The 72,089-nt window shown below is 40.0% G+C and overlaps 2 long non-coding RNA genes and 1 other non-coding gene across 3 annotated transcripts in view; 1 reads left to right on the top strand and 2 right to left on the bottom strand.

Moving 5' to 3' along the window:
* Nucleotides 1-2,908: 2,908 nt before the first annotated feature.
* On the bottom strand, nucleotides 2,909-5,359 carry LOC138442320 (uncharacterized). The gene is made up of 2 exons (XR_011257644.1): nucleotides 4,938-5,359; nucleotides 2,909-4,543 (listed from the first exon to the last, which is right to left on the bottom strand). It is a non-coding gene; the product is annotated as an uncharacterized lncRNA (long non-coding RNA).
* Nucleotides 5,360-31,004: 25,645 nt separating this feature from the next.
* LOC138443015 (U6 spliceosomal RNA) lies at nucleotides 31,005-31,112 on the top strand. The gene has a single exon (XR_011257947.1). It is a non-coding gene; the product is annotated as a U6 spliceosomal RNA (small nuclear RNA).
* A 33,762-nt stretch (nucleotides 31,113-64,874) lies between these two features.
* The window catches only part of LOC138442319 (uncharacterized), a 123,665-nt gene continuing 116,450 nt past the window's right edge, over nucleotides 64,875-72,089 (bottom strand). The window contains exons 7-8 of the long non-coding RNA XR_011257640.1: nucleotides 66,020-66,092; nucleotides 64,875-65,631 (exon numbers count right to left, since the gene is read on the bottom strand). This is a non-coding gene — a long non-coding RNA (uncharacterized lncRNA). The remainder of the gene's footprint in view (nucleotides 65,632-66,019; nucleotides 66,093-72,089) is intronic.

Below are 72,089 nucleotides of genomic sequence, written 5' to 3'. Positions count from 1 at the left end.
CAGGACTGGAAAAGGTCAATTTTTATTCCAATCCCAAAGAAAAGCAATGCCAAAAAATGCTCAAACTACCACACAATTGCACTCATCTCACATGCTAGTAAAGTAATGCTCAAAATTCTCCAAGCCAGGCTTCAGCAATACATGAACCATGAATTTACAGATGTTCAAGCTGGTTTTAGAAAAGGCAGAAGAACCAGAGATCAAATTGCCAACATCTGCTGGATCATGGAAAAAGCAAGAGAGTTTCAGAAAAACATCAATTTCTGCTTTATTGACTATGCCAAAGCTTTTGACAGTGTGGATCACAATAAACTGTGGAAAATTCTGAAAGAGATGGGAATACCAGACCACCTAACCTGCCTCTTGAGAAACCTATATGCATGTCAGGAAGCAACAGTTAGAACTGGACATGGAACAACAGACTGGTTCCAAATAGGAAAAGGAGTGCGTCAAGGCTGTATATTGTCACCCTGCTTATTTAACTTATATGCAGAGTACATCATGAGAAATGCTGGGCTGGATGAAGCACAAGCTGGAATCAAGATTGCTGGAAGAAATATCAATAACCTCAGATATGCAGATGACACCACCCTTGTGGCAGGAAGTGAAGAGGAACTAAAGAGCCTCTTGATGAAAATGAAAGAGGAGAGTGAAAAAGTTGGCCTAAAGCTCAACATTCAGAAAACTAAGATCATGGCATCCAGTCTCATCACTTCATGCGAAATAGATGGGGAAACAGTGGAAACAGTGTCTGACTTTATTTTGGGGGGCTCCAAAATCACTGCAGATGGTGATTGTAGCCATGAAATTAAAAGACGCTTACTCCTTGGAAGGAAAGTTATGACCAACCTAGATAGCATATTCAAAAGCAGAGACATTACTTTGCCAACAAAGGTTTGTCTAGTCAAAGGTATGGTTTTTCCAGTAGTCATGTATGGATGTGAGAGTTGGACTATAAAGAAAGCTGAGCACTGAAGAATTATTTGATGCTTTCGAACTGTGGTGTTGCAGAAAACTCTTGAGAGTCCCTCAGACTGCAAGGAGATCCAACCAGTCCATCCTAAAGGAGCTCAGTCCTGGGTATTCACTGGAAGGACTGATGTTGAAACTGAAACTCCAACACTTTGGCCATGTGATGTGAAGAGCTGACTCATTTGAGAAGACCCTGATGCTGGGAAAGATTGAGGGCAGGAGGAGAGGGGGACAACAGAGGATGAGATGGTTGGATGGCATCACCGACTCAATGGACATGGGTTTGGGTATACTCCAACAGTTGGTGATGGACAGGGAGGCCTGGCGTGCTGCAGTCCATGGGGTCACAAAGAGTCAGACACGACTGAGTGTTTGAACTGAACGAACAAGCCAAATTGTTTATTTCCAGACACATATACATATACATTTTAGGAATACATGTAGATGTGTTGTAGTAGCCACGTGTTCCGGGTTACAGACTCACTCAGAAGGACAATGCAGATAGTGAAGTGCAGTTTATTACACCAGCAGGCCCAAGGCAGAGTCTCCTCTTAGCCAAGGACCCTGAATGACTTTTGTGAAAACCTTGTATACCTTAAGGGTACTGCTGGTGGCTCAGACGGTAAAGTGTCTGTCTACAATGCGGAAGACCTGGGTTCGAGCCCTGGGTTGGAAAGATCCCCTGGAGAAGGAAATGGCAACCCATTCCAGTACTGTTGCCTGGAAAATCCCATGGACAGAGGAGCCAGGTACACTACAGTCTATGGGGTCGCAAAGAGTTGGACACGACTGAGAGCGACTTCACTTCACTGCTCAAGAACATATCTGCACATTCCTTAAATCTAGCCTGGAAAATATTAAAGGGAGATACAATCAGGTTACAGCCATGATTCATAATCAGAAGAGTCAGCTGATTATACACTGTGGCCTACACCATAAAGATTATAAAGGTGATTGACTTCTTTTTGGTGACGGGAAATCTTGGTATGGAATCGTGTTTATCAGTCCAGGAGGCCAGTGGGTATGTGATCTCCATGGCTACCAGGCACATAGTCCAAAGTTCACTGGGAATGGAAGATGGAGTTTCCTTCTTTTTCAAGATGGATTCAGATGCAATAAACTCGAGTATCAAAGAAAGCAAGAAAGAAAGGCACAACCTGAGATTTATCATGGTAGTTACCTGGGGTCAAATGAGGCTGAGAAATCATATGGAGGGATATGTTTTTGTTTATAGCAGGTTATGGACATGGCCCTAGCGTTTGGTCTCAGTAAGTGGTGGTTTCACAGGACTTATTACTATTAATAATAACTCTTTTAGAAACCAGAAAAAGCATAAATTCTAACAGGTCAGTTATAGAAGAAAGAGCTTCCAAAACAGAAAACAGATTACAGTTTCAATATGAGCAAAAAAGATAAACTCTTAGAAATAAATTTGACAAGAAATACGCTCTCCTAGCATCTATGAGATTAGGGTTTACAATTAAGCTTTAGAAGTGATGCCATTTCTCTGGGTTCTGCATCCTCACCTAAGAGAACCAGGTTAAACAATTTTAGGATCTCTTTCAGCTTTAATATGTCATGTCTATGGAATTTTCCCTGTTCAATGTTTTCAATGAACTTGACTGTGACATGTAAGCATTTCCATGATCTTTCACTGCCTTCTGTAAATATCTTTTGAGTAGTTTTCCAGAACATGAAAAGCAAAAACATTGCTTTTCAAACATGATAAGAATAGGGAGAAGAGTTGTTTGCCCTCTATCCTTGGATTTCTCTATTTTACTTGGGGAAAATAAAGGTCTAAGTAAGTGCCTGGAGTCTGAGATCTTTACTGATGGACAGTATAATTTGTGGTGCTACATTCCTTCTGGCTTTATATGAACAACTTCTGAAATTATAATGGAAAGTGGTTGATGTGTAACAGAGAAAAATATATATATATTTAGATCAAAAGAATTATGTTTAATATACTGTTTTGCTGGTTAGGAGCTATTTGACCTACTGTAAGTCAGTTAACTATCAAACGACAGACACCTGGTCTATAAAGTGAGATAATTATACAATCTTTGCAGGGTTGGTATGAAACTAAAAGAAATAATATGATACCACTTTATAAAATGTAAAGTTCTATACTCTGAAATCTGTTTTGCTGGTAGATTATAAAATGTCTGCTTTTAAGTGTTGGAAAAGCTGGATAGTTACATATAATCAATGAAATTAGAACACTTCTTCACTCCCTACACAAAAACATACTCAAAATAGCTTAAAGACTTAAACAAAAGACATGATGTCATAAAACTCTTTGAAGAGAGCATAGACAAAACATTCTTAACCATAAATTGTAGCAATATTTCCTTATATCAGTCTCCCAAGGCAAAAGAAATACAAACAAAAATAAACAAATGGGACCTAATCAAACTTAAAAGCTTTTGCACAGCAAAGGAAACCACCAACAGAAATGAAAAGACAACCTATAGAAAGGGAGAAAATATTTGCAAACAATGCGATCAACAGGGATTAATTTCTAAACTATACCAACAGCTCATAAAACTCAATAACAAACAACCCACCCAATCAAAAATGAGCAAACCTAAATAGACATTTCTTCAAAGAAGACATACAGATGGGCTAAAAGGTACATGAAAAAGATGCTCAACATCACTAATTATTAGAGAAATGCAAATCAAAACCACAATGGGGTATCACCTCATACCAGTTCAGTTCAGTCACTCAGTGGTATCCAACTCTTTGCGACCCCATGAATCACAGCACGCCAGGCCTCCCTGTCCATCACCAACTCCCAGAGTTCACTCAGACTCACTTCCATTGAGTCTGTGACGCCATCCAGCCATCTCATCCTCAGTTGTCCCCTTCTTCTCCTGCCCCCAATCCCTCCCAGCATCAGAGTCTTTTCCAATGAGTCAACTCTTCGCATCAGGTGGCTAAAGTACTGGAGTTTCAGCTTTAGCATCATTCCTTCCAAAGAAATTCCAGGGCTGATCTCCTTCAGAATGGACTGGTTGGATCTCCTTGCAGTCCAAAGGACTCTCAAGAGTCTTCTTCAACACCACAGTTCAAAAGCATCAATTCTTCGGCACTCAGCCTTCTTCATAGTCCAACTCTCACATCCATACATGACCACTGGAAAAACCATAGCCTTGACTAGACGGACCTTAGTCGGCAAAGTAATGTCTCTGCTTTTGAATATACTATCTAGGTTGCTCATAACTTTTCTTCCAAGGAGTAAGCGTCTTTTAATTTCATGGCTGCAATCACCATCTGCAGTGATTTTGGAGCTCCCAAAAATGAAGTCTGACACTGTTTCTACTGTTTGCCCATCTATTTCCCATGAAGTGATGGGACAAGATGCCATGATCTTCGTTTTCTGAATGTTGAGCTTTAAGCCAACTTTTTCACTCTCCTCTTTCACTTTCATCAAGAGGCTTTTTAGTTCCTCTTCACTTTCTGCCATAAGGGTGGTGTCATCTGCATATCTGAGGTTATTGATATTTCTCCCAGCAATCTTGATTCCAGCTTGTGTTTCTTCCAGTCAGAATAGCTACCATCAAAAAGTCTAGAAATAAAATAAATGCTAGAGTGGAAATAGAGAAAAGGGAACTTTCCTATTTATATAGGAATATCAAATATTCCTATATTTGATGGGAATGCAAATTAATACAGTACTATGGCAAATAGTGTGGAGGTTTCTTAAACAAAAACGGAGCTACCTTACAATCTAGCAATCTCAGTTCAGTTCAGTTCAGTTCAGTCACTCAGTCATGTCCGACTCTTTGTGACCCCATGAATGGCAGCACTCCAGGCCCCCCTGTCCATCACCAACTCCCAGAGTCCACCCAAACCCATGTCCATTTAGTCGATGATGCCATCCAACTATCTCATCCTCTGTTGTCCCCTTCTCCTCCTCCCCTCAATCTTTCCCAGCATCAGGGTCTTTTCCAATGAGTTACCTCTTCGCATCAGGTGGCCAAAGTATTGGCGTTTCAGCTTCAACATCAGTCCTTCCAGTGAACACCCAAGACTGATCTCCTTTAGGATGGACTGGTTGGATCTCCTTGCAGTCCAAGGGACTCTCAAGAGTCTTCTCCAACATCACAGTTTAAAACCATCAATTCTTCATTGCTCAGCTTTCTTTATAGTCCAACTCTCACATCCACACATGACCACTGGAAAAAACATAATTGACTAGACGGATCTTTGTTGCAAAGTAATGTCTCTGCTTTTTAATACTCTTCCTGAGCATATATCCAAAAGAGACAAAAGTCCTAATTTGAAAAAGATACATGCATCCCAATGTTCATAGCAGCACTAAATAGGCCAAGACATGGAAGCAACCAAAGTGCCCATCATTAGATGGTTGTTTTAAGAAGACTGATATATGTATTTGTATATTTAAATGTATATTTATAGTGGAATATTACTGAGCCATAAAAAGACAGAAATAGTGCCATTTGCAGCACCATGGATGCACCTAAAAAATATCATACTAAGTGAAGTGAATCAGACAGAGAAAAACAAATATTCTATGAAATCACTTATATAGGGAATATAAAAAATAACACAAATGAATCTATTTACAAAACAAAAACAGACTCACAGACATAGAAAACAAACTTAAGGTTACCAAAGGGGAAAGAGAGGGTGCCATTTTGTGCCTTCAAATTAGGAGTATGGGATTAACAGATACAAACTACTATACATAAAATAGATCAACAACAGTATTTACTATATAACACAGGGAACAATATTCATTATCTTGCAATAACCTATAATGGAAAATAATCTGAAAAGAAATAGTAACTGAATCACTTTGCTGTATACCTGAAACTAACATCATATTGTAAATCAACTATACTTCAATAAAAAGTCTGCTATCAAGACTTCCTAGGTATGCATTTCTTACTTCAATAAGATGGTATTGTGTGTGCAGTCAATCGGAGATGGCAATGGCACCCCACTCCAGTACTCTTGCCTGGAAAATTCTATGGATGGAGGAGCCTGGTAGGCTACAGTCCATGGGGTCGCTAAGAGTCAGACACAACTGAGCAACTTCTCTTTCGCTTTTCACTTTCACGCATTGGAGAAGGCAACGGCAACCCACTCCAGTGTTCTTGCCTGGAGAATCCCAGGGACGGGGGAGCCTGGCGGGCTGCCATCTATGGGGTTGCACAGAGTCGGACACGACTGAAGTGACTTAGCAGCGGCAGCAGCAGCACGCAGTCAATGCCGAGCTTCCCCACTGGCTCAGTGGTAAAAAATCCACCTGCCAATGCAGGAGACGCAGATTGGATCCCTGGGTCAGGAAGATACCCTGGAGAAGGAAATGGCAACTCGTTCCAGTATTCTTGCCTGGGAAATCCTGTGGACAGAGGAGCCTGGTGGGCTACAATCCATGGGGTCGCAAAGAGCCAGACACGACTTAGCTACCAGACTACAACAATACAGTCAATGTCAGCTTGTCCCTATAGATCCAGAACTGGCTGTTCTGGATTCCAGATTTTCAGACTAAGTCTTAGATTCTTTCCCTCTTTCTTTCTCTCTGTTATTAACTAGATGAGTTTATGAATTAAAATGTCTCTTCTCAATTGTCTTCCAAGATATTTGAAAAAGATTGCTGCTTATTTGCAAAGTTATTGCAAAACAGAAAGCCTACCTTTCAATAAAGAATCCTCATATGCCTTGATTTTGCAGTAGGGTCAGGACTACAGGGATTAGAGTTCCATCATCATTGCTTGGCATGTTTTCAAACTCAAATGACTCTGGGCATCAAGACCAGGCAGGTAATAATTGACAACCCCCAAGGTGAGACTATTTAACCTTCTTAACTGAAAAATAAAATATACCGGCATAAACTCCATGATAAATGTTAACTGGCACTTTGGTTGGTTGGGAAAAAAGACAATACTGGAGGTGGTATAAAATGAACTCTAAATGCTTGTTTAAAGCCAATCTGATTCTTCAGGAGGGATTGTATATCTTGATTTTTATGATATATTTCCCAGTTTTAAATTTTAAAAATCACTGTGTTGACCAATAAGGTTTGGTGGGGTGGGGCTGGAAATGTCCCTGTGCTGGATTCCAGTGGCCAGTTAATGATTGCTCAGGTTAGAGAGATATGATATTGGGGCCCAAAGTAGTAGATATAATGGTCATCTGAGTTAAATTCACCCATTCCAGTCCATTTTAGTTTGCTGATTCCTAGAATGATGAAGTTCAATCTTGCCATCTCTTGTTTGACCACTTCCAATTTGCCTTGATTCATGGACCTGACATTCCAGGTTCCTATGCAATATTGCTCTTCACAGCATCAGACCTTGCTTCTATCACTAGTCACATCCACAGCTGGGTATTGTTTTTGCTTTGGCTCCATCCCTTCACTCTTTCTGCAGTTATTTCTCCACTGATCTCCAGTAGCATATTGGGCACCTACTGACCTGGGGACTTCCTCTTTCAGTATCCTATCATTTTGCCTTTTCATACTGTTCATGGGGTTCTCAAGGCAAGAATACTGAAGTGGTGTGCCATTCCCTTCTCCAGGGGACCACATTCTGTCAGACCTCTCCACCATGACCCGCCCATCTTGGGTGGTCCCACAGGGCATGGCTTAGTTTCATTGAGTTACACAAGGCTGTGGTCCCAGTGTGATTGGATTGACTCGTTTTCTGTGAGTATGGTTTCAATGTGCCTGCCCTCTGATGCCCTCTTGCAACACCTACTGTCTTACTTGGGTTTCTCTTACCTTGGAGGTGGGGTATCTCTTCACAGCTGCTCCAGCAAAGTGCAGCCGCTGCTCCTTACCTTGGACGAAGGGTATCTCCTCACTGACACCCCTCCTGACCTTGAACTTGGAATAGCTCCTCTATGCCCTCCTGCACCCACGCAGCCACTGCTCCTCGGACTAGGGTAGCTCCTCTTGGCCGCCGCCCCTCGGGCATGGGGTCCTCCTGGCTTCTGCCCCTGACCTGGGACGTAGGGTAGTTCCTCTCAGCAGCGCTAAGTTTGCCAGTCGCAGCCGCCTCCTCAAAGTGTGCGGGTTGCAGCTGCCTGTGCTGAGAACTTTAGGTATGCCTCAGAAGAAATGGAGTAGCCATCATGGTCAATAAAAGAGTCCGAAATGCAGTACTTGGATGCAATTACAAAAACAACAGAATGATCTCTGTTTGTTTCCAAGGCAAACCATTCTATATCACGGTAATCCAAGTCTATGCCCCAACCAGTAACGCTGAAGAAGCTGAAGTTGAACAGTTCTGTGAAGACCTACAAGACCTTTCAGAACTAACACCCAAAACAGATGTCCTTTTCATTATAGGGGACTGGAATGCAAAAGTAGGAAGTCAAGAAACACCTGGAGTAACAGGCAAATTTGGCCTTGGAATACGGAATGAAAGAGGGCAGAGACTAATAGAGTTTTGCCAAGAGAATGCACTAGTCATAGCAAACACCCTCTTCCAACAACACAAGAGAAGATTCTACACATGGACATCACCAGATGGTCAACACCAAAATCAGATTGATTATATTGATTATATTCTTTGCAGCCAAAGATGGAGAAGCTCTATTCAGTCAGCAAAAACAAGACCAAGAGCTGACTGTAGCTCAGATCATGAACTCCTTATTGCCAAATTCAGACTTAAATTGAAGAAAGTAGGGAAAACCACTAGACCATTCAGGTATGACCTAAATCAAATCCCTTATGATTATACAGTGGAAGTGAGAAATAGATTTAAGGGCCTAGATCTGATAGATGGAATACCTGATGAACTATGGACGGAGGTTCTTGACATTGTACAGGAGACAGAGATCAAGACCATCCCCATGGAAAAGAATGCAAAAAGGCAAAATGGCTGTCTGGGGAGACCTTACAAATAGCTGTGAAAAGAAGAGAAGTGAAAAGCCAAGGAGAAAAGAAAAGATATAAGCATCTGAATGCAGAGTTCCAAAGAATAGCAAGAAGAGATAAGAAAGCCTTCATCAGCAATCAATGCAAAGAAATAGAGGAAAATAACATAATGGGAAAGACTAGAGATCTCTTCAAGAAAATTAGAGATACCAAGGGAACATTTCATGCAAAGATGGGCTCAATAAAGGAGAGAAATATTATGGAGCTAACAGAAGCAGAAGATACTAAGAACAGGTGGCAAGAATACACAGAAGAACTGTACAAAAAAGATCTTCATGACCCAGATAATCGCAATGGTGTGATCACTCACCTAGAGCCAGACATCCTGGAATGTGAAGTCAAGTGGGCCTTAGAAAGCATCACTATGAACAAAGCTAGTGGAGGTGATGGAATTTTGGTTGAGCTATTTCAAATCCTGAAAGATGATGCTGTGAAAGTGCTGCACTCAATATGCCAGCAAATTTGGAAAACTCAGCAGTAGCCACAGGACTGGAAAAGGTCAGTTTTCATTCCAATCCCAAAGAAAGGCAATGCCAAAGAATGCTCAAACTACCACAAATTGCACTCATCTCACACGCTAGTAAAGTGATGCTCAGTATTCTCCAAGCCAGGCTTCAGCAATATGTGAACCATGAACTTCCTGATGTCCAAGCTGGTTTTAGAAAAGGCAGAGGAACCAGAGATCCAATTGCCAACATCTGCTGGATCACTGAAAAAGCAAGAGAGTTCCAGAAAAGTATCTATTTTTGCTTTATTGACTATGCCAAAGTCTTTGACTGTGTGGATCAGAATAAACTGTGGAAAGTTCTTCAAGAGTGGGGAATACCAGACCACCTGACCTGCCTCTTGAGAAATTTGTATTCAGGTCAGGAAACAACAGTTAGAACTGGACATGGAACAACAGACTGGTTCCAAATAGGAAAAGGAGTATGTCAAGGCTGTATATTGTCACCCTGCTTATTTAACTTATATGCAGAGTACATCATGAGAAATGCTGGACTGGAAGAAGCACAAGCTGGAATCAGGATTGCTGGGAGAAATATCAATAACCTCAGATATGCAGATGACACCACCCTTATGGCAGAAAGTGAAGAGGAACTAAAAAGCCTCTTGATGAAAGTGAAAGAGGAGAGTGAAAAAGTTGGCTTAAAGCTCAACATTCAGAAAACGAAGATCAAGGCATCTCCCATCACTTCATGGGAAATAGATGGGGAAACAGTAGAAACAGTGTCAGACTTTATTTTTGGGGGCTCCACAATCACTGTAGTTGGTGACTGCAGCCATGAAATTAAAAGACACTTACTCCTTGGAAGGAAAGTTATGACCAACCTAGATAGCATATTGAAAAGCAGAGACATTACTTTGCCAACTAAGGTCCGTCTAGCAAAGGCTATGGTTTTTCGAATGGTCATGTATGGGTGAGAGTTGGACTGTGAAGAAGGGTGAGTGACGAAGAATTGATGCTTTTGAACTGTGGTGTTGGAGAAGACTCTTGAGAGTCCCTTGGACTACAAGGAGATCCAACCAGTCCATTCTGATGGAGATCAGCCCTGGGATTTCTTTGGAAGGAATGATGCTGAAGCTGAAACTCCAGTACTTTGGCTACTTCATGTGAAGAGTTGACTCATTGGAAAAGACTCTGATGCTGGGAGGGATTAGGGGCAGGAGGAGAAGGGGACGACAGAGGATGAGATGGCTGGATGGCATCACAGACTCGATGGACGTGAGTCTGAGTGAACTCCGGGAGTTGGTGATGGACAGGGAGGCCTAGCGTGCTGCAATCATGGGGTTGCAAAGAATCGGACATGACTGAGCGTGTGAACTGAACTGATATTGGGGCAAAACAACATTTTGTGCCATTAATAAAATCTCTCTTACATTTCCTCTCCATCAGAATTCTTTCTCTCTTGTTTTAGCTCTCATAAAGCTGAATGTATAGTTATTTTTTTTTCTTAATTTGAAGGTAAATTGCGTGGGGCAAGAGTTAGATTTTTGAGACCTCTGGGTCAGTGTTTCTTCCTTTTCTTTTATTGTCGTTAATGTAAAATGTATTAGTCTTTTATCTTGTATTCAAAGTTAATTTGGGAACCTTCTTCATGGTTAACCAACAATGACATTATTAAAGTGAAGCAAAACAACAAAATTCTTAAAAAGTTACTCTTGACTTAAAATTAGTTATTTCAAATTTCAGTTTTATATTTTACTGAAATGTTGACTTTTGGAGAGGCATGGATTTTTTTTGTATTTTAAACATTAAAAAAGTTTTTTAAATTTGTATTGAAATATAGTTGATTTACAATGTAGTATTAATTTCAGGTATACAGCAAAATGAATCAGTTATATATGTGTATATATATTTCTTTTTCAGATTCTTTTTTATCTTTCTTCTTTAGTTTTTAAATTATGAAAATATAACACATTTTCAGAAGACTTGGAAAATATAGAATGAAAGCTACATATAGTTCTACTATATATTACAATTGTTTATTTTAGTGGAGAAAAATTAAGATTTTCAGTTGAAGTTTCAATATCAAGCTCTCAGAAATTAATAGAATAAATGTACAGAGAAGTAGAAGAATACAGTAGACCTGAAAAGCATTATGAACCTATTCGATAATTAAAATTTCTAATTCTTTTCCCATATAGGCCATTACAGAGTATTGAGCAGAGTTCCCTGTGCTATACAGCAGGTCCTTATTAATCTGCCTGTAATGCGAGAGACCTGGGTTTCATCCCTGGGTTGGGAAGATCCCCTGGAGGAAGGCATGGCAATCCACTCCAGTATTCTTGCCTGGAGAATCCCCATGGACAGAAGATCCTGGTGGACTGCAGTCCACAGGGTCACAAAAAGTCAGAAGTGACTGAGCAACTAAGCACAGCACAGTATGCATATCCATACACTTCATGGCAAATAAAAGGGGAAAAAGTGGAAGTAGCGACAGTTTTTATTTTCTTTGGTTCCAAAACCACTGCAGATGGTGACTGCAGCCACGAAATAAGATGCTGTTTGGAAGGAAAGCTATGATAAACCTAGATAGCATATTAAAAAGTAAAGACATCACTTTGCTAACAAAGGTCCATATAGTCAAGCTATGGTTTTTCCAGTAGTCATGTACGAATGTGAGAGCTGGACCATAACAAATGCTGAGTGCCAAAGAATTGATGCTTTCGAATTGTGGTGCTGGAAAAGACTTGAGAGTCCCTTGGACTACAAGGAGATCAAACTAGTCAGTCCTAAAGGAAATCAGCCATGAATATTCACTGGAAGGACTGATGCTGAAACTGAAGCTGCAATAGTTCAGCCACTTGATGCAAAGAGCTGACTCGCTGGGAAAGACCCTGATGCTGAGAAAGACTAAAGGCAGAAAGAAAAGAGGATGGTTGGATGACATCACTGAATCAATGGACATGAATTTGAGCAAACTCTGGGACTTGCCTGTAGCTCAGTTGGTAAAGAATCTGCCTGTAATGCAGGAGACCTGGGTTCAATCCCTGGGTTGGGAAGATCCTCAGGAGAAGGGAATGACAACCTACTCCAGTATTCTTGCCTGGAGAATTACAAAACAGAGGACCCTGGCGGGCTATAGTTTGTAGGCTCACGAAGAGTCAGAGCAACTAACACTCAATTCAACTCACTCCAGGAGATAGTGGAGGATGGTCCAAGGAGTCACAAAGAGTCAGACATGACTTAACAACTGAACAATAACAAAGTATGTATATATCAGTCCCAGTCTCCCAATTTACCCCTCCCCTCCTTATTCCCTGGTAAGCATACATTTTTCTTCTACATCGGTGACTCTACTTCTTTTTTCAGAAACAAGTTCATTTGTACTCCCTTTAAAAAGATTCTCTATATAAGAGATGTCATATGTTACTTGGCTTTCTGTGTCTGACTCACTTCACTCAGTGTGACAGTCTCTACGTTCACCCATGTTGTTGCAAATGGCATTTGTTTGTTCTTTGATATGGCTGAGTAACAGACCATTGTGTATCTGTACCCCACAGATCAGAAACACAGCTAAGAAATGGGTATGTGTTTCTTAAACATCAGTTGAACTGAAGAGTCTTCTAAGGTCTCACTCACAGAGATTCTGATACCTTGATCTATCAAGGATCAACCCTAGATACACACTTTTTTACAGTCTCAGGATGATTTTGTTGAAGAATGATCCCATATGACACTTTGAAAAATGCTTCCTTAAGGTAGTGGTTGTTCCACCATTTTTCTCTGTTGGAAAGGTCCCATGGACTATTCAGTTTACACAGATTTCCATAAACAAAAGTGCTCACTCAGCCTAGGCTGGTCATAGACAAAGAAGACTACTGTTTTGCACAGTTCTCCTTCCTCCCCGTTGACGGGTGGGAGTACAGGTGGGGCTGTGAAAACTGGCCTCCTTAGACCCACAGCTTCAAATGCTCTAGCACAGAGAGGGGTGCATTATAGGATAGTTTTTCTTTTATTGCTATTTCATTTTAGAAATTCACTGTTACATCATTGCAAGACTTTAAAGTCTTCAGTTACAGGACAGTATGTCAGGTGGCTTTCTTGCTTTCCTGGATTCTGTCAAGAATTCATGTAGGACTTGAAGCCTTCCCAGAATATTAACTAACACAAGGCCCTGGAGATGCAGAAAGCAGAGACCTTCAGTCATGGTTCTGGTTATTTCTGGAAAAAGCCAGTTCTGTCTGCTGCTATTTCCCAGGAGGAAATTTCTCTTTTCACTAAACTGGTGCTATCGTTTCTTTATTTCAGACTGAAAGTAACATTTGTATAAAGCAGCAAATGATTTTTATTTTATTGTAAACAGAGATGCAGTTTAAATCTGCCAAGAACTGTAGTAGTAAATATGCAAACATAATATAACTCTAGAGCCATTTACTTTGTAAATATTCTTTTGGGAAATTCTATGCCATCTTTATTGCCAACAACGAAGAAATATTGCCAGAATTAAAAGATCCATGAATCACTAATTCTTATCTTTGTCTAGCAGAGTAATAAGCGGGAATGGGTATTCTGATTATTAAGTATAACTTTCTTTACAGAACCTATGACATTAAAAGATTGCCCAACACTCCATCCTGTAATCACTGGCCAAATGACTGATGTTGAATCTTTCATTAGAAATGGACCACTTTGACATGGAAATTCACAGGTCTTCTTCCTATGTGCCTATGCCAGAACATAGGAACTATGCCAGAAAGTTTCCTATGCCAGAAATTTTCATAGAAATGCTAACCCAATTCCAACAACAACCTAGAAGGAAGATTTTATTCCTCATTCTACAGGTAAGGGTGTTAAGGCTCCATAAGGCTAAGTAAGTTTTTCAGAATCACAAAAAGTGGAAGAGCAAGCGGTCCTCAAGTTTGTTTGATTCCTAACTTAATGATTCCTGTAGCCATGCTCTGACAGAAAGATTGCCCTATGGTACTTTGCAGAAGACTTTTCACCCGAGATTCTGGTGTTGTAATTAACAAGAGCCAACAAGAGTTTTACGGTGGATAACTCACAGAGTGGATGGAAAGTTACACAGCTAGGTGTGACCACAGAACCAAGACAGGACCTCAAATATTCCCCAGCTACCTAGACAGCAGGACATACTCTGGGTTCTGCTTTAGAACGAAAAGCTCCAAGAGTTGTTGTTGTCGTCATCTTAATTCAGGTTGCTCATAATTCAAAGTCTCAAGAGACAGATTCCTATTGGTCCAGCTGGAGTTACCTGCTCCTTGGCTGGCGGAAGACAGAGATCCTGATTACAGTAGTACCAAGACTGCTTATCCCTGGGAGAAGTAATTCCCTCCAAAAGAAATAAGGGTGCTGTTAGGAAGGTCAAATAGGTGCTAAGATGCCACTTCCCCCACAGAGTCAACAAAAGTCCATATACAGTTGTCCTTCAGTACATTAACCTCACATATTACCAAAAATAAACCTTAATTTCTTTTAGTAATCTATTATGCAGATTTCATACATGGATTTTCTCAGGTCTGCCATAAATTTCTTTTAATATTGAGCCATTACCACTGACTCATAAAATCTCTACCAGTAATTCTTACATAATTACTTTATGCAAAAACAGTACTTTAGTTGATCTAAATGACCACTTTTGAGATTCCAATAGTGTCTATTCAGAATGTGACAAACTATGACTAATTCACAGCCTTTGTGATTTGTAGAATGTAATGATGTCATATCCCACCTTTGCATGTTCCCATCATATTTCTTGTCTTTGGCACATCCCAGTCAACTGGAAAAGATTGAGGTGACCCAGTGATAGTCAAGCAGGATAGAGCCCACCCCTCACTCCCAGATGGGAACTGGCAAAGAAAGCATTCTGACCCAAATGTATGGGAAAAGAATTTAGCTTCCAAATGAAACTGGTGGAGCATCATGATGGGAAATTGATGAGCAGGAGGTACCCTGCCTCTGTAGGTAGATTGAGAGTCAATTTCAGAAAAATTTATCAAAGGTAGTAAAGTCAAAACCTCTTAGCTGTGGTTTAGGGGCAAAACTTCAAGTACCACTCATTCATCCTCTAAATGCCTCATCAGTCTATGAAAAAGGTTCCACAAATTCATGCTTGATTGGTGGAAACTCTCCAGACTACCTCCTACTTGACTTACTAATTACTTTAATTTGACACCTTGGCTTCCTTCACTTGAGCTGTCCTGTTCTGTAACGAGCTCCTGGTTTTGACTTTGATCATATGTCTGCACTCTATTCTCTGGCTCCCAGGTCACTGTGGCCCTGGACTGGTCACTAAGCACACTGCGCCCTGGAGCTTGGCTGGGGTTTCCTTCAGCTGGAGGAAAATAAGATGAGAAATTTCAGGGATGTTGGATTATTGGCTGTTCACCCTCAGGGCTAATCCTAGGATAGGAGCTGTGTAGGGAGGAAGAAGGCAGAGGCTTGAAACTGGCCAAGGCTTGACACTTGAGAATGAATAGCCCCAAACTTACTAGACTGTGCTATTGGGTTGTTCCTTAAACCTGATGGATTCTTTTATTTGATCTTCTTTCACTTTACTGGATCCACTGTACCTTTTCTGAGGTATGGCAATCACAATTTACATAGTAATTGAGATACAAATTTAGAGAAGGAAATGGCAACCCACTGTAGTATCCTTGCCTGGAAAATCCCATGGACAGAGGAGCCTGGTGGGCTGCAGTCCATGGAGTCGCAAAGAGTCGGGCATGACTGAGCGACTCACACACTGAGATACAAATCAGCCATATTTGTGATCAAGGCTAAGATGCAAGTTTTTCTGGGAATTTTTCCCACAAAACTTATGGGCTTATTTATTCTCAGTAATAACAGCAGAATATTTGGTTGCTTTGGGGAAGGGCAATACATTAGATATAATGCTTCCTAATTCATATTTTAGGAATCCCTATTCTCAAGAAATTTTTTGGCAAGAAAATTTAGATTGTACTTCACTAAAGATATTTTTTCTCATCTCTTTTTATTTATTTATTTGGCTGAGCTAGGTCTTAGATCAGGCATGTAATATCTTTGATCTTCATTGTGGCATGAAGGCTCTTTTGTTGTGGTATGTGAACACTTAGATGCAGTATGTGGAATCTAGCTCCCCAACCAGGGATGAAACCTGGGCCCCCTGCATAGAGAGTGCAGAGTTTTAGCCACTGGGCCACAAAGAAAGTCCCTCTGGTCTCTTTTCTAGCCTTTCAAAAACTTCTGAAAAGTTCTGGCAATGCATTTGACAATTCACTCTTACAGGGGACTGCATAGTGGTGCCCAAGTCTTCTACTGGGTCAGCAGGTGTGATGTTTTTTGCCATTACTATGTTTTTGTTTCAGTGATCATATATTTTTTACACTGAATATTTTTAAGTTATAATTGCCTGTTTCTGCTTTATGTTTCCAACATTCTAACTTATCTTTATTTAAAATTATACTTATTTAAAATTCCCATTCTGTCTGTCTCATGGTTCTGCTTTCTCTGAATAGGATGTTCTGCTTATTTTCTGTCTGTTGCATTGCTTTGTTCTTCATATGTCATATAATTTCACATTGTGAATTCATTTTTTTTGCCTTAAGACAACAACAGTTCCATAGTAATGCTGTGATTCTTTTTTTTTTTTTAAACTGTAAAACACTTAGAATAGTGACTGTTGAAAACAGCACTCAGTGTTTGCTAGCTGTGGTGTATTCTCCTTCGATGGCTGCATCATGGTTAACTCAAAGCAGCAGCTTAAGACAACATCCATTTATTATCCCTTAGTTCCGTAAGTTAGAAGTCTGGATGGAAGTCTCAACTGAGTTCTGTTGCTCAAGGAATTAAAGGCCAAGATCAAAGTGTTGTTTGGGCTCAGCCCTTATATTTAGAAGTTCTAGGAGAGAATCTGCTTCTGGGCTCATTGAGGTTGCTGGCAGAATTTGGTTTCTTTCTGGACTGAATTACCTTTTTTTTTTTTGCCTGTTGTCATCCTGATTGCTCTCAGCTTCTAGAGGCCTCCCTCACTTACTCGCTAGTTCCTCCATCTCAGAGCCTGCAATGGCACATCAAATCCTTCTCATGTTCACAGCCTTTCTGACTTCTTCTGCTTTAGGGCTTCTGTGATTAGATTATTTGTCACTGTTCACTGCCTAAGTCATGTCTGACTCTTTGCAAACCAGTGGATTGCAGCAAGCCAAGCTCCTCTGTTCTTCAGTATCTCCCGGAGTTTGCTCAAGTTCATGTCCACTGAGTCCGTGATGATATATAACAGATGCAATCCTCTGTTGTCCCTGTCTCCTCCCTCCTTAAATCTTTCCAGCATCAGGGGCTTTTCCACTGAGTCAGCTCTTTGCATCAGGTGGCCAAAGTATTGGAGCTTCAGCTTCAGCATCAGCCCTTCCAATGAGCACCTAGGACTGATCTCCTTTAGGACGGACTGGCTGGATCTCCTTGCAGTCCAAGGGACTCTCAAGAGTCTTCTCCAACACCACAGTTCAAAAGCATCAATTCTTTGGCGCTCAGCCTTCTTCACAGTCCAACTCTCACATCCATACATGACTACTGGAAAAACCATAGCCTTAACTAGATGGATCTTTGTTGGCAAAGTAATGTCTCTGCTTTTTAATATGCTGTCTAGGTTGGTCACAGCTTTTCTTCCAAGGAGCGTCTTTTAATTTCATGGCTACAGTCACAATCTGCAATGATTTTAGAGCCCAAGAAAATAAAGTCTCTCACTGTTTCCATTGTTTCCTCATCTATTTCCCATGAACTGATGGGACCAGATGCCATGATCTTAGTTTTTTGGATGATGAGTTTTAAGTCAGCTTTTTCACTCTCCTCTTTCACTTTCATCAAAAGGCTCTTCAGTTCCTCTTCACTTTCTGCCATAAGTGTGGTGTCATCTGCATATCTGAGGTTATTGATATTTCTCCCAGCAATCTTGATTCCAGCTTGTGCTTCTTCCAGCCCAGCATTTCTCATGATGTACTCTGCATATAAGTTAAATAATCAGGGTGACAGTATACAGCTTTGATGTACTCCTTTATCCTATTTGGAACCAGTCTGTCATTCCATGTCCAGTTCTAACTATTGCTTCCTGACCTGCATACAGATTTTTCAAGAGGCAGGTCAGGTGGTCTGGTATTCCCATCTCTCTCAGAATTTTCCACAGTTTATTGTGATTCACACAGTCAAAGGCTTTGGCATATATCAATAAAGCAGAAATAGATGTTTTCCTGAAACTCTCTTGGTTTTTCTGTGATCCAGCAGATGTTGGCAATTTGATGCCTGGTTCCTCTGCCTTTTCTAAAACCCGCTTGAACATCAGGGAGTTCACGGTTCACGTATTGCTGAAGCCTGGCTTGCAGAATTGTGAGCATTACTTTACTAGCGTGTGAGATGAGTGCTATTGTGCGGTAGTTTGAACATTCTTTGGCATTGCTTTTCTTTGGGATTGGAATGGAAACTGACCTTTTCCAGTCCTGAGGCCACTGCTGTTTTCCAAATTCGCTGACATATTGAATGCAGCACTTTCACAGCATCATCTTCGAGGATTTGAAATAACTCAACTGGAATTCCATCACCTCTACTAGCTTTGTTCATAGTGATGCTTCCTAAGGCCCACTTGACTTCACATTCCATAATGTCTGGCTCTAGGTGAGTGATCACACCATTGTGATTATCTGGGTCATGAAGATCTTTTTTGTACAGTTCTTCTGTGTATTCTTGCCACCTTTTCTTAATATCTTTTGCTTCAGTTAGATTCATACCATTTCTGTCCTTTTTGAGCCCATCTTTGCATGAAATATTTCCCTGGTATCTCTAATTTTCTTGAAGAGATCTCTAGTCTTTCCCACTCTATTGTTTTACTCTATTTCTCTGCACTGATCACTGAGGAAGCCTTTCTTATCTGTTTGCTATTCTTTGGAACTCTGCCTTCAAATGGGTATATCTTTCCTTTTCTCCTTTGCCTTTAGCTTCTCTTCTTTTCACAGCTATTTGTAATAGATAAAGTTAGCAGTGCTTTATATAGCTTCTAGATAAATAGTTTTTTATTTAATGAGAACTATATGGAAGAACCTATAGGTTGCAGTGTGAATTAAATTTGAGATGTGTAGTTAAGATATTTTCTTTCTTAGGGTCTTGATGATTTGGTAAATTAGTAAGTGCTATCTTTTTAGGACCAAATGGAGCAGAGTGGTTGCATTAGTTTGCTAGGGCTTCCATAACAAAATACCACAGATTGGGTAGGTTTAACAACAGCAATCCATTTTCTCTCAGTTCCAGAGGATAGAAGTTCAAGATCAAGGCATTGGCAGGGTTGGATCCTCCTGAGGCTTCTTTCCGTGGCTTGTGGATGGCTGTCTTTTTACTGTGTCTTCACATGGTCTTTCTTCTGTGAGCCAGCAACACTGAGGTCTCTCTGTATGCCCATATTTCCTCTTCCTATAAGCACATCTGTTATATTGCATTAGGGCCCATCCTAATGGCCTCATTTTACTCAGCACCATTTAAGAGTCCCTGTCTCTTAATACGGTCACATGCCAAGCTATCGGGGTTAAGTCTTCACCATATGAATTTTAGGGTGGCACAATTCAGTCCACAACAGTGGTTGTTTGTGGGCCCCATGGTCAAAAGTAATGCTTTCAGCACTGTGTCAGAATGGGCCAGTTAGGCTGCTGTGATAAACAAATCCACAAGACACAAAGACTGATTTTTCGCTCACATGAAATGCCTTTTGCTGATTGGCTGGGGTCTCTGCTCTGCCTTGTTCCTACCCTAGGACCCAAGTTGACAGCTGATAACTGTATCTGAAACATCAGTGGCAGGTAGAAAAAGAACCATGGCAAATTTCACATTGACTCCTCAAACTTCTGTTCAGAATTGACACATAGCATTTGAGTTTACATTTCACCAGCCACAGCAATTTATGCACCATTCTTAACTTCAAGGAAGGCAAAGTGGCTGGGGAAACAAAATCTGACTAGTGCCTAGAGAAGACAAAACCTGGAAAATTGTGAATATAGCCTCAATATCAATGGAAACCACTAACTAGTGAGTGACATTAGGCAAGTTATTTAACTGCTCTAGGCTTCATTTTCCCAAGTTAAAAAATGTGACAACATTAATGTTAATTCCTATCATGTGAGATTCCCATGAAGATCAAATGAGATAATGAAGAAGATACAGTTAGTATATCCTTTTGGACTCACTTGGAAAGGCTAAAATGCTTCAGTATTAGATACTATTATTATTACTATAAATAATATTAGAAATTTCCTCATATAGAATGAGCTATAGAGATCTGGTCAACCCTCTTTTTTAGATAAGAGAACAGAGGGGGTACTCTTTCTACCCCCTTCTGATGCCTATGTCAGAAGCTTTCTCTATCTCCTTTATACTTTAATAAAACTTTATTACACAAAAGCTCTGAGTGATCAAGCCTCGTCTCTGGCCCCGGATTGAATTCTTCTCCTCTGGGGGCCAAGAATCCCGGCGTCATGATTCAACAACAACCTTTCATCCTGGGGGCTGGTCCGGATCCTTCAAGACAAGTGAACAGGCTAAGGAGGTTATAAAGATTCTCTTCATCAGTGGAAGGCTTCCCGAGGTGGACATCTCCACTTCAAAAAAAGGACTTTCTCCAAGTCTGTGAATACCTTCGACAACAATCACATGTGATGCCTCTTCTTCATCTGATGACATCTACCAAACCTAAAATGGACTGGTGCAGTATGTTGAACTTTAACTATGGACTTAATGTGACTTTTAATTTTGATTTTAACTTGTTTTAATGACTATGTTGCCTTACATCTGTAATTGTATAACTGGATTTGTTTCTAGCCGCATGAAAGCTTTTAAGTTACAAATGGTTGCTCAAACTCCTGCTACTGCTACACCTTCCTCTAACTACTATTTGGGGCCCCTGGATCAGATATCCTCAATATGAGGATTAGGAGAATATGTTGCCTCCCCAATTTAGGGACAATGCCCCTTCTCAGCTCGGAAGCAGTTATGGAACCAGAACGACGCCCCTTTTCCCTAGGCAACATAATTCTCCTAAAAGAAAAGGGGAGAATGAGAGTCATTTCCTAGGCAGGTTGATAAGAAGTCTAGGGGTCTCCAAGGAGAGAGGGGTCTGGAATTCTCAAGGAGGGAGAAAGGACAAACTTTTTTCCTTCTCTACATTCCTTAGGATTATATAACAAGATGTATTATGCCTGAGGACAGTCTCTGGATTAAACCTTCTGGCTAATTCTGTTATCTTAAAATGTAACTTATGGGAGTAGGTCTGGTGAGGTCTTTACAACCTTCAGACATTCTTTGGATTTACTGGAGTGTATATAACTTCATTGCTAACACTAACAAGTGGGCATCTTTCTACCCCCTTCTGATGCCTATGTCAGAAGCTTTCTCTATCTCTTTTATACTTTAATAAAACTTTATTACACACACACACACACACAAAAAAAAGAGAACAGAGGACCACAGTAAATGAATGATTACCAGAAATAGAATCCAGGAGAGAGAATTCATTACTTCAGCCAGTCATCCTGTTATACTGTGATGCCTTTCACAATCACTTAAAAATATATACACACATTGATATACATTTATTTATTTATATGGACTATAATGGTAATTTACAGAGTTTAAGAAAGTTCCAGATCCCTTAATGGACTAGAAGATGAGAAATGCTTTAGACAGAACCTCTTTATGGTTAGTGGTTGTGAGATGGGGACAGAAATCCATTGGGAAGAAACCAAATGAGCTGCTGAAAGTGAGAAAGAAATGGGAAGAAAAACTAGCGGATCTGGCAGTGGCACCATTGCTCAAGAACAAGGAATCACCTGAGCTGATGGGTGTATATGAACTGAGGATAAAATAAACTAAGGGAAAAGGAGTTTTACAAGTGTCCACAGCTGCCCTCCTCACATACATAATCCCTTCATGACATATTTCCTGAACTATAATGTCAGCAGGGAAGTGGTCTCTCCACTAAGAATAACAAACAAGATATTTTCCGCAGCTCCCTGAGCACAAAGCATTTGCCTTTGAGGGGTCTGCTCTCTGAGGTATCTTGCAACATGCCCAGGAGAGAAGCACTCAACACTTTCATGCTTCTTCCAGCCCGTAAAAAACATTGACACTGTAATTTAAAAGTGGAGGCTATTGAAAAAACGTTCTGGCATTAAAAACCATAAGGAACAATGCTACAAAATGCAGAATTTCTGAGAGCATCAGAACTACCTGGAATAGATTTGACACAGGGATACTCTTGTTTGAAATCAGGCCAAGTGACCTGGGTTATAACTCAGAATCCAACCCTTTTAACCATGTAATCTTGTACAAGTTACTTAATATCCCTAACCTCCTTTTCCTTGTCCATCAAACAGGGATAATAACAATACATATATACCTCACGAGGTTACTGTAAAGATTACATAAGGTTGCTGTGAAAATTACATGAAGTCCGTCATGAAGAATGTAAGCCAGAATCATTATCCTTATCATCATCACACTTTCAGGGTCTCTTCAGACTCAAATTGAACATTTTTAAAACTTTTTTTTTTTAAGATAAAATGTATCTTTCCTTTTCCATTCCTTTGTACATCTGATAGTGAATATAAAGCTTTGTAATTTAATGCTCAATGATTTTGTCAGTTTAATTAACTCTTTCAGCATCCTAAAATTATGTTGATATTTAGGAAAATATTCCTTACTAAATTTTTTGTTGTTGTTCTTAGAAAGCTTGTAGTAAATTCTCTCAGTATAAAGGCAACCTGATTCAATGAAAAGAATACTAAATCTACCATCGAGAAACCTAGATTTTATCCAGGAACACTGTCACTAAACAGCTGGATGGCTTCACACTGGGGCCTAACACTTACTTTCCTTATTCATAAATTTAGTAACTGTGGGGCAATCACTGGGTGAGCAAAGAGGATTCAAGAGAAGACAGAGTCTCAATGTGAACAACTGCAAAAATAATACCTCTAATCAAAATGTGAAAGTCAGAAGGAAAAAGTAGTCTTCTGGAAAAAAAAAATTATTTGCTTTTAAACATGTTGAGCTTGAGAATCATGGTGAAACATTTGATTAGAAATATCTACAAATCAGTTGGATATCCACAACTGGAATTTGACAGTTATGGCAGAAAATGTCAATGTTAGGACAATTATTTAAACAAATACCTGACATTATTCAAATGGATGGTAATGTTGATGGTAAATATGAAGATACAAAAAGAACTAGATGGTTCAAATTGTATTTGGAAAGAAGAGTAGAATCAGAGAGGTCAGGGGGGAATTATGACAGTGTGGTGCCATGGATAAAAATGCACGTCTTTGTGGGCAGGCAGTGATGTGTGAAGCAGCAGGTGAGGAACACGTGAACTTCTGAGTGCCTAAAATGACTAAATACTACTTTCCTTAAAACAAAAAAGAAAAAACTTTGGGCCTAATTGGGCACTGAGTAGGCCAGCAGGTTTGAATTCTTGGCATCAAGAGAAGAGAATGTTGAGAAAAATCTGGAAGCAAAATGCCAGTTATAATGGAAAATCTGAAGCATGCGACTTAAGAGTAAAATCTTATTGAATGTAGGTCTTGAGAAATTTTATGTGGCCTTTGACAATTCTGATTCCCCAGTGGAGTCAATTGTTTTGAAGCCATCTTCCTTGGAATGCACTGGTGGCTGATGGAGAGAGAAATGGCATGGGTTCAGGAGTAAGAGAAGGAAAGACGTGGTATAGTTGGTAGTCAAAAGGCACAAGAAGGATGGTGAAGAGAAACATGCCCTTACGGAAGAAGAGACAAGAGGACCCTTTTGAGAAAATGGTTGCGATCAAATCACAAAGCCCACGTCATCAGGTGGAGCAAAGCTTTGAAATGTTGTTCTAAGATAGTGATTATTCTTTAAATATTACTCATTTGGCAGGATGATCAGCTTAGAAGCAAACTGTTAAAAACAACTTCCCAGCTTCTAGAATTTATCCGTATCATTTAAAAATAAAGATAGCCTCTACCTAGACTAATTTATAAGCCTGTTGCTGTTAAAAGGTGTGAAATTATTTTATTAATTTGAATGTGTGGCCCTTTCCTTCCTAATTTTCCTTTTTGTTCAGCTAGTTTTAACAATCCCTCAGGGAACCTTGTTTTCCTCAACAGCTGCTCCTGTTGTTGGCACTCAGTGGCTCCTTTCCGACCTTTTGCAGCCAACCTTTATGAGAAGGGGGAGCTAACAGACTAATTAGACTGGTAGCTTAAGAAAATATAGATCGTGGTACACACCCACACCAAAAAGGCTTACATGCACAAAACCAAGCATTTAGGCTTGCCCAACCCTCCCAAACTGCTAACTTCAGACTTTATGTCTCATTTGGAAAATTGGTTTTGTTTTGCTCTGTTTTGTACTTTGGCATACTATAGAGAAGTTTGACATACTCATGGAATAAAAAGGACGTCTGGAACAATGAGATCTACATTGGAAAAATTATGTAGGAGATTTGGAGGTATAACATAACCATTTGTCATTAATGGAAATATGCAAATTGGCAAACTAGCAAAATCTGCTTTAGCTGTTGAAAATGTGAGAATAGCTGCTGCTGCTGCTGCTGCTGCTGCTAAGTCGCTTCAGTCGTGTCCGACTCTGTGCAACCTCATAGACGGCTGCCCACCAGGCTCTCTCGTCCCTGGGATTCTCCAGGCAAGAACACTGGAGCGTGTTGCCACTCCCTTCTCCAATGCAGGAAAGTGAAAAGTGAAAGTGAAGTTGCTCAGTCAAGTCCGACTCTCTGCAACCCCATGGACTACAGCTTACCAGGCTCCTCCATCCATGGGATTTTCCAGGCAAGAGTACTGGAGTGGGTTGCCATTGCCTTCTCTGGAGAATAGCTGCAGAAAGGGTTAACTCTTTATGCCATATAAAGAAAAAAATATGTTTTCTAGTTGACTTGTAAAATATGATGTAAAATAGTTGGCTTGTAAAATATGATATTTTCTGGCTGAAAGTTCCTATAGAATTGTCTTTCCTGAACCTATCACATCAATAGTGTTGTAGTTGTCAGTGTTACAAGAGTGGCCAAAGAGAAGATTCAGTACTTCTAAATTCATCAGCTATCTGCATCAGAATTACCTAAGCTTGTTTTTAAGAAATGCGGATTCCAAGAATCCACCCCAGAGATACTGAATCTCTGTGAGTTTTAAGAATAATTTTAATAAGCTCCCAGATGATTCTTATGAAAACTAAAGTCCGCAGGCTAGGTTTCAAAACATACAACCACGTTTAGATTCATCACTGCTCAGAGTGAAAACTGGCCTATCCTTCAGATTATGCCAATTTTTTCTTGCAAATTTTCCTGTCAGAATTAAAAAGATGTACATCTTTTGACATAGCAATTCTATTTCTAGGAATTTATCTCAAGGAAAATGCAACAGATGTGCAAAGACATATGTAAAAATATTCATTGCAAAATTGACTATATTAGTAGAAAAGTGGTAATAATTTAAAAACTTATTAAGAGATTTTGATTAAACTATTACACTTATGTAGGATTATTATGTACAATGTTCTAAGCACTTCAAAAGATGTAATTTAATCTTTATAACATATGTAATATAGTATAAAATGTTAATAATTTAATAATATTATTGCCCCCATTTTACAGATGACAAAGCTGAGGTGCAAAGCAGTTAAGCATTTGTCCAAGATCACACAGCTAGCACACAGCAGAGCCAACACAATGCCAGGCAGCCTGTCTTTAGAGCCTGTGGCTTCACCCTGCACTGTCTGCCTCTCAACATTCTGTGGCCTTCACATCATGATAATATGGAAGAAAACATTTTACAGAAAAAAATGTTTGATGTCATATTCATGGTGAAAATTAACATTTATACCTGGATTCTGAACTAAAAGATTATTATGAAAAGGTAAAGAAAACAACAGGTGTTAGAGTAGGTGCACCAAATTGAAGATAATGACCTTTTGGTGGAATTATGGATGTTTTCCGTTTTTCTCCTTTTGCTTGTCTCTGCTTGTTTCTCCACCCCCCCTTTTTTTTTTTTTTTCCAGTAATGCACATATACTGTTCTTAAAAAATACAGAAGAGTAATACGTGAATGGGCCTGGCCTGCAAATATATTATAAAGTTTGTGCTTTTGGAAGAGTGGCCTTTAAGATAAACTGACCATAAATAGAGAGGAGGAAAAATACCCTTTTTTAATTCCTACATTCACCTTATTCCATATGAGTCCACTGTGTTTCTAGCAGATCTGTATTCTCAGGCTTCTTTTTCATGAGCAAGCTAGTATAAATGGCTACATTTTCTTTTACTACTAATTTTATTTTCCATTTAATCTTTCTTTTTCTCCACCAGAAAGGGATAAGATTTCTCTTTCTAAATAAATAATGCTTTTTGCCTCATCTATAAACCCGAATATGTATATTTATTTCATTATCTTGGGTCTCTTAAGGATCCAGTCTTATTCAGAACTATCTGAATTATATATGTCAATAAAAGAACCAGTTGGGATTCAGTCCAAGGGGAAAAAACTTAAAAGAGCCTCAAAGTGGATGTCACACCACTCTAGGCCAAGTTAATGTTCAGTTAACTGAGCAGCATGATTGGAGCATTTCTTGATCTAGTTTACTTTAGTGCAGGCAGGTAGATTTAGTGTTCTTTGTATTTGATAAATGTCATCATTATTTTTCAAAAAGAAACTGATAAGGCAAGGTGATATGTTTGCTTTCTGAAGATTTAAATTCTGAATGGTTGTGTGTTTTGCTGGTAAGTTATATTAAGTAACCATATTGTTTTTAAACATGAGACTGTTGTATCAACCCCAAATTTACTGCTAAGGCACAGCAATTTTTTAAAAAATTGAAGCAAATGAAAGCTCAAAATAGATTTGGAATCATTATAATAAAATAAGACAGACTTTTAAGCAACTACCTGTCACTTCTCTGGGAATTTAAATTTACATTTTTTGCCTCTCAACAAACATCTAACAGAATTAAAAAGCTAAAAATCATGTATTCAATCTGAGCCATAGTTGTTTATCTGCAAGTATAAGGACTTTGCCATGTGAAATATTACCAGCTTTTTTTCTTACTTCAAAGAAGCATCCTTTACTTATCTAAAACTAGTACAAAGATAATAACCAAGGCCAAAAAATAATCCCTGGTGGGATTGCCAATATTTTAGCAAAATGTTAATTGCTAACTCATAAACATTAATTCTCTTTTTGAATAAGATTTTTATGAAATTCATTACTATTACTATTCTTTTCCTACCATTGTAATTTTGATAATTTCATCTGTTCATGATTTAAGCACGTGAACATTATTTTTAAATGTAGAAAACTATTTATGATGTGACCATAATGTTTATAAGCAGACATAATATAGCATAACATAAAATTTTCCAAATAATTTGCAATGAAGAATAAATCATTAAAAAGTGTTCCAGATGATTGTATTTCAGATCAAAGTCTTCAGCATTCCCACAAAGGTCAAGAAGTAGTAGTTATTAAGCTCCAAAGGAGCTCGATGGATATTGGTGGGTAATTAAACTGTAACTGATAAAGTATATTGCTGGGTCTTTTATTGTACACTGTCCTTCTAGTTTGAATATATAAACCAGCCTCACCCCAAATTTCAGATATTTAAAACAATTTTAACTTTGTCATTTTACCTGGTATGAAAGTACTCATTCTTAGCAATATATGAGCATACAAGTGTCTAAATAACTGAAGAAAATTGACTCAAATATTTAAATCAAATCCATTAGTTACAGGTAGCCTCCTCAGTGGTGTAATTTAGAAGAAACTTAACATTTATTGCTGTGAGCAGGTAAAACTGCTCTGGAAAACTTGGCTGATTTTGGGATTTCAAATGTTTTTTGAAGTTGCTTGTGATTATCCACAAAGGCATACCCTAAGTTGACACACAAAAAGGCAACATCATAGTGTGGAAAATTATTAGCTTGTGAATCAGAGTATCTGTTTGACTCTCTTCTTGCCACATCCTCATATAAAATGTGGACAATGATACTGATCTCTCAGAATTATTGTGAAGTAGTAAATAACACCTAGGAAATTGTCTGCCATATGATTAACTCACAATAGACGTCGGCTTCTTTCCCCTTGAATAATGAATGTAAGTGGAATATTTACTGACTTTTCAATGAATAGAACTGGTTTTCATTTATTCTGCAAATATTAAACACGTCAACGTTTGGGTACGGAAATAGGTGTCACTCAATATATTCCAAGTATGAATATTTTCAATGCAGGGAATTAGAAATGAAGTGTTAGTCATTCAGTCATGTCTGATTCTTTGCAACCCCATGGATTAGAGCTCGACAGGCTCTTCTAACCATGGGATTCTCCAGGCAAGAGCACTGGAGCGGGTTACCATTTCCTTCTCCAGGAGATCTTCCTGACCCACGGATCAAACCTGGGTCTCCTGCATTGCCGGCAGACGCTTTACCATGTGAGCCACCAGGGAAGCTGCCAGTGACGATATCGGCCAGTAGTACCACAAGGTTCTCAAGAGGCTTGCACCAAAGACTCTCTGAATATCAAGAAGCTCTGGAAGTTTCCTTCTGACCCCTCAGGCTGCAGGACTGATGCAGATGATTCTCAGAAAGCTCACCAGAAGCTGATTAGAAACCTCTAATATGCTCAGTCATCTGCCTGCAGTTGCCTCCAGAAAATAATGGCTTCCTTTTCTCCTAAACTTTGTGCTGGTGTCTCCCATCTCACTAGGATTCTGGGAAACACAGTTCTCAACTTCTCTTGCAATGGAGACCTTAGGAAGGTGGCAGTGATGCCAAAATGAGTCCAAATAATCCAGCACACCTACTAAAGGCAAGACTCCGGGCTTTGTGATCTTGGAACACAAGCGTGACTTGTGTGAATCTTCTCACCCTGCTCTCAATCTGGCAAGGGTGATCAGACACATGAGTAAAAACGGTGGTTCAAGGCAGAAGACTCAGGTAGAGGCAGATGCAGGGACAATGTCTGGCAATTCAGAGAAAGAAATGGCTTCCAGCTGAGAAAGAATCAGGGAAGACTTCAATGAATGGGTAGACTTTAGATTGAGCTTTAAAGAACCAGTAAATTTGGGGAATAAGTCAACATGGAAAGCAGGGAATTAGGGGCATGAAAATGGTATAAACAGGTACAGGGATTTCCAGGTGGCACAATAGTAAAGAATCCACCTCCTAATGCAGGATAAAGGTACAGAAATAGAAAAGAATGTAGTGATAAGTGACTTTATTAAACTGAAGAAAGGCGTACTTTGAAAAGGGGCAAAGTGGAGGGGAATTCCCAGAAAGTAGTTTTTGTTTCACTTCAGACACTGTTCCAATATATGAGTTTGAAATCTTTTAAATAGGAAATGGAAAGCAATTTGAGATTTTAAGAATATGATGATTAGATTTCTCCATTAGGATGAGGCCTCACCACAGCTCTGTTTTGTGGGTATTATCCCAGCTTGTTGTTCAGTCATTATGTCCAGCTCTTTGTGATCCCATGAAATCCCATAAGCAAGAATACCAGAGTGGGTTGCCATTTCCTTCTCCAAGGGATCTTCCTGACCCAGGGACCAAACCTGCATCTCCTGCATTGCAGGCGGATTATTTACCCCTGAGCCACCAGGGAAGCCCTGTCATCCCTGCTGGGTGTCCATTAAACCAGGATGGGCATTGCATCCCCAGGAGGTGTGTGGGATTTGGTGTGCACAACCATAGGCAGGCACCTGTTAGCCCCCCACTCATAGGTCATTAGAAGAAATTGGGGTTCAGAAAGGTTAAAGAACTACCCAAGATCATATGTTGAAGAAATGTGAAGCTCGTGGATCTTGATTCCAAAGCTAACATTTTTTTTCCACCTAACTTGCTATACCATACTGCCCCCACTCCACAGTCCCATCAATTTTTTCCCATCAATTCCTTCAGCTATTTTCTGCTCCTTTTTTCTAACTATATAGGTCTTGCCCTGAAATCCTGAGAAATAGGAGACTAGTAAAATTTGCTCCAACTAAAGATCAAACTTATAACCCAGGGTTTTCCTCATATACCTATTAAGGTATAAATGTCATTCAGTTTTATATAACAAAAGAAGAGGAGATTTTGAAAGTTATTCTTTGTTTAATACAACGTGAAAGAAACTTATTCAACCAATGCCCTCTCAATCCACGTCCTTCTGGTGTTAAAATAGTTCTGGGTTAAAGTTGAGCATTCTGCTTACTGGGTTATCTAACTCATTTCAAAAATTATTTAGTCTTTACTTATATAATCATTACAATCCCATCCCTAAATTGAAGATGAACTAATCTTCTTGTTTAGAACTTTACCATCTGAAACTGTGACCCAATATTTCTAAACTGACTTATCAACACCTCCTTTCTCATTGGATCTTTTGACTCTGCCCCAGGATTTCTCACTTTCTCTAAATAAAATACCCATCCTTACATATCATAATGCTCCTCATCTTTTAAGTCTCAATATAAATTCAACTTTCCCCATGAAGTCTCTGCCCATCCAGTGCCCACCATTACCCCTATGGATGTAATGTAACAAGCCCCCATCCTAACGGCTCCGAGGTTCTGTAGCCAGAGTTGGGATGCAGGTAGAAATAAGGAACTTACTAATAGAAAATGAAGGTGTTTGCTTCAGTAGCACATATACTAAAACTGGAACAATACAGAGAAGATAAGCATGGCCCCTGCTAAGTGAATTTATTTACAAAACAGAAGTAGAGTCATGGATGTAGGAAACAAACCTATGGTTTTTCCCAAGGGATGAGCGGGGAGGGATAAACTGGGAGATTGAAGACTGGGACTGACACACACATATAGAATTCAAAGATGCTTGCTCCTTGGAAGAAAAGCTAGACAGCATATTAAAAAGCAGAGACATCACTTTGCCAACAAAGGTCCATAAAAGTGAAAGCTATGGTTTTTCCAGTAGTCATGTATGGAAGTGAGAATTGGACCATAAAGAAGGCTAAGTGCCAAAGAATTGATGCTTTTAAACTGTGGTGCTGAAGACTCTTAAGAATCCCTTGGACAGCAAGGAAATCAAACCAATCAATCCTAAAGGAAATAAACCTTGAATATTCACTGGAAGGATTGATGCTAAAGCTGAAGGTCCAATACTTTGGCCACCTGATGCAGAGAGCTGACTCATTGGAAAAGACCCTGATGCTGGGGAAGATTGAGGGCAGGAGGAGAAGTGGGCGACAGAGGATGCGATGGTTGGATGGTATCACTGACTCAGTGGATGTGAGTTTGAGCAAATCCAAAAAGATAGTGAAGGACAGGGAAGCCTGGTATGCTGCAGTTATGGGGTCACAAAGAGTCAGACATGACTTAGCGACTGAGGAACAACAACAGTATATAAAATAGAAAACTAATAACCCACTGCATAACACAGGGAACTCTATTCAATGTTCTGTAAAGGCCTATATGAGAAAAGCATCTAAAAAAAAAAAGACTGTATATATGTGTATGTCTAATTGACTCACTTTGCTGTATACCTGAAACTAACACAACATTGTAAACCAACTGTGCTCCAATGAAAACTTAGAAAAGAAATAAAAGGCAAATGTTTATGGCTAGTAGTTTAAAACAGAATTCTGTGGTAAAGAATAAAATTATGCCTGCTTCTTGAATTGCATTCTATAACTCAGACCCTCAGTGTCAGGCTGGACTAGTCTACACTTGGAATGAATAAATAATAAAACAGTAAATACTCACTACAGCACTCTATTATGTGCCCAAATCTGATCTCAGCACTTTACTAAACAACAACAACAACCCTACCAGATAGGTACTGTTATTATCCCCATTTTACAGAAGAGAATTCGAGGGCCAGAGAAGTTAGATAACCAGCCTAACATCACACAGCTAATACTTGACAGAACCAGGATTCAAAGAAGGCAGTTTAACACTATAGTGACTCATCGAATCGTATTGGGGGGAGGTAGGGTCTCAATATATGAATCTGGGGGGACACAAACACTGAGTCCATAAGAACAGGTGAATCTGGTGCATAATCAGTATTCAGTTCAGTTCAGTTCAGTCGCTCAGTCGTGTCCGACTCTTTGCGACCCCACGAATCACAGCTTGCCAGGCCTCCCTGTCCATCACCAACTCCCGGGGTTCACTCAAATTCACGTCCATCGAGTCGGTGATGCCATCCAGCCATCTCATCCTCTGTCGTCCCCTTCTCCTCCTGCCCTCAATCCCTCCCAGCATCAGGGTCTTTTCCAATAAGTCAACTCTTCACATGAGGTGGCCAAAGTACTGGAGTTTCAGCTTTAGCATCAGTCCTTCCAATGAACACCCAGGACTGATCTCCTTTAGGAAGGACTGGTTGGATCTCCTTGCAGTCCAAGGGACTCTCAAGAGTCTTTGGAACTACCATATTCTCTGTGTTTGTAGAGATATAGAAGCATTCCTTTTTAATTTTACAAACACTATACAAATTTTAATTAAAATGTTAATTATAAACTTTAATTGTGCAATTAAAATTCAACTGCACAATTTTTTAATAAAAAATATAGGAGTATATGGAGCAAAACAAATATGGATACATTTCCATTGTATCATATGCCCAGTTATCTTTCAGGTGTTTCTAGCACACATTCTTATATCCACTGATTACAGCAGTTTTGTGAAGTGAGAATCAGATTGGTTAAAAGGTGAGATGGTAGATCTGTCAAGATAGATTGCATATATCCACTAGAGGAGCATATTGTATCTCTGGGCACCCTGTCCCCTGCACATGCTTATATCATTATCTTTCATATTCAGAAGTTCCTGCTGATTGTGCAGGTGCACAGGCGAGGCTGTAAAATCTGCCTTGTGACTCATGATAGTTTCTTTCATGATTCGTACCAGGCTTAGTCATTCCTGGCAGAGCCTGTTGCTGTTTGCAGTTTTGCCTCTTTTCCTCATGGGTTAATGACTTACCTTTTCTCTGACTTCAGCAAGAGACATTGACCAATCTTCTCCAGGGTCTCCAACCATTCCTGCTGAGGAGCTCATTTTGATATTTCTGAGACTTATTATGCTCGTCTCCACCCCTACACTGGGAATACAGAGAATGAGGTACCGGAGAGAGCAGGTCACTCACAAGCAGACCCTGAGCATACTGGAGCCTAACTCAGCTGCCTACTGCAATGTCCTCCTCACAAAGCTTCCCACCACCAAGGCGAGAGGATTGAGGCTTCTGCAGCCAGCTTAGAGGCTGAACCAGTGAGTTCAGGAAGAGTCACTTGGCCACTAGCGAATTACTGCTGCTGCTGCTGCTGCTGCTGCTGCTGCTAAGTCGCTTCAGTAGTGTCCGACTCTGTGCGACCCCATAGACGGCAGCCCACCAGGCTCCCCTGTCCCTGGGATTCTCCAGGCAAGAACACTGGAGTGGGTTGCCATTTCCTTCTCCAATGCATGAAAGTGAAAAGTGAAAATGAAGTCGTTCAGTCATGTCCTACTCTTTGCGATCTCATGGACTGCAGCCTACCAGGCTCCTCTGTCCATGGGATCTTCCAGGCAAGAGTACTGGAGTGGGGTGCCATTGCCTAGTTCATCCTAATTTAATGACTTTGGTCTCCTATAATTCATTTGCTCTCTTCTCAAGAAAGTCCTCTGGTAAAATGTTACAGAGTTTCTTTAACCAGTAATATCTGGTCAACAAAACAAACCCTGTTAAAAGTGTTTCTAAGAAATAATGAAGAGATGGAAAAGTGCTATTATCTACAAAATAAGGCAGAAAAACTGAAAAAGGGAGTCTCCATGCCCATGCAGAGTCCCCAGACGTGTGGGAGACCTCCTTATGTGCCTCTCCAGATACACTCTCCAGCTTTCCACCTGCTGTGTGACCTGGGATGTTGATCTGTTCTGTGTGGGATGGGGACAATCCACAGAGACCACAGACAGAAGATAAAGCAGGACAATGAAGTTGAAGAATTCATTCCTTTGTATGCCTCCTTTTGGGGTCACCAGGGACAAGCTGTACCCATAAATCAAAGGTCACAATGCCACCTGGGTGCCCTGCCTACACAGCTCTCCTTTTCTTCAAATTTTCTCCAGCTGCTCCTCCTCTTTCCCTTTCAGCCCCTGATGATAGCAGAGCGCCACTGTCACTGGCATGGCAATACATCACTCTTCCTGCTAACATCTCTACACACTGCCTATGCGTTTGTAAACTTTATTAACTCCTCTTCTCAAATTACCCTATTTCAGTGTGACATCTCTTTCTGCTGGGACCACTGAAAGCAAATGGAGGATATCTTTGTATTGATAATTCTCCAAAATACCACAACAGTACCTAGAAGAAAACCAGCATTTTAGATGAGATAAAGTAGGTAGACTAGACGGAGAAGGCAATGGCACCCCACTCCAGTACTCTTGCCTGGAAAATCCCATGGATGGAGGAGCCTGGTAGGCGGCAGTCCATGGGGTCGCTAAGAGTTGGACACGACTGAGCGACTTCCCTTTCACTTTTCACTTTCGTGCATTGGAGAAGGAAATGGCAGCCCACTCCAGTGTTCTTGCCTGGAGAATCCCAGGGACGGGGGAGCCTGGTGGGCTGTCGTCTATGGGGTCGTACAGAGTCGGACACGACTGAAGCAACTTAGCAGCAGCAGGCAGACTAGACGGATAAGCAACAATATTTTCTCTACATGAATCCTGATGCAAAGAGCTGACTCGTTGGAAAAGACTCTGATGCTGGGAAAGATTGAGGGCACGAGGAGAAGGGGGCGACAGAGGATGAGATGTTTGAATGGGATTACTGACTCAATGGACATGAGTTTGAGCAAACTCCAGGAGATAGTGAAGGACAGGGAAGCCTTGCATGCCACAGTTCATGAGGTCGCAAAGAGTTGGACACAACTGAGTGACTGAATAACAATATGAATCCCAGGAAGACCTGCTAATGGGGAATTCACATGCTCTATGTCTCTAACTACTCCTGAAGAAAACTTCCCAGTTGTGGATACCAGCCCCAACATAACTTATTTATTTATCCTAAAATGTAATTCTCAGGTTTCAGTAATTGCACTTTAGTCAACCAACCATAGAGGTGTCCAACTTGTAAATGACCTTTTCTTATTTTATTGATAAGTATATTAAAGATAGTAAATGTATTGGTACTTCCCTGGTGGTCCATTGATTAAGAACCCACCTTGCAGTGCAGGGGATGCAGGTTCAATCCCTGGTCAGGGAACTAAGCTCCCACATGCCACAGAGCAACTAAGCCCACACACTGCAGCTACTGAGCCCATGTACCACAACCAGAGTCTGTGCACTGCAAAAAGATCCTGCATGACGCAAGGAAGACCCTGCATGCTCCAACTAAGATCGGATGCAGCCAAATAAATATATAAGTATTTAAGAAGAGCAAACAAACAAATGTATTGATTTTTAAAAACAATCAAATGTTGCTCCCACCATAATAATAAGAAAAACCAGAATTATTTACAAAGTCATAACTTTTCCTGAGAGTTGAGGTAAGGAGGCAGCCAATGGAACTGAATTCCACAGTGAAGAGTCCCTCTGGGACATAAGGATACTCAAACGGATTCATCTTAGTAAAAGCATGGAGGGAAAAGTGGCTGTAATAGAAGTAAGTAAGAAGAAACAAGAGAAAAAATTAACAAATCCCTAAAGGCTGAGAGTGGGTTAGCATACCACTTTAGAATGACAGGAGTGCCAGGCATAGGGAAGTTTGCACCCACTTGCATGCTCTTCTGCACAAGCCTCCCCTAGATTCTTAGAGAAATAGTAAGGACAGGGAAGGAGACGAGATCAAACCTCATCAATGGTGACCTGGTGACTCCGAGGAACAGGCACAAAACAGTGCCTACTCCTGTGGACCTTATTTTCATAAGAACCAAAAGCTGTAAGCCATTGGAAGAAGGACAGCAGTCCTTCTCAGCCCTTTCCCCCATCATGTGGCGGTGGGTAGGAAATGCTCCTTCCTGCCCCTCGGAACTAGTCACAGACCCATTGCTTCTATAGGGAGAGTAGAAGTAAAACATATCTTCCCTGGAGGATGTGAAGGAAACACTCTTGGACCAGTTATTCTGCACCAATAAAAAAGATTTGCTTCTGCTGGGGGAGGGGAGAGAGCATTTCTCCTGCCCCAAACTCACCACAGATTCGAGGCAGAGTCTGGCTGCCACAGAAGCAGAGGGAATAAATACTCACAAGGGCACACTTTTGCAGCCTTGGCATACTGCCTGGAACTGAGGTTGGACCAGGAAAACCAAGAACTTTTACCCCCGCTACAACCCACCACTGAGTAATATGCAACCGCAACTGGGAAAGGGGCAAGACCATGGATCAAGGCATGTGACCAAGAATGAATAAAAGCTGAGAGTGTAGAATACCAGAAAAAACTCCTCAGTACCTCAAGCCCCATACAAAAGACAAGGTGAAAATAACCCACTGTTAGAATTTGAAGCCCCTGATTTCACTGAGGATGACAATAGCAGTAACAAAACCCAAATCTTGCTTAAATACTGACTGTTGGTTGTTTAATCGCTAAGTTGTGTTCAACTCTGTGACCCCATGAGCTGTAGCCCGCCAGTCTCCTTTGTCCATGGGATTTCCCAGGCAAGAGTACTAGAGTGAGTGGGTTGCTGTTTCATTCTCCAAGTCATCTTCCCGACCCAGGGATCAAACGAGTGTCTCCTGCATTGAAGGCAGATTCTTTGCTGGCTGAGCCACCAGGGGAGCCCCGAATCCTGGCTAGATTGATTCAGTATCCCTTGCTAATAACCTAGCAGAAGAAGAGTGGCTATTCCTAGATCTGAAACTATTTAATTCAAGGTATATTATTCTTAAACACACAATGTACACAATGCATTAGAAAAAATAAGACTCAAAAAAGCAAGGAAAAAATCGACGTACTGTCAAGAGATAAATCAATCAACAGAACCAGAAACAATGACCTAGATGTGGTACTTCACATAAAGGATTTTAAAATAACTATAAATAATTTGTTAAAGTATATGGTGGAAAAAGTGGACAGAGAGTATCAGAAAGAAATGGAAACTATAATAAAATGCTAAATGGAAAAAAATCATGGTATAAGAAATCAACAGTTCCTTTATTAAACATGGCTGAGGAAAGAATCAATGACTTTGAAAACAGAAAAGTGGAAATTAACCAAAAATTAAACAAAATGACAAAAAAAGAGTGATGAAAGAGAAAAGAGCATCCAAGAGCTGTGAGATGATGTCAAACCATCTAACATAGATATAAGTGTACTTCTACAAGGAGGAGAGAGAGAACAGGGAAGAATCACTCCAAGAGATAATGCCTAAATTTCCCAAAATTAATGAAAGACAAAAACCCACAAACCTAAAAAGCACAGAGAACCCTGAGTAGGATATACACACACAGGCACACACATGTATCATAGTCAAATTGCTGCAAAAAAATAAAAATAAAATAAAGAGAAAATCTTTAAGGCAACCAGAGGGATAAAAAAATCATTACCTAGAGAATAACATGGAGAAGGCAATGGCACCCCACTCCAGTACTCTTGCCTGGAAAATCCCATGGATGGAGCAGCCTAGAAGGCTGCAGTCCATGGGGTTGCTGAGGGTTGGACATGACTGAGCGACTTCCCTTTCACTTTTCCCTTTCATGCATTGGAGAAGGAAATGGCAACCCACTCCAGTGTTCTTGCCTGGAGAATCCCAGTGATGGGGGAGCCTGGTGGGCTGCCATCTATGGGGTTGCACGGAGTTGGACACTACTGAAGCGACTTAGCAGAGAATAACAGTGGACTTTTTGTCAGTAACTGTGTAACAAAAGAACAGTAGAGCAACATCTTAATGATGGTGATGAAAAGAGCTGTCCATCCAGTGAAAATTCAAAAATGAAAAGAAATACCATCTATGTCAGGAGAGTTTGCTTTTGGCATTTACACAGAACCACAGAAATTCACACTTGTCAAAATGTATTGCATAACATACACTTATATGCTTACACCCAATCTGTACTGTGATCTACTCAAGAATAAGGACTTTCATTTATTCTTTTTCTCCAGTGCCAGATGCAGAGCCTGGCACCCAGAATGTGCTCAGTAAGTGTTTCTGGTTGATCAGATCAACTTAAACTGAAGTCCTTTGTGTATGCACGTGTGCATGCTCAGTCCCTCAGTCTAAGATAGCTCATTTAAATAATCCTTATTAAACAAGTATTTCTGGTGCCTACCATATGCAAAACAGCATCTATCAAACTGGGAGTTAAAGCAATTTATTGAGGTATTCAGAGACTTTTTGAGTATAAATAATGTCTTTCTGGGGTTTCCCAGGTGGCTTAGTGGTAACAGAATCTGTCGACCAGTGTAGGAGAAACAGAAGATGCAGGTTTAATCCTCAGGTCAGGAAGAACCCCTGGAGTAGGAAATGGCAACCCACTCCAGTACTCTTGCCTGGAAAATACCATAGGCAGAGGAGCCTGGGTACAGTCCATGGGAGTGCAAAGAACTGGACACAGCTGAAATGACTTAGCACGCAGGCATGCAGTGTCTCCCTATCTTACCGTCGCTTTTACTACTATTAGTCCTACTGTAGCATGCTATGCAGAACACTTTACACCGTGATCTCGTGACGGAAAGAGATAGTCAGGATTTCCCTCTGCAAAAGATTGTCAAGGAAAAGAAAATATTGAGGCTGTCTATACACATTTTGAAGAAATAAGTTTTAATTAAATTATTGAGATAGTATTGAACAATTATCAATGTGATAATCATAGAAATGGTCTGTATTGCTACGTTTCTATCGTTTGTGGTATAGGGTATTTTTAATTCAATCAATTATTCCAGTGGAAGTGCTTCAGAAATTGTGCTACCACTAGCTCTGCATAACATGTGAAAAAGGGGAGGATGATAGAAGTGATAAAGTAGTAGAGACACCAAAACTTATACATTACAACTGTGTATGCATCTAGGTATACACATTTATGGGCTTCCCTGGTGGTTCAGATGGTAAAGAATCCACCTGCAATGCAGGAGACCTGGGTTCAATCCCTGGGCTGGGAAGATCCCCTGGAAGAGGGCATGGCAAGCTACTCCAGTATTCTTGCTTGGAAAAATCCTCAGGGACAGAGAAGCCTGGGGGGCTATAGTCCATGGGGTTGCAAGGAGTCGAACACGAGTGAGTGACTAAGCATACACACACACATACACATTTATATATGTAAGTTTCAGTCTCCTTGGTGTTACTCATACATTTTCAGTTTACTACATAATTTGTGCAAAATTGAATATGACTATGCACTTATATTTGGAGAAGGCAATGACACCCCACTCCAGTACTCTTGCCTAGAAAATCCCATGGACGGAGGAGCCTGGTGGGCTACAGTCCATGGGGTCGCTAAGAGTCGGACACGACTGAGTGACTTCATTTTCACTTTTCACTTTCATGCATTGGAGAAGGCAATGGCAACCCACTCCAGTGTTCTTGCCTGGAGAATCCCAGGGACAGGGGAGCCTGGTAGGCTACCGTCTATAGGGTCGCACAGAGTCGGACATGACTGAAGCGACTTAGCAGCAGCAGCAGCAGCAGCAGCAGCAGCAGCAGCATCAGCAGCAGCAGCAGCAGCATACACTTATATTAATATATGATTAAGTAGTTTTTAGGATCACATATTCACCACCCTTATGGCAGAAAGTGAAGAGGAGCTAAAAAGCCTCTTGATGAAAGTGAAAGAGGAGAGTGAAAAAGTTGGTTTAAACCTCAACATTCAGAAAACTAAGATCAGGGCATCCGGTCCCATCACTTCATGGGAAATAGATGGGGAAACAGTGGAAACAGTGTCAGACTTTATTTTTGGGGGCTCCAAAATCACTGCAGATGGTGACTGCAGCCATGAAATTAAAAGACACTTACTCCTTGGAAGAAAAGTTATGACCAACCTAGATAGTATATTCAAAAGCAGAGACATTGCTTTGCTGACTAAGGTCCGTCTAGTCAAGGCTATGGTTTCTCCTGTGGTCATGTATGGATGTGAGAGTTGGACTGTGAAGAAGGCTGAGCGCCGAAGAATTGATGTGTTTGAAGTGTGGTGTTGGAGAAGACTCTTGAGAGTCCCTTGGACTGCAAGAAGATCCAGCCAGTCCATGCTGAAGGAGATCAGCTCTGGGATTTCTTTGGAAGGAGTGCTGCTAAAGCTGCAGCTCCAGCACTTTGGCCACCTCATGGGAAGAGTTGACTCACTGGAAAAGAGTCTGATACTGGGAGGGATTGGGGGCCGGAGGAGAAAGGGACGACAGAGGATGAGATGGCTGGATGGCATCACGGACTCGATGGACGTGAGTCTGAGTGAACTCCGGGAGATGGTGATGAACAGGGAGGCCTGGCATGCTGTGATTCATGGGGTCACAAAGAGTCGGACACGACTGAGCGACTGAACTGAACTGAACTGAACTGATTCATGCCATTATTGAGCACTATTTTGTATCTAGAAATGTGATATCCTAATGCAGGATGTTACTATAAACAAGCCTAGAAGGTAAACTTTCCAGTGTATTAAAAACATGCAAAGCAAATGATTTGTACAAACTACATACGTCTATATGCATACTTATATACATTAATAAGCAGAACATAATATTAGAACCATTTTTAAACCTTGTTTTAAAATAAGAAGTATGTTTTATTTTGTTACTGAAAAATGTCAAGGAACAATGGAGTAAAACCCATACAACCTCACCTAAATTCACTGAGTAGTAAGGTTTTTGCCATATCTGATCTCCTTTCTTCCCTCATCCCCTCCCCCTATACACACACATGAATATTCTTCTCTCAACCATCCAAAAGTTAAGCTGCATACATACATCAGAACACATCACCTCTAAATATTTCAGTTCTCAAGAAAATGTGATTCCTCTACAAAACTTCACACCAGTACCACACCTAACAAGCAGTCATATCCAAACTTTCTCAATTGTTTCACCATGTCCTTTTTGCTAGATTATTTTTTCAGTCCAGGTTGTAATAATCAAGGTTGATGTATTTCATTTGGCTGTTATGCCTGCTTAGACTCCCTCAGTTTTCATCTGTCTTTGCTGCCTCTGCTTATAATATTAAAATAGTTGAAGAGTCCTGCAGAACACTCCATATCCAGGATTTGTCTGTTCCCTTGCGTTAGGTTCAGATTGAACATTTCTGGCAGAACACACTGTAGGTGATGCTATATTCCTCCTGTCACATAACATCAGGAGGCAGGACTTCAGGCTATCCCACTACTGGCAGTGTCAAGCTCCATCACTTGGTTAATGCGGTCACCTCTCCATTATAAAGACATATTTTGTCTCTCTCTAATCAATAAGTTATCTATGGGCTGATACTTTAATGTCATCAATAGTGTCCGCATCTTTGTGACCCCATGGATTGTAGCCCACCAGGCTTCTCTGTTCATGGAATTCTCCCGGCAAGAATACTGGAGTGGGTTGTCATTTCCTTCTCCAGGGGATCTTTCCAACCCAGGGATCGAACCCGGGTCTCCTGCACTGCAGGCAAATTCTTTACCATCTGAGCCACCAGGCAAGTTCCCAAACTAAGAGACTATCCAGTTCTCCAAGAATCTCTCACCTACTGTTTCAGGTGAAACATCTGTTCTTGGTGATCTGAACCAATTTTTACATTGGAGGTTACAAAATAGTGATTTTTCTCATGCTATCAGTCTTCCTATATTTATTAGGGGGGAAGTACGCTTTAAACAAACACTGAATAAAATGATAAAATTTCATCAACCAAACGGTGTTATAAATTCCATCATCAGGTCTTAGTACTCTTGAAAATGATCCCAGAAATTCAACTAAATTTTTCACGTTCAGATATAGATTGATGACCCAAAAGTGTCTGAGATACCTCAGGACCTCAGCTCATTTTCAACTGGACCCCACCATGAGGTAAGCCAAGCATGTTCACAGGTTGCACTGGGTGTCACTGCCTCCAGGGAGCCATTCCCCATTAACCTCAGATGGAGACAATCACTCTCATCTGTGCCCAAGCTGTGTCCTGTACAAACTTTCATCAGAGTACCTCTGACACTTCATTACGCACAGTTATGGTTGTATTTACTTCCTTCAGGCTTCCCTGGTGGCTCAGCAAAGAATCTGCCTGCAGTACAGGAGACCCAGGTTCACTCCTTGGGTCAGGAAGATGTCCCGGAGAGGAGAATGTCTACTCACTTCAGTATTCTTGCTGGGAGAATTCCATGGGCAGAGGAGCCTGGTGGGCTACAGTCCATGGGGACGCAGAGTCAGACACAACTGAGTGACTAACACACACAGTCACTCCCTTCTCATGGATAAGCTCAGGCAGGATAGAAACCTTTTCTTATTGGCCTTCTTAGCCATAACATCTAGGATGATGCCCAATGCATACTGAATTAACATTGAAGTCACACACAATCTGTATCACCTAACAAAACCCCTGAGAGGCAAGTAGGGCACATGTCCCTTACTTATTTTATATGGCGAGCAACTCAGAGAGGTAAGGTGACCTGTTTTCAGGAGGCTGTTTTGCTATCCAGTGATGGCAGACTACACCACAATCGCTACTCAAGAATAAATTCCAATGATGCTCCTCCAGTGGTTTAGCTATTTCTAGGAATGGGAAAAAACATCTCAAACGCTTGTTTCTGTCACAAAATGCCCTGCCCATTTTCTCCAAACATCCTTTTCTTGGATTTTTTTCACTTCTCTAATTATTAAAGCTGTTATTTATTAACTCATTATGCACTATGCAGGGCTTCCCTGGTGGGTCAGACAGTAAAGAATCTGCCTGTGACGCAGGAGACCTGGGTTCCATCCTTGGGTTGGGAAGATCCCCTGAAGGAGGGCATGCCAACCCTCTCCAGTGTTCTTGCCTGGAGAAATCTCATGGACAGAGGAGCCTGATGGGCCACAGTCCATGAGGTAGGTCACAAAAAAATCTAAACATGACTTAGCAACTAACACTTTCTCTTATGCAAATATGAAACAGAAACAAGGAAGTACTAGATAACTTGCCCCATCACATTCCCAAAAATCAAAGGGGCCAGGATTTACCCAGATGCTCCAGAGTGCAGGCTGTAACCTACTCGTGATGGCACCTTAATCACTGCTGTAGAGCAGAGCCAATGTCAGGCCCTGGCAAAGAACCACTTAGATAGGAATTTTTAGTCTCCTCATTTACACAGGAGGTAGTCTTACAGAGGGATTAACTTCAAGTTAGCTAGTAACAAGCAAAACTAGACTTTTGAACCCATATGACCTTACTCTATGGCCAGAGCTCTTAATCATTGATCTGTGCTGTGTATGCTAAGTCACTTCAGCTGTGTCTGACTCTTTGTGACCTAGTGGACTATAGCCCGCCAGTCTCCTCTGGCCACGGGATTCTCGAGGCAAGAATACTGGAGTGGGTTGCCATGCCCTCCTGCAGGGAATTTTCCTGACCCAGGGATCAAACCCACATCTCCTGCATTGGCAGGCAGGTTCTTCACCACTAGCGCCACCTGATCACCGATCTACTGCTTCTTTAACTCGCTGCTTCCCCATCAGTGTCCAAGTACACCCTCCTTCTTACACAATGGCCTTTACAGAGGAAAGGAAATCAGCAGTGGTGCTAAAAATAATAATAGGTGATATTTACCAAACACTTCCTGGGTGCCAGGAAGTGTTCTGAGTATTTTAAATGTATTATTACATTTTATCCTCATATTTACTCCATAGAGTAGGTTTCGCTTTAATCATGCTACACCCATGCTCATTTAATCCTTGCAACAAATATTTTGACAAGCAATGATGGTGAAAACCCTTGAGATTTTTATCTCAGGAACATAACTGGTTCATGAAAATGTACACAGAATATGCAGCTTAGCAGAGAGGCCCTCACATGAAGCTGCAGTGAAACTCCAAGTTTGTTCACAGAGCACTGTGTTCCATCACTCTTTACTTGGTGTGGTGACAATAAACATTAATCTACTGTCTTAAGAAAAAATTATCTACCTCAGCAACAAGTTAAACAGCATGGATCTGATTTCTTTAATCACCATTTTTGGGAGTTTGTGGTGAAACTACACTTAGTGGTATTTACTTTCCTTTTCAACAATCTTTGAAGTCAAATGCTTTTATTTAAAACCCTGCAAAATGCATATTGCCAAGTGAATGAAGCCCATCTAAAAAGGTTGCATGCCGTATAATTCTAACTCTATGACACTAGAAAAACTGTGGAGACAACACACACATCAGTGGTTGCCAGGGGTTCAGAGGGAAGGTGAAGGAGGGATGGATAGAGAATTTTTAGGGCGGTGATATCATTCAGTATGCTATTGTAACGGTGGATACACCTCATTAAATATTTGTCAAAATCCATAGAACTTACAAAGAATAAACCTCAGTGTAAATTATGGGGTATAATTATTAACATTGTAACAATACTGGCTCATTGATTATTACAAATATCACACTAATGCAAGATGTTAATAACAGGAAAAACTGGGGGCAAGATGGGGTATATGGGAATTCTGTGTATTTTCTGCTTATTTTTCTGCAAACCTAAAACTGTTCAACAGATAAAGTCATTATTTTAATATCATGTACAATAATTACATGTGAATATATAATGTTCCTGTTACAGATGGAATGTACATATATGTCTGTATGTGTGTAGAATGTACATATACATGTTGCAGAAGAACATGAAGCCACTTCCATCAGACCATCAAAACATCATTACTAACACAACTCCCCTTCTTACTGAGAAGGAAACGTCTCCTAGTTAGTTGTGCTGTGGGACATGTTCTGTGCTGTTGTCAACTCTGGGCAGTTCATTAGGAATAAATTTACAAGATGTCAACTGAAAAGCCCAGTAAAGCCAAATTTAAGAACATTTCACCATATGATACATTGAGCACGTTGTGAATACTATTCTATCTTTGTCATACATCCCCATTCCTGTTGCCAACAGAGCACACACATCCCCAAAAGATTTTGTCTAGGGCACACTTTCAAGGCCCCTGGAGATTAGAAGGCATGAGCATGGTAGGGGGCAGGGTAATGAAATTCATTAACTCTGAAAGAAAGACTAAAAAGAAATAAGAAGATTCTACTAACAAAGTTGAATGTGCATCTGTGTGTGCATGCACGCACGTGCGTTTGGCAGGAGAAGGTTGGGAGTGGAAGGCAGGAATGGAACAAGATTTTAAGATGGAAATAAACCCAAACCACTTACACACACACATACACATATGTCTGGAGCATATAAGAGTCTCTTTAGTTCAAGCTGGTGTTAGAAAAGGCAGAGGAACCAGAGATCAAATTGCCAACATCTGCTGGATCATTGAAAAGGCAAGAGCGTTCTAGAAAGACATCTATTTCTGCTTCATTGACTATGCCAAAGCCTTTGACTCTGTGGATCACAATAAACTGTGGAAAATTCTCAAAGAGATGGAAATACCATACCACCTGACCTACCTCTTGAAAAATCTGTATGCAGGTCAGGAAGCAACAGTTAGAACTGGACATGGAACAACAGACTGGTTCCAAATAGGAAAAGGAGTACGTCAAGGCTGTACATTGTCACCCTGCTTATTTAACTTCTATGCAGAGTACATCATGAGAAACACTGGGCTGGAAGAAGCACAAGCTGGAATCAAGATTGCTGGGAGAAATATCAATAACCTCAGATATGCAGATGACACCACCCTTATGGCAGAAAGTGAAGAAGAACTAAAGAGCCTCTTGATGAAAGTGAAAGAGGAGAGTGAAAAATTGCCTTAAAACTCAACATTTAGAAAACTAAGATCATGGCATCTGGTCCCATCACTTCATGGGAAATAGATGGGGAAACAGTGGAAACAATGACTGACTTTATCTTTTTGGGCTCCACAATCACTGCAGATGGTGACTGCAGCCATGAAATTGAAAGACACTTACCCCTTGGAAGGAAACTTATGACCAACCTAGATAGCATATTCAAAAGCAGAGACTTTGCCAACAAAGGTCTGTCTAGTCAAGGCTATGGCTTTTCCATGTATGGATGTGAGAGATGGACTATAAAGAAAGTTGAGCACTGAAGAATTGATGCTTTTGAACTGTGGTGTTGGAGAAGACTCTTGAGAGTCCCTTGGACTGCAAGGAGATCCAACCAGTCCATCCTAAAGGAGATCAGTCCTGGGTGTTCATTGAAAGGACTGATATTGAAGCTGAAACTCCAATACTTTGGCCACCTCATGCGAAGAACTGACTCATTTGAAAAGACGCTGATGCTGGGAAAGATTGAGGGCAGGAGGAGAAGGGGACAACAGAGGATGAGATGGTTGGAGGGCATCACCCACTCAATGGAGATGAATTTGGGTAAAGTCTGGGAGTTGGTGATGGGCAGGGAGGCCTGGCGTGCTGCAGTCCATGGGGTTGCAGAGTCGGACACGACTGAACAACTCAACTGAAGTGAACTAGGGGATAATCCTTAGGAAAGTAATTGTTGGATCATTTTGGATTTCTGGATTTCAGCTGCCTCATCTCTAAGATGAGACGGTTGCATGCATGCCAAGTTGCTTCAGTCATGTCTGATTCTTTGTGACCCTATGAACTGTAACCCACCAGGCTTCTCTGTTCATGGGATTTCCCATGCAAGAATCCTGGAGTGGGATTGTTGGATTATAGGAATACTCAAATACTCAAATTTACTAAACAAAGTCAAATTGTTTCTAATTTTATTTCTTATGGTCTATATCTTGCTTTATCATATACTTTTAGGTGTATTTTGAAGAGCAGAGGTTTTTGGTAAAGTCTAATTTATAAACTCTTTCATATTTAATATTTGTGTATCCTAAGAAATCTTGCCTGTCCCAAATATTTTCTTCTAGGAGTTTTATGGTTTTAATTTTTCATTTAGGTCTCTAATCAATTCTGTTTTTTAATATAGTGATGTATTATGGATCAAAATTCACTTCCTTCAGGACAACTAGTGTCTTCTATCTACTTATTTCAGTATTACTTGCTTAAAAAAAAAAAAGAAAAGCTATCATTTTCTCATCAGTTACCTTGGTATCTTTGTGAAAAATTAATTGTCCATATGTACGTGACCTTATCTCTATTCATTCCCTTTCATCAGTTTACATTCCAATCCAAAAGAAAGCCAATGCCAAAAAATGTTCAAACTACTGCACAATTGCACTCAGCTCACATGCCAGCAAAGTAATGCTCAAAATTCTCCAAGCCAGGCTTCAACAGTACATGAACTATGAACTTCCAGATATTCAAGGTGTATTTAGAAAAGCCAGAGGAACCAGAGATTAAATTGCCAACATCTGTTGGATCATCAAAAAAGCAAGAGAGTTCCAGAAAAACATCAAACTTCTGCTTTATTGCCCACACCAAAGCCTTTGACTGTGTGGATCACAACAAACTGTGGAAAATTCTTAAAGAGACAGGAATACCAGATCACCTTACCTGTCCCCTGAGAAACCTGTATGCAGGTCAAGTTAGAACTGGACATGGAACACAGACTGGTTCCAAATAGGAAAAGGAGTATGTCAAGGCTGTACATTGTCACCCTGCTTATTTAATGTATATGCAGAGTACATCATGAGAAATGCTGGGCTGGAGGAAGCACAAGCTGGAATCAAGATTGCCAGGAGAAATATCAATAACCTCAGATATTCAGAAGACACCACCCTTATGGCAGAAAAGTGAAGAAGAACTAAAGAGCCTCTTGATGAAAGTGAAAGAGGAGAGTGAAAAATTGCCTTAAAACTCAACATTCAGAAAACTAAGATCATGGCATCTGAGCTCATCAGTTCAGTTCAGTTCAGTCACTCAGTCATGTCCGACTCCTGCGACCCCACAGATTGCAGCATACCAAGCTTCCCTGTCCATCACCAACTCCTAAGGTTTACTCAAAATCATGTCCCTTGAGTCAGTGATGCCATCCAACCATCTCATTCTCTGTTGTCCCCTTCTCCTCCCACCTTCAATCTTTCTCAGCATCACGGTCTTTTCCAATGAGTCAGTTTGTATCAGGTGACCAAAATATTGGAGTTTCAGCTTCAGCATCAGTCTTTCCAATGAATATTCAGGACTGATTTCCTTTGGTTGGATCTCCTTGCTGTCCAAGGGACTTTCAAAAGTCTGCTCCAACACCACAGTTCTGGTCCCATCACTTCATGGGAAATAGATGGGGAAACAGTGGAAACAGAGATAGACTTTATTTTCTTGGACTCCAAAATCACAGCAGATGGTGACTGCAGCCATGAAATTAAAAGACACTTACTCCTTGAAAGAAAAGCTATGACCAACCTAGATAGCATATTAAAAAGCAGACATTACTTTGCCAACAAAGGTCCGTCTAGTCAAAGCTATAGTTTTTTGAGTAGTCATGTATGGATGTGAGAGTTGGACTATAAAGAAAGCTGAGTGCCAAAGAATTGATGGTTTTGAACTGTGGTGTTGGAGAAGTCTCTTGAGAGTCCTTTGGACTGCAAGGAGATCAAACCAGTCAATCCAAAAGGAAATCAGTCCTAAATATTCACTGGAAAGACTGATGCTGAAGCTGAAACTCCAATACTTTGGCCACCTGATGCAAAGAGCTTACTCATTGGAAAAGACCCTGATGCTGGGAAAGACTGAAGGTGGGAGGAGAAGGGGACGACAGAGGATGACATGGTTGGATGGCATCAATGACTCAATGGACATGAGTTTGAGCAAACTCCGGGAGTTGGTGATGGACAGGGAAGCATAGTGTCCTGCAGTCCATGGGGTTGCAAGGAGTCAGACATGACTGAGTGACTGAACTGAACTGAAATTGTTCTACATAACTGCTTGCTTAGTTGCATCAGCAGTGTCTGATTCTTTGAGATTCTACGGACTGTAGCCCACCAGGCTCCTCCGTCCATGAGATTCTCCAGGCAAGAATACTGGAGTGGGTTGCCATTCACTTCTGCAGGGTATCGTCCTGACTCAAGGACTGAAGCTTCATCTTTTATATTTCCTGCATTGACAGGCAGGTTCTTTACCACTGGCACCAAGGTGTCTCAGGGGGTAAAGAATCTGGCTGCAGTGTAGCAGACCTTAGTTCAATCCCTGGGTTGGGAAGATCCCCTGGAAGGAGGCATGGCAACCAACCCACTCCAGTATTCTTGCCTAGAGAATCCCATGGACAGTGGAGCACGGTCCATAGGGTTGCAAGTTCTACATACCTGTTCTTATGTAAATACCTCATGTTTTTTGTTGTTGTAGCTTTACAACAAATCTTGAAATCAGGTCGTCTTTAGTTCTGAAAATCCTTATCGATTCCCTTTAAAAATTGTTACGGCTCTTTCAGATTTGGGGTCTTTCATAACTACATTTTGAACTGACATAAATTTCTATCTGAAAAAAGTCTATTAGGATTTTGACTGGGATTGAGTTGAATCCTAGATCAATATGAGAGAACTGACACCTCAAAAATATTGAATCTTTCCATCTATGAACATGGAGTGTCTATCCAGTTGTTTGGCAATTCATTGATTTATCTCAACAAAATTTTATAGCTTTCAATATACAGATCTTGCAAATATTTTGATAAATTTACCCCTTAGTGTTTAACATATCTGGAAGTTAGAGAAGGTATTTTTTAAATTAATTAATTTGTTTTAATTGATTACTTTCCAATATTGTGATTTTTGTCATACATTGACATGAATTTGCCACAGGTGTACACGTGTCCCCCCTGTCCTGAACCCCCTCCCTCTTCCCTCCCCATTCCTTCCCTCTGCGTTGTTCCAGTGCACCGGCTTTGAGTGCCCTGTTTCATCCATTGAACTTGGATTGGTCGTCTGTTTCACATATGGTAATATACATGTTTCAGTGCTATTCTCTCTAATCCTCCCACCCTTGCCTAGAGAAGGTATTTTTATTTTTTAGTTTGTATTGTTGGCTTTGATTTTTGCTTATTGGTCTTATTTCCCACAACCAGCTAGATTAATTTCTTGGTAGCTTCCTAATCTATTGTTCTCAGTTATCCGTGGCTCTCCCCTCTAGACTATTTGCTCTGGATTCTGTGACATCTTTCCTTTATGGTAAACAAACACATCTGTTCATAGCTGTGCAGCTTTCTCAATTGGGCTGCTGCTTTCTGCCCTCAGAAAACTGATGGACCAAAGGCCTCATTTCATTGTGCATTGTCTATCTTTCCTTTTTTACTTCAAACTGATGATATTTTCCCAACACAAGTCTTCCAAAAGCCCCTCCAGGTAGCTTCTCATCATCCCTATCATGGTCACAGGGCAGTGTTCTAGGAGCATGACAGGAAAAATTAATTTTTTTCCATTGTAACTGGATTCTCTCTCCCCTCTTCTGCGCTATTCTTATGTGTCATGATTATTTCTTATACATTTTTATGTCTTTTAAATAAGAGAAGAAAGAAGAAAACATAGTCTTTTATATTAATTCCCATATTTACCATTTTTGATGCTCCCTTTTGTCTATGGGTTTTAGTTCCTGTTTGATCTCATTGTTTGGATATATCTCCATCACTCATCTCACTTTGTACTATTATCGTCATACATATAAGATCTTTATGTGCTATTTGCCCAACAATACATTTTTATAATTATAGTTTCATGAAATTATCTTTTCAATAATTAAAAGAAGAAAAAATCACAGTCTTTACAATGCCCAGATTAAAGTAGTTTATGTAAGACAGCTTGAGAGGGAGGATGTATGTTTATGAAGTAATATTGATCATTAAAATTTTATATTCTGATTCACTAGCACAGTTGGCTGCAGTGCAATCCTAAAATGAGATAAAATTGTTAAAGTTTCCTATGCAGAAAGAAAGACTCTATTTCATTTTTCTCCATAAACTTGATGGAGTAAGTAAATACTACTAACAAGGAAACAGAGATTAAATTGCTGACATAGCTGACAAGCAGTGCAGGTAGGATTAAACACAGTCTGTTTCCGTGGTCTGTGTTGCATCCCAAATAGTATTTTCCATAGTAACCACTGTTTGGGTTCCTCCAGACCCTTTCGAAAGCATCTAGTTTTACCCAGGACCTTGCAGGTGTGTGTGACGTGCACGTAATCATTTTAGCTGCTACGCCACAGCCACCGTCTTCTCTAACATCCTTGCTCTGATCTGGTTCCCTCCGAGTTATCACTCCTGAATCAGCCAAACCCCCTCCTGAAAGCACTAGTTACTGACGGTGCCGCCACTCCACTGCTGGCCCTCTGCTGCCAACGGTCTTCTGTGCCTTGCTGCAGCTGCCGGCTTGCATGCAGTCACCGACGCTGCAGGGGCCATGCTGCCAAAGTCTCCTGCTGCTGGCAAAGGTCACGACCTGCTAGCAGGAGTGCTGGGCTGAGCCAGGCCTCTGTCTCTCTCCCACTCCCAGGGCCTCAGTCAGAAGCCAAGGTGGGGACGCTGAGCCCAGAGGCAGACACTGCTATCCTCAGAAGTCCTCCTCCCGCTAAAGCGGAGTACTGACCGGGATCACAGTTTAAGGGCCCCACTCTTTTAGGATAAATTCTTCTTCGAGATGGTAGTTCACTTCAGATGTAAGTGGACTCTTGGCAGGTGTGTACCACCAGTCCTCAGTCTCCTGACTCACTGAGATAAGTTCAAGAAGTTCTGTTAAGTTCAAGTAAATTCAGCTGAGGTTTCCACAACAGTGGCATCTTCAGAACCCAGTGTTTGGTGTTGGTCAATAAGTATGTCTGTGTAGACCAGGTCAATACACTAGCATCAGATTCCTATGTAACTAACACTATTATTCATGTTTTAAAAACAGCAACAAATTTGAAGGCTTTTTTCTAGTGTTTTTCATTCTGATAAATGATATTTTCATATACAGGGAAAGAAGATCTTTCCTGAAAAATGTAAGACTGACTTCTCACTTGATATTCTAAAAAAAATTCTTTTGGTACTGAAACTTGGAATAATCAACTTTGAGGAACTACCTATTCAGTACAATTTGCTGCTTCAGTGCTATTTTCAATGTTATTTTTCCTAGAGATTAAAGCATAATATCTTAGAACTGTTTATATCAATATTTTAAAGTAAAGATGATTGACAAGTAAAATTATGGCCTTTTTTAGGGGTTTTTTGGGTCATATTTCCATGAGTGAATATCTCAGGGCATAGTTAGCTTTTTATTTTTCCTAATGTTACATACGCTTTTCAGGAAAAGAAAGTTTCACTCAGTACATTAGTGTTGAATCTAAGTGGACTAAATGAAGGAATATACTCATATCATAACTTACTTTTTACCCATTAAATAAATTATCTAATAGAGTTCTGGCCCTATTGAGGACTACAAGAAGAGCACACAGAAATGAATACTTGTTTTCTCCTCAAATCTGAAATACTATATTGCCTGATTTTTAAAACATTATCTGTACATGTGAAAAGACTAGCAATAGGCAAATTATATTACCTGAGAATTTTATTTTTTAATAAAAATATTTTTAAAGTTCTTTTTAATTTTAGTGTTTTATGATAATAAAATTCATTTGTATCAAAAGCATAGTAACTTAAGAACACCCAGTGAAGAGGTATTTCTTTTAAAACTACAATTTACAAAGAACTGAAACCCATTAATTTCCAAACATTAGCATATTTTTAAACTTATTGTACTGTTAGTTCTCATGCTTTTGGAATTATTCACATAGAAAGCTATCCTTTGAGTACAAAATAAACACTGAGATTGGTATTTTTAAAAAATAGATAAAAGGACAGTATAGTTGACATTTTTGCTTTGGATTATCTATATATAGTTATGTAAATCACAATTGGGGAGTACAGAACTTTTTTATTTACAAAATGATTGGAAACAATTTTCATTACAATGAGACAGAAGAGACTGTATATCAGTTAATAGATTTACTTGAAAATAACAAACTTGGAAGTTTTGAGATTTGCATGTATGGGCAATTCTGTTCAAATTAGTAAAATCTCTTCCACTCCTTCTCGGTCTCATTTCTTTCATGAACAATTTAGGGGGAAAGCATTTTTATAGGTCTAATGTTTTTACATGGCTTTACATACAGTTACAACTATCTTTGTGTAACAGACCCTAAATCATCACATTCAAGTGCAAACATGTCTGAATAATAAGGTTTCTTTTTTTTTCTGCAAAAGACAATCCAAATAAAGTTTCATCACATGAAATCTGCAAGTAAGTAATTTTAATTCTACATCGAGTTAAGTCTTGTACAGACAGCATTTATTTGTACTACAACCCATATTTTTCCCCCCACAGGAAATGTTTCACATTCTAGCTGTGTTATTTTATTTTTTTTAATGAATAGAGAAGGCTAGATTTGAGACTTAAGTGAACTATATTTAATGAGTTAACTCAGTGTGTAGAACAGTGCTTGGCATATAATAAATCTACACATGTATTAGCCATAACCATGCAGAACAGTGATAGTAGATAAAAACTGGCTCTGGGAACTTCCCTGGTGGTCCACTGGTTAAGAATCTGCCTGCCCATGTGGGGGACATGGGTTTGATGCCCGGGCTGGGGAGGTTGCACGTGCCACAGGGTAACCAAGCCATGCACTGCAGCTACTGAGCCCATGCACCTGGAGCCCGTGCTTTTCAGCAAGAGAAGCCCCCACAGTGAGAAGCCCACGCACCACAGCTGCAGAGCAGTCCTCACCTGTGGCAGCTAGAGAAAGCCCACATGCAGCGACAAAGACCCAGTACAGCCAAAAATAATAAGAAAAAAAAATTTTTTAATGGGTTATGGATTGGGTAAGGAAAATTTATCTCAATAACTTCCTTGTCACTCACACCAAAGCAAAATAATACATGAGGTTTAGTGGAATCTAAAGGCAAAGTTTAAATTGGGCAGAATTTCCGAAAACTCTATTATAGGGCTATTTGTTCCTTTTTATTTGGGTACTTTTTTCTGGAAACATTTTAGCAGATAAAAGGTAAGAAATACACCTCAACTTTTCCTATGTGACTGGAGTGGTCAAATTTCAATTTGGAGCATAATAACTATTCCTCAGGAGCACTTTAAAGTATAACACTCAAGCCCACGCTAAAAGGACACCAGAGTCTCTTCTGTACTAGGTTCTCCCTCCCTTGAGCTATCCTAGAATCCCTCAGAATGCTTCCTTGTTATGAAAGACCAGCCATGTTTGCCTTTGGCTTACAGATAGAACCATAACTGATTGTACTCTCTCTGACAATGAGAGAGCACACAGCCTTTACTCCACAAAGGCTATGAGAAGCTAAGTGCACAGAATCGCTTCTGCCTGTGAATGCAGCTTAAACCTGCAGAGTTCAAAGAAATGCGCCATTCATCACAGCCTGCAGCAGACCTGTTATTGCTGCCTCCAAGGTGATGGTTGCTGCAATCACCAGAGTGTTTCTTCAGGTACAAGACAGGATAGTTATCCCCAGAGCCATAAATGTTAGCATTAAAATTGGTCTCAGCCTCAATGTGACAGATAGTTCACTCAGACCACCCCAAGTCCAAAGGCTCCTATCTCTCACTCCTCCTAGGTGGATGACTGATTTGGGAGTGGTTCTAGTGTCTGCCATCCCACAGACTTAAAACCATAAATGTCCCCTTCCTTGCCCTTGACTACACACTCAGAGCATGAATCAGCTCATCTGTTCTGTCTCTTTCCACCCTCATGGAAACTTTGCCCCCAGTGGCTTCCGTGCCCTTCCTTCCAGGCAGATACACGGATCCATCAGTTTTGGATAGTTTCTTTTACCATTCCTTCAAGTTCACTAAGCATTTTCTTCCGCAGTGTGTCTAACTACTACTATTTATCCCATCTGGTGTATTTTTTGCCTCAGACATTATATACAGTTTTTATCTTGAGGTTCAATTTGGCAGTTTTTACTTTTCTCCATGTCTGCTTAACTTTTTGTACATACAATTGTAGTCACTGTTTTCATATTTTTATCTGCTAATTCTAATATGTGTGTCAGCTCTGGTTTCAATTGATTTATTTTCCACCTGTTTAGAGATTCTTATTTCCTGCTTCTTTGCATGCCTTGTAATCTTTGATTGGCGGTCAGACATTGTGAATTTTATCATGTTGAATGCTGGATATTTTTGTATTCCTATCAATATTCTTGAGCTTTATGCTAATATACAGTTGAGACAGTAGGAAACACTTTCATCCTTTTGGGTCTTGGATGGCTAATTTCCACTGTTGAGGCTAAACCTTCCTGAACAATCTATTTTCACCCTGGGCACATTGAGGTTTTCTAGACTGGCTAGAACAGTGACTATACCCAGCCCTGTGTGAGTGCTCATATTGTTCTCTCTTATTCTTCTGGGAGATTTCCTTGCCTCTGATAGTTTCCTCACAGACATACACTAATGAGTACATGCTGCACGGTCAGGGGAACACACCATATATTTCTGGATTTACCCTCCTCTTTATTACTCTTTCGAACTCTAGCTGACTTTGTCTCCCTGGGTTCTATTCAACTCAAAGAGCTTGCTAACTCCTCCTGGGTTCCTCCTATTTGCACTACAGTCTGGAAACTCTTTTAAAGCAGTAAGCTTGGGCAAAAATAAGAGTCACCTATTTGTTTCCTGTCTTTCAAGGTAACTGTCTTATGTTGCCTGATGTTTGGTATCCTGGAAATCATATATTCCATACCTTATTTTCCTTTTCTTTGTAGTTTCAGGTGGAAGGATAAATTTGGTCCTTGTTACTTAATCCTGGCTATAAATGAAAGTGAAATTGAAATTGAAATTGAAGTCGCTCATTCGTGTCCAACTCTTTGCGACCCCGTGGACTGTAGCCAACCAGGCTCCTCCATCCATGGAATTCTCCAGGCAAGAACACTGGAGTGGGCTGCCATTTCCTACACTGTAATTTTGAATACCAGACAGACTTCAATAATTTTTCACCTTGAGGGAAAGGATTTGAAGAAGTGGTACTATGAGAATGTCTAAACAAGAGATGTTTATAGATGGCAATCTTATAGAAAGAAGTTACGTGAAGCTGTTTGCATAGCATATTACATAGTATGGAAATAATACACATTCTGTCAAAAATGAGGGAGATTATGGGGAGGGGGCTGAGCCTGCTTGGTTTTGCCTTTGGGTTGGGGTCTCAATCTCTTTTTTTAACCAAAATAGCTCTTGAGATTTTTTTATGCCAATCTGTCCTTAATCTCCACATCAGGTTCAAACACCAAAGTTGAAAAGTGTTTACCCACACATAATTAAAATTCTTCCCACCTCTTCTCAACTGTTCAATAATGGGAAGGAGAATGCCTTGTAGAATATAAAAACATAGCAGGTGCTTCTGCTCTGGAACTTTGCATAGTCTGCCAGCTTACTTATGGATCTGGCATGGAATACCAAAGGGAACACACTGTGGGCTAACTCAGGAGTGGGATGAAACTAGCAAGACACCCATTCTGGAAATATGTAGTCATGCTTGTCAGATTTATTTCATTAAACATACTTCAAGTGGATACAAAGCAGGCAAGCACATGCCTAAATGAAGCCTGGGTGATTCTCCAGGGCAGGGTGCAGAGACAGTCAGAAAAGATAGAATATTTTACCTTAAAGAATGAGGAACACATTGATCTAGGAAACTCTTTCTCCCCACCTGAGTTCTTACAAAGATTGCTCTCTTAAGCAGACATCGTTTTCAAGAACCTACACTTACCTACTTGGAAATAAACCCATCTTTTAATTTTTAATATAACTTCACAAAACTATAGTTTTATGTGCTTCAAGGAATATATATAAGTATCTGACAAGGAGGGCTTCCCAGGTGGATCAGGTGGATCAGTAAAGAATCCACTTGACAAGAAGGAGACAGGAGTTTGATCCCTGAGTCAGGAAGATCCCCTGGAGAAGGAAATGGCAACCCACTCCAGTATTCTTGCCAAGGAAATCCAAAGGACAGAGGAGGTTGGTGGGCTACAGTCCATGGGGTCACAAAAGAGTCAGACACAACTTAGTGACTAAACAACGGCAACAATATCTAACAAGGAACTGCCTGTGCTCTAGTAGGGAAGTAACTCATGTATTTATTAAGAGTAGCACAAAGGAAGACGGAACCCAAGTAAGACAGTAGGTGTTGTGAGAGGGCATCAGAGGGCAGACACATTGAAACCATAATCACAGAAAACTAGTCAATCTAATCACATGGACCACAGCCTTGTCTAACTCAATGAAACTAAGCCATGCCCTGTGGGACAACCCAAGACAGGCGGGTCATCGTGGAGAGGTCTGACAGAATGTGGTCCACTGGAGAAGGGAATGGCATACCACTTCAGTATTCTTGCCTTGGGAACCCCCATGAACAGTATGAAAAGGCAAAATGATAGGATACTGAAAGAGGAACTCCCCAGGTCAGTAGGTGCCCAATATGCTACTGGAGATCAGTGGAGAAATAACTGCAGAAAGAGTGAAGGGATGGAGCCAAAGCAAAAACAATACCCAGTTGTGGATGTGACTGGTGACAGAAGCAAGGTCTGATGCTGTAAAGCGCAATATTGCATAGGAACCTGGAATGTCAGGTCCATGAATCAAGGCAAATTAGAAGTGGTCAAACAGGAGATGGCAAGAGTGAACGTCGACATTCTAGGAATCAGCAAACTAAAATGGACTGGAATGGGTGAATTTAACTCAGATGACCATTATATCTACTACTGTGGGCAGGAATCCCTTAGAAGAAATGGAGTAGCCATCATGGTCAACAAAAGAGTCTGAAATGCAGTACTTGGATGCAATCTCAAAAACGACAGAATGATCTCTGTTCATCTCCAAGGCAAACCATTCAATATCACAGTAATCCAAGTCTATGCCCCAACCAATAACACTGAAGAAGCTGAAGCTGAATGGTTCTATGAAGACCTACAAGACCTTTTAGAACTAACACCCAGAAAAGATGTCTTTTTCATTATAGGGGACTGGAATGCAAAAGTAGGAAGTCAAGAAACACCTGGAGTAACAGGTGTTTTTGCCCTTGGAATATAGAATGAAGCAGGGCAAAGGCTAATAGAGCTCTGCCAAGAGAATGCACTGGTCATAGCAAACACCCACTTCAAACAACACAAGGGAACACTCTACACATGGACATCACCAGATGGTCAACACCAAAATCAGATTGATTCTATTCTTTGCAGCCAAAGATGGAGAAGCTCTATACAGTCAACAAAAACAAGACCGGGAACTGACTATGGCTCAGATCATGAACTCCTTATTACCAAATTCAGACTTAAATTGAAGAAAGTAGGGAAAACCACTAGACCATTCAGGTATGACCTGAATCAAATCCCTTATGATTATACAGTGGAAGTGAGAAATAGATTTAAGGGATTAGATCTGATAGATAGAGTGCCTGATGAACTATGGACAGAGGTTCTTGACATTGTACAGGAGACAGGGATCAAGACCATCCCCATGGAAAAGAAATGCAAAAAGCAAAATGGCTGTCTGGGTAGGCCTTACAAATAGCTGTGAAAAGAAGAGAAGCAAAAAGAAAAGGAGAAAAGGAAAGATATAAGCATCTGAATCCAGAGTTCCAAAGAATAGCAAGTAAGAAATCCTTCCTCAGTGATCAAAGCAAAGAAATAGAGGAAAACAATACAATGGGAAAGACTAGAGATCTCTTCAAGAAAATCAGAGATACCAAGGGAACATTTCATGCAAAGATAGGCTTGATAAAGGACAGAAATGGTATGGACCTAACAGAAGCAGAAGATATTAAGAAGAGGTAGCAAGAATACACAGAAGAACTGTACAAAAAAGATCTTCATGACCCAGATAATCACAATGGTGTGATCATTCACCTAGAGCCAGACATCCTGGAATGAGAAGTCAAGTGGGCCTTAGAGAGCATCACTACGAACAAAGCTAGTGGAGGTGATAGAATTCCAGTTGAGCTTTTTCAAATCCTGAAAGATGATGCTATGAAAGTGCTGCACTCAATATGCCAGCAAATTTGGAAAACTCAGCAGTGGCCACAGGACTGGAAAAGGTCAGTTTTCATTTCAATTCCAAAGAAAGGAAATGCCAAAGAATGCTCAAACTACTGCACAATTGCACTCATCTCACACACTAGTAAAATAATGCTCAAAATTCTCCAAGCCAGGCTTCAGCAATACGTGAACCAGGAACTTCCAGATGTCGAAGCTGTTTTAGAAAAGGCAGAGGAACCAGAGATCAAATTGCCAACATCCACTGGATCATGGAAAAAGGAAAAGAGTTCCAGAAAAACATCTATTTCTGCTTTATTGACTATACCAAAGCCTTTGACTGTGTGGATCACAATAAACTGTGGAAAATTCTGAAAGAGATGGGAATACCAGACCACCTGACCTGCCTCTTGAGAAACCTATATGCAGGTCAGAAAGCAACACTTAGAACTGGACATGGAACAACAGACTGTTTCCAAATAGGAAAAGGAGTGCGTCAAGGCTGTATACTGTCACCCTGCTTATTTAACTTCTATGCAGAGTACATCATGAGAAACGCTGGGCTGGAAGAAGCACAAGCTGGAATCAAGATTGCTGGGAGAAATATCAATAACCTCAGACATGCAGATAACACCACCCTTATGGCAGAAAGTGAAGAGGAACTAAAAAGCTTCTTGATGAACGTGAAAGTGGAGAGTGGAGAGTGAAAAAGTTGGCTTAAAGCTTAACATTCAGAAAACGAAGATCATGGCATCTGGTCTCATCATTTCATAAGAAATAGATGGGGAACAGTGTCAGACTTTATTTTTGGGGGGTCCAAAATCACTGCAGATGGTGACTGCAGCCATGAAATTCAATGATGCTTACTCCTTGGAAGAAAAGTTATGACCAACCTAGATAGCATATGCAAAAGCAGACACTACTTTGCCAACAAAGGTCCGTCTAGTCAAGGCTATGGTTTTTCCTATGGTCGTGTATGGATGTGAGAGCTGGACTGTGAAGAAGGCTGAGCGCCGAAGAATTGATGCTTTTGAACTGTGGTGTTGCAGAAGACTCTTGAGAGTCCCTTGGACTGCAAGGAGATCCAACCAGTCCATTCTGAAGGAGATCAGCCCTGGGATTTCTTTGGAAAGAATGATCCTGAAGCTGAAACTCCAGTACTTTGGCCACCTCATGCAAAGAGTTGACTCACTGGAAAAGAGTCTGGTGCTGGGAGGGATTGAGGGCAGGAGGAGAAGGGGACGACAGAGGATGAGACGGCTGGATGGTGTCACCGACTCGATAGACATGGGTTTGAGTGAACTCCGGGAATTGGTGACGGACAGGGAGACCTGGCGTGCTGCAATTCATGGGGTTACAAAGAGTCAGACACGACTGAGCTACTGAACTGAACTGAACTGAGCACTAAGGGAAGAAAGGCAAATAACAATATAAAGTGCCAACAGAATAAATTTCATGGGTATAAAACACATGGTAGAGAAAACAATCATATTTACAAGTTCAAAGTGATGTGTAACCACTAACTGGGTTGGTTTATAAAGGTCTAATTGAAGAAGTGGGACTTGTATTGTGCTTGACAGGATTTCAGTGAACAGATTTTGAATTCTTTCTTCTACAAGATTCATTATGACTCATTTTATTATAACTTTCATTTCACAGACTCACCTTCAAAGATAGACGGAAGTTTCAAGAAAGTGAAACGAAGTGAAGTGAAGTCGCTCAGTCGTGTCCGACTCTTTGCGACCCCATGGACTATAGCCTATCAGGCTCCTCAGTCCATGGGATTTTCCAGGCAAAAGTACTGGAGCTGGTTGCCATTTCCTTCTCCAGGTGATATTCCCAACCCAGGGATCAACCCAGGTCTCCCACATTGTAGGCAGATGCTTTACCATCTGAGCTACCATGCACCATCCATGCATGCATCAAGAAAGGGGAAATAATTGCAAATAATTATAAAATTTGGCACTCCCCACAGTAGAAACTCTGAAACATTATATCCTAGAGACAACCACATCCCTGCTTCTCCTGGGCTCTCCAGCAGTAGTGGTCCCACAAAAATAGCTTCTAAACTCTTACTTTACCAAGGTAGGGAGGGAAAGACATTGTTCATAAGGCAGTACCATTATGTGGTACTGTCATTGAGTACCACATAATACTGCGAAGAATTACCCATTATTTTGATCATTATCTGATTCAGTGAACTAATGAGACAGTTGTTTTCAGTACTGCTTTCTATCTTCATGCAAGAATGGTAGCATCATTTTTCTGCTGTCTGTGGAAGCATCTTGCAGAGTGGATGCTAGGAAACTGCTGAATGTAGAACTGCTTGTCAGTGAAGCAGAGGAGTATGCTATTTATTCTTCCCTCCTGTCAGGTCACAGAAAAGTAATAATGTTCTACATGTATCAGCAGAAGTGATAAACAGAGCTAGTGAAAGTTGAGACTCATGGGAGACAAATGCAGACAATTAAACCCATGAAGAAGGAAAATATAATGCTGTGTACTCTTCTACAACACAAAGGTAAACTGGGGCAAGTTAGAGGTACATGCAAACAGAGAGGTGAAAAAAGTGGTCATTACATTCAAAATATTAATAGATGAGCCCTCCAGTTAATGGCCTGTAAGTGAAAGCAAAACACTCTCTTGGATCATGGGACTGTTTCCAGACTTGGCTTGATTTATATTCAAAATATAAGGTGTAATTTCAAAATATCTTAAATGATGTTTGGCATTTTATTTCATAAAATTATAGTCACCATTATAATTACTCTTCAGATTGAAATTTCAGGAAATCCTCCTTATTTCATTTTCCGTTTTCTACTTCTCATTTTTAATGTCAAATAGAATTTTTTTCTCAACTTTCTATGACTTTATCAAATAAATTTTCAAATACTATGAGCTCATAAACAGAGGATTCAGACATTTTCAATTATAATGCCAAATCTTTGCTATTATTTCAATACCAAACAGTTTAAAGTCATTTCCATATGAATAAGTACTGATAATTAAATCCAAAATTCCATCTTATTTTCCTTTTATAAACAATTATCAGTAAATAAATAAAGTAACATTTCTATACTATTCACATCAGAAATGGAATTATATATGTGCATTATAAATACAGACACATTATAAATACAAGGTGTGTTCATCAGGTAGAAATGTGTGAAATGATGCATGCCAGAGTCAGTTAACTATGTAAATTAATACTGCTTAAGTCATTGTGTATAACAGTCATGACTGTCGTAAAACACGATCTCAAAAGACAGATAAATGAAAGGCAACAAGGCATTATAATAGCTATTCCAAATTGAAGTAAAATCTTTCATAATTATTGATTGCCTTCTATGTTCCAGGCACTGTAACAGAGAAAAAGATTATTCAGTTCAGTTCAGTCGCTCAGTTGTGTCCAATTCTTTTCGACCCCATGAATCACAGTACGCCAGGCCTCCTTGTCCATCACCAACTCCCAGAGTTCACTCAAACTCATAAAACATTATTAAATATTTAAAAGATTATTAAATATTGCAAAATAGTTAATCCTACAACTTTGAACTTAATAAACTTTGAACTTCTTTATATGTAGTAGAAAGAGTGTTGGACTGGGTGTCTAAATGTAGCTCTGCCTTCGCCTGGCTCAGTGACCTTTGAAAAGTTACTTAGCCAGTTCAGGATGGGGAACACGTGTACACCCGTGGTGGATTCATGTTGATGTGTGGCAGAACCAATACAATATCGTGAAGTAATTAGCCTCCAGTTAAAATAAATAAATTTAAATTTTTTTAAAAAAGTTACTTAGCCTGGGTTTTAATATTCTTAAACATTTTAAAAATATCTATATTTAAATATTTAAAACTATAAACTAGATTATATCTAGTTTGATAAACCAGGTCACATCTAGTTTGATAAACTAGATCACATATAGTCTGATAAACTAGATCATAAAAACCATGATCACATCTAACTAGATATGATCTAAACTAGATTGTATCTAAATTGCATTGCAGCTCTAAATTCCCATGTTTTCATAAAAGATAAATTTGTCTATATTTTTCAATAAGTTATGGTTGAATAACATTTTAAGATGAATTAGAAAAATTGGTTAGGCTGTGATGTTAATGAAACCATGCTCCTGATTACCATAATTCCCGTTTTGACCTAAGTTCTAAAACAGATCATTCCAAGTCCTACTGACCAGCCTTGCAGAAAAATGCTCTGATTCAGGGGTAAGGTGTAGGTGTGACAGATAATCGAAAATCCAACTAAAAGCACACACTGTGCTGAGGAGAGCACCGTAGTTTCATCTCCGTAGACCAAAGAACAACAGTGAGACTCTCTGATCTGGGTTGATTTTCCATTACAGAAACTCATAGGAGTTTTCAGGAATTTGGTGAAAGCCAGAAGGTGAAAGAAGAATCAAGAAAACTGCCCTTCTAGTGGCGGCCTGAAAAGGCTCTGATGGTTCACAAATGGAGATAAAAAGAGACTGAAGGACCTGGGAGAAAGGACATTCTCTGCTCAAAGACGAAAGGTGTGTTCCTTATGTCCTAAGCCGCAGATCCTATAGCTGTTTTTAGGAGCAGAGAAGACACGGTATTGTGCATTATTCAAAGCCAATTTTTGTTTAAACAAGAGATATTTATTTTGTGCCTACTATGTGCCCGGCATAATTCTAGCAATGGGGATACAAGAAAAAGTTCCTACTCTGTGGAACTTACATTCTAGTTGGTGAGACAGACAATACTCATTAACGAAAAACTACGTAAAATAACTTGAGGTGGAGAGAAGGCTATGCGAACTCTGATGTAGTGTAATGGGATAGACAGTGTCACAGAAGAGGGGGAAGGGCAGTAATAATGAAGTAAGGCAGTCGGTGAGGACCCCTCAGAGGAGGAGGCATTTGAGATGAGACGTGAATGGCGAGGTGGCAGTCTCGCAAAGCTGCCCGGAAGACCTATTTTAAGTAAGAAAAAAAGCCCCAAATGGGACTCTTGAGTGTTTAAAGAACAGAAAGAAAGTTCTTGTTTTTTCAGAGCCTATGGGATAAAATGAAAAGGTATCTTGGAGGACTGGAAGGCCATAAAAAAATGTCTCAATGTTGTTTCAATTGTACTGAGAAGACATTAAAAGTTGTAAGCAGAGAAGTAACATGATTTATGTTTTTAAAAGGTTACTATGGCTGTGGTATAAACCATATTGTTTGGGAATAAGAAAGGGAAAAGTAAAACATAAAAATTCATAAAGCTTTTCTTTAAGAGAAAAATAAAATCCAATTTTAAAATGTGAAATATTTGTTTCCTCTATGTGTGTCTGAATGTCAGTTACCCCAATAAAGGGTTAATAAGGCATATTTGTTATTTGTCTGACCTGTAATCCATGTTGTAAAACACAGCCTCCAAGGGGCAGAATGATGTTTAATAATGTCTGAAACAGGGCTCCCAGATGGGCAGGATGGGTGAGATGTGGGAAAGAAGATTGGAAGGAAGTACATGATCCATGGACTGGAAATCTCAGCAATCAAAAATATAATTCATGGAAAAGTACAAAAAGGGGAATCCATATAATAATTTAACTTATCCTAATAAACTAGAAATATGAAATGATGAGAGAAAATGGATTTGTATTTTCTAGAGACAATATAAACATCTTTTCTTAGTTTATTTAATTTAATTAATCAAGATTTCAGGGAAGTAACAGATACAAATAAACATCTAGATTTTTCCATGGAAGACTTGACCTTGTATAACAATCTGCATATGTGTGTTTTTTCCCTAAATACTAAATAACATATCTTCAGGGAAATACTCTACACAAAACAAGAACGATAATACAAAACTGCAAAAGAAATTTCCCATAATTTTATATATCACCAAGAAAATCACTGCTTTTAACACTTTGATTCATGCTTTCCAATCTTTTTCTGCGTATATATATTTTACAACAGGAATTTCATGTTGTATATATCATTTTGTTATCTTGCTTTTAACACTTCATGTAAGGACACATATATCACATTTTGTGCATTTTCTTTTTTTTCTGTCACAAACCTATGTTAGATTCTGACTAAAACAGTTTTATGTTGTACTCCAACAAAATTGGTTAATGTTTTAGAGAGAAAATCTGGGAAAATGCTGTTTTATAAACAGCTTAATTTTAAATTTATGATTAAAAGAGGAAATTAGTTTCTCTTTCAGCTTAAATTTTATGTAATTATCACTTAGCCTCTCATTCTATCTGTGTAATATCTTGTATGAATTTGGCACTGTGCAACGCCGTGCGCATGGTGGGAAGGGGACTCTCCTGGTGTCCTGACAGGCCTGAGGACCAGATAAGCAAGCAGTTCTCATGTGTTGGTTCCTGTGGTACATTTTCACCTAAAAACAATATTATAAATAAGATTTGTCACTTAGGCTAGCTGCAAAGATAGTCCACGATGTACCTAAAATACGAAATTATTCATGGAGAAGTCTGGACTAGCCCATAAATAGCACTAAATTCCTTCTAGTAGATTTGGAGACAGCATGGGTTGGTTAGTAGCAGCTGGGACCCATAATAACTAATTCATAGCATTTCTGGAAGCATTAAAAAGACAGCAAATAAAAGACATCTGGCACTAAGTATGTACCATGAACGCTAGTTCCTTTTCGTTCCATTTCCTTCTTCTTTCCTTCCACCTGAATGCAATTACTTTTACTTACACTTGTTTCTATGGTATTCTGAAGTGCCAGTAAAATGACCTTTAGAAAATAGGAGCTGCTATACCTCAGCCATCCCTAGAAGCAGAGCGGGATCCAGAGTAAATCACTCGAGTGTGTGTCCCATTCATATCATGTGTCTGTTCAGGAGAAATCAAGTTAAAGTAAATATCTAGAGCAGCAGTGATGGAAATAAGCATAAACTATGAGCATGTAGGTGAATCATTTTTATACATGCATGAAGAAAGAAGGCACTTTGCCTTGGATATATCCTGAGAACTTGATAAAAATAATAGCAACTGGCACAGTGGTTGTTTTTTTTTTTTTTCTACATATGACCTTCTTCTCCTTCTGAGTCACTGTGCCATACTAACAACATTCACCCTAAGATGAGGGGAGGCCAGCAGAAGGCAGTCATGGCTAGCTGACCACCAAAGCTCCTCTCCTGAAGGCTTGAGTTGTTTCTGCCTGTCCCAGCCCCTTTAATTTTTCGCGGAGTTATGTGACTGCTGCTAAGTTGCTTCAGTTGTGTCCGACTCTGTGCGACCCCATAGATGGCAGCCCACCAGGCTCCTCTGTTCCTGGGATTCTCCAGGCAAGAACACTGGAGTGGGTTGCCATTTCCTTCTCCAATGCATGAAAGTGAAAGTGAAGTCGCTCAGTTGTGTCCGACCCTTATTGACCCCATGGACTGCAGCCTACCAGGCTCCTCCTTCCATGGGATTTTCCAGGCAAGAGTACTGGAGTGGGTTGCCATTGCCTTCTCCGGTTATGTGACTAATTCTGGCCAATGGTTTCGAATGAAAGCAATAGGCCAAGATCACTAAAAGTCCAGTATGTTTCTCATGTTTGTTCTCTTCCTACGGCCACCTTGGAGTCATATATTGAAGAGAGAAACAAAACAAGATGGAAGGAACCTAAATTCCTGACTTACTGCTTAATGGAGTGCATCCAGGGGAGTCCACGAACAAAAATATCCACCTTGGATATAGCCTGAGTGAGAAATAACACAGCAGATAGATGGGTACTGCTTGTTTGGGTGGTTGGATTGCGTTTACTAATACACAGCATATGTGGCCGTTTGGGGATTGGACTAAAAATAAATGACAAATGAATGACATCAAGTGCGTTTATAGGAGGTAAAGAAGGATTGACCAATTTGGTCCATTTGGATCAGAGAATGTTTGTTTACTTGAGAAGAGAGGTGAGCTGGGTCCCGAGAATGACTCAAGGGAGAAAAGGCAGGAGCATCAGCCCCAGCAAATGCATCATGATAGCAATGGGTACTGTGCGTTAACAATCAGTTGGCCAGTCTGGCTTGGGGGTAAATTTGAAAAAGGATTTTAAGATGTCGGGAACCTTTTAGAGTTAAGGGAACTGGGGCTTGGAATACCATGCCATGAATTTGATCCTGTCCGTGAGTGGGACACACTGAAGATTTTTGCATAGTGCGATGGCAACGTGAGATGACTTTAGAAAGTTGTGAGGAGATAGGTAATACGAGAGTCCTCCCCACCTTGGCCTACCCGCTCCCCTCACCCCGGACCTTGCCCTACACCTCCCCTAGAAAAAACTCTCCAACAAAAACAAACCAGAAAACCAGTAAAGATGTTGGGAGGATAGAGGCAGCAGACAGAACATAGGAAGTACAAATTCTCTGCCCTTCTCAGATTTGTCCTGATCCTCTCCAGAGATAAGATCTATTGAGGCTGTGCTTGTGCCTAGCCAACAGCAGTTTCTCCTCTTATTTGCCAACAAATATCCTGAGTTTGCACCAGCAATGTGTGCTGCTCTAGAGATAAGTTGGTGGTGATTCGGGTCAGTAATTTCTACCACATTCCTCTCCAGCAGGTAAAGCTACAGAAGAGCCAAATGAATCAGGATTCCCGAATGAAATTTTAGATGCAGACTGCTGAGGACTTACGAGAAATTATTGTCTTCACTAATAAAACAAAAAGAACTCTTAAGGGAAAAAAAACGTTATTCTTCCTTCCTCCCTCCACTTCTTAATCTTGAAAATGATTGTCATAGCCAGAACTGTGACAACCAGCTTGGGACCACACAATAAAGGTTATGGAATGAATAGATAAGCACATGTTAGTTTCCTGAAGACATTATTGAGCTGCCAAATCATGATGCTACTCTCTAACTCCAGACTTGTTACTAGAGAGCATCACGGTTCAGTCGCTAAGTCGTGCCTGACTCTGTGACCCCACGGACTGCAGCATGCCAGGCTTCTCTGTTCATGGGATTTTCCCAGCAAGAATACTGGAATAGGTTGGCACGCCTTTCTCCAGGAGATCATCCCGACTCAGTGATTGAACCCATGTCTCCTGCACTGCAGGCAAGTTCTTTTCTGATGATTCATGTGGGAAGTCCAACCCTTGCAACATATGCATATAAATATCTTAGCCACAGATGCAAAAGATATCAGATAAACCAAGAACAAAACTTACCTGACCCCCTTTAAAAGCTAATGAAAATCAAGATATCAAAGGAAAATATCTAAATGCAGAAGCTAAATAATTCACTAGATTACTATCAATGACAAGAGCAGAAATAAACGAGGCAAAGCATTCAGAAGATAGAAGGGAATCACTCCATCCACAAGAAATAGTATTATTTTATCTTGGATTTGCAACATCACTGACCAAAAAAAGCATTTAGAATTAAAGCTTCCAAATCAAAAGCAAATATAAAGTTTCCCAAGATGTAATTTAATAAATGATTCAGATAAATTCAGTGGGAGTTATAATGTTTATACAGAAACACATATATTCACTGAAGAAACGATTTATCAGTCCTCTTGACAAATGTTCCATGGTGAAGGCAATTGGAAAATAAATGCATAAAAATCCTTTAAAGGGGGACTTCCCTGGTGGGCCAGGGGGTAAGAATCCACCTTGCAGTGCGGGGGATGTGGGTTTCATCCCTGGTCAGGGAACTAGCATGCCACATGTCATGGAGCTACTGAGTCTGTGGGCCAGAACTAGAGAGTCTACAAAGAAAGATTCTGTGTGATGCAACACAGCCCCGAGGCAGTCAGGTAAATATTTTAAAAATCCTTTAAAACCTTGAGTAAAATCTACATATGCCCTGAAGAACAAAAACAGAGCTCTGAAGTGTATCTCTAGAAAATCAGAAGTGGATGAAAGAAGAGAGTATGTCATTGTCCAAAAAGCCAATATTCTCTCTTATTCCAACCTTATTCCTACTTGAGAAAAACCTCTTCTGCTCTGAGACTGTTTTTGTTCTCTTATTTAGTGCTTTCTGTCAGTTGAAAATATCTGGCATGTTGTGGATCTCAATACATATTTGTTGAATGAATATCTAAAGACTATTATATTAATTTCCGGTGGCTGCTGTAACAAATCACCACAAGCTTAGTAGCTTAAAATAACAGAAATTCATTCTCTCACATTTTTGAAAGTCAGAAGCCCAAAATCCATATCACTGGGCCAAAATCAAGGTGTCAGCAGGCTACCCCTCCTTCAGCAGCTATAGAGGAGAATCTGGTCCTTGCCTCTTACAATGTCTAGTAGCTGCCAGGATTCTGCAGTTCGTGACTACATCATTACAATCTTTAAGAGCAGGATCTTCAAATTCTCCTCTGCTCCATCTTCACATCACCTGTATGTCAGTGGGAAAAATCTCTCTCTGCCTCCCTTTTATAAGAATATGTGAGGGCATTTAAAACCTACCCTAATACCAATAATCTCCAAATAATGCCCTCATCTCAAGATTCTTAATTTAACCATATCTACAAAAAATTTAAAAAAAAAATGCAAGCTAACATTCCTAGGTTCCAGGAATTAGGAATGTGGATATCTTTTAGGGGGACAATTTTTCAGCTTAATATAAAAGCATACTAAGAAAGTAATAAATGAAAAACAGAAGATATACCAAGAAAAGGGAGTCTAACAAAGAAATAATATATTTGTTTATCACATGGATGACTTGGATCATCTTAGTGGAGTTAAAGGGGCTTCCCTGGTGGCTCAGTGGTAAAGAATCCACCTGCAATGCAGGAGATGTAGAAGACGTGGGTTTGATCCCTGGGTCAGGAAGATTCACTGGAGGAAGAAATGGCAACTCCTCCAGCATTCTTGCCTGGAGAATCCCATGGACAGAGGAGCCTCATGGGGTCACAAATAATCGGACATGAGTACTTCTAACGCAGTTAAAAACTTTACTTCTGAGATAACAAAAATTAAAGACAACTTTGTTAAAATTAATGTAGCAATGAAGAAAATTTCAAACCAAACAGCCAGTGCTAATAAATAAAAATTGGAAAATCACATGCTCTTTCTCTGAAAGAAATTATTATTAAGATGAAGACTGAATCTATGAAAATTTCTGTGGAGAACGTGATCCAAAATCATCATTACTAGTATAATTCACTTGGATTCCTTATGGAATAAAAGAACATTATGTAAGATATTTTCTCTACATCAACATTATTTTTGCAGATTTCTGCATATAGGAGAGGAGAGAGATAAGACATTGCCAAGAATTTTGATGCTACAAAAGGCTGAAAGGAAATGTTGAGTGAATTAAACATTTCAGGAAGTTTTAAAACTCAGAATATAGAGGTGTGGCCAGAATACTGGAGTGGGTCGCCTTTCCCTTCTCCAGGGGATCTTCCCAACCCAGGGACTAAACCCACATCTCCCACATTGCCGGTGGATCCTGTACCAACTGAGCTATCAGGGAAGCCCACAAAAGGCTGGAAGGAAATGTTGAGTGAATTAAACAGAAAGTTTGAAAACTCAGAATATAAACCTGTTTTTTAGTACACTGAGAAAATAGATAAGGATGATTTTGAAGTTATCAGAACAGAAATCTAAACTATATTATCACTATTATTCTTCTCCTGCTGTTTCTATGTCCTGCCACTGTCTCCCAATGTACTACTGTGGAGAAGGCAATGCCACCCCACTCCAGTACTCTTGCCTGGAAAATCCCATGGATGGAGGAGCCTGGTAGGCTGCAGTCCATGGGATCACGAAGAGTCTGACACGACTGAGTGACTTCACTTTCACTTTCATGCACTGGAGAAGGAAACGGCAACCCACTCCAGTGTTCTTGCCTGCAGAATCCCAGGGATGGGGGAGCCTGGTGGGCTGCCGTCTATGGGGTTGCACAGAGTCGGACACGACTGAAGTGACGCAGCAGCAGCAGCAGCAGAGAACCAAATATAAAAGCAGTTTAAAATTATAAGAATAAAAGCATTAATAGAAATACAGAAAAAATAAAACTATAAGAATAATAAAAATCCTGTCATTTTCTTTGCTTTCATGAATATTTTCAAAACTTTCACATTCTAAGAACAAAGCAGGGGTTTAAATACATGCCTTAAAGAGTATTTATTAACATTTCTTTTAATGTCCACATTTTAAAGTTTATCCTTGAATTCCTTATCCAATAGGTATTTGCCGAAAAGTAAATATTTATGGAGTTAGTATATATTTGTTGAATGACTGAAAGAAAAAAGTGGCCCATAGACACTTTTTCAGAGGCAGGTAAAGTGCACCAATTTTCCCTAGAACAATCCAAATGAGAAACAGGAATGTGATTCTTGCTCAGAGCTTATGAAATCCTGGTGTCCATGGACTACCTGGGTAGAGAATACCATGAGAAATTTGAGTGTCCAGAAAATCCTACAGAAGGATTCTCAAATCAGTCTGGAAACAACAAAAATAGAGAAGACATAAAAGTATTGTTTCATTGATTTTCATTTTTTATTGAATTATGTTGGAATATGTTTTGGAAATTTATTCTCATCAGTTTCTCTGAAAATTTTTCTTCTTCCTTCTCTTCCTTATCTCTTGACCCACTTTCTCTTCTCTCTTCCTTGTCTTCCCTACTGTGTATTTTTTCTTATTGTGCTAGTCATTGGACAAATTCACCATTACCAACCAACAAAAGTTAGATGGTCTCATGAACACTTTCTGCCTGACATATGCAGTTATGGAAAAAGTTAGCTTAGATCACTTAGTCTTAAAACCAGTTGAGTGGAATGGGGAGGAGGGTTGGTGGAAGGATGTTCAAGTGTGAGGGGCATGGGTAAGAAAAAAAAATGGAGAGAAAGAAAAAAAAAAAAACCAACTGAACCTTTAAAAACAGTTCCTGAGGCT

This window comes from Ovis canadensis, chromosome 6 (genome assembly GCF_042477335.2).
Source record: "Ovis canadensis isolate MfBH-ARS-UI-01 breed Bighorn chromosome 6, ARS-UI_OviCan_v2, whole genome shotgun sequence".
Classification (NCBI taxonomy): Eukaryota; Metazoa; Chordata; class Mammalia; order Artiodactyla; family Bovidae; genus Ovis; species Ovis canadensis.
The sequence above is the reverse complement of the archived record's forward strand: the minus strand, read 5'-3'. Positions and strand labels throughout refer to the sequence as shown.